General features: G+C 45.5%; 1 pseudogene across 1 annotated transcript; it reads left to right on the top strand.

Annotated features, from left to right (window-relative positions):
• Window positions 1–2,453: 2,453 nt before the first annotated feature.
• On the top strand, window positions 2,454–33,280 carry LOC148141522 (putative G protein-coupled receptor 139; annotated as a pseudogene). The gene is made up of 2 exons (XR_015752543.1): window positions 2,454–2,715; window positions 32,373–33,280. The product of XR_015752543.1 is annotated as a putative G protein-coupled receptor 139 (transcript).
• The last annotated feature ends 29,806 nt before the right edge of the window (window positions 33,281–63,086 follow it).

The raw sequence follows: 63,086 nt of genomic DNA, 5'->3' as shown, positions 1-63,086 counted from the left end.
ACAGCCATCATGTTGGACAGCAAAGAGGGTTACCTCAGATTATAACAGGATCTTGATCAGATGGGCCAATGGGCTGAGAAGTGCAGATGGAGTTTAATTTAGATAAATGCGAGGTGCTGCATTTTGGGAAAGCAAATCTAAGCAAGACTTATGCACTTAATGAGAAGGTCCAAGGGAGTGTTGCTGAACAAAGAGACCTTGGAGTGCAGGTTCATAGCTCCTTGAAAGTGGAGTCACACGTAGATAGGATAGTGAAGAAGGCGTTTGGTAGGCTTTCTTTTATTGGTCAGAGTATTGAGTACAGGAGTTGGGAGGTCATGTTGCAGCTGTACAGGATGTTGGTTAGGCGACTGTTAGAATATTGTGTGCAATTCTGGTATCCTTCCTATTGGAAAGATGTTGTGAAACTTGAAAGGGTTCAGAAAAGGTTTACAAGGATGTTGCTAGGGTTGGAGGATTTGAGCTGTAGGGAGAGGGTGAACAGGCTGGGGCTGTTTTCCCTGGAGCGTCAGAGGCTGAGGGGTGACCTTATAGAGGTTTATAAAATTATGAGGGGCATGGAGAGGGTAAATAAACAAAGTCTGTTCCCTGGGGTTGGGGAGTCCAGAACTAGAAGGCATAGGTTTAGGATGAGAGGGGAAAGATTATAAAAGAGACCTAAGGGGCAACGTGTTCAAGCAGAGGGTGGTACGGTTATGGAATGAGCTGTCAGAGGAAGTGGTGGAGGCTGGTACAGTTGCAACACTTAAGAGGCATTTGAATGGGTGTATGAATAAGAAGAGTTTTGAGGGATATGGGCCGAGTGTTGGCAGGTGGGACTAGATTGGGTTGGGATATCTGGTCGGCATGGACGGGTTGGACCGAAGGGTCTGTTTCCATGCTGTACACCTCTATGGCTCTATAACTCTATGTCTCTCTCCTCAGTGAATACTGATGCAGGGTATTCATGAAAAATCTCACCCATTTCCTCTGACTCCATGCCTAACTTTACTCCTTTGTCCTTGAGTAGGCCAACCCCTTCTCTAGTTACTCTCTTTCACCTTATATATGAATAAAAGGCTCTGGGATTTTGTTTATCCCTGTTTGCTAAAGATATTTCATGACCCATTTTAGCCCTCTGAATTGCTTGTTTCAGATTTGTTGTCCTTTCCTGTTATTCTTTGAAAGCTTCGTCTGTTCTTAGTCACCTAGACTTTATGTATGCTTCCTTTTTCCTCTTAGCTAGTTTTACAATTTCATCTGTCATTTATGGTTCCCTAATCTTGCCATTTCTATCCTTCATTTTCACAGAGACATGCTTGCCTGCACTCTAATGAACTTCTATTTAAAAGCCTCACACATATCAAGTGTAGATTTCCCTTCAACAGCTGCTCCCAATCCAAATTCCCCACTTCCTGCCGAATTTTGCTATAGTTGGCTTTCCCCCAATTTATCACTTTTTCTTTAGGACCACTCTTGTTTTTGTCCATAATATTCTCAAACTTACAGAATTGTGATCACTATTCCCAAAGTAATCCCCACCTGAAACCCCAACCACCTGGCTGGGCTCATTCCCCAATTCCAGGTTCAGTATGGCCCCTTCCCAAGTTGGACGATTTACATACTGCTCTATAAAACCGTCCTGGATGCTGTGAACAAATTCTACTCTCTTGAGACCTCTAACACTGGGTGAATCCCAGCCAATGTTGAGAAAGTTAAAATCTCACATCACCACAATCCTGTTGCTACATCTTTCATAATATGTGCAAATACTTGTGCCTCTGTCTCATGCTCGCTGTTGGGAGGCCTGTAGTACAGCCTCAACATTGTTACGGCACACTTCCTATCTCTGAGCTCTGTCCGTATTGCCTCACTGCTCGAGTCCTCCATAGTGCCCTCCCAACACAGCTGTGATGTCTTCTCTGATCAGTAATGCAACTCCTCCACCACTTTTACCTCCCACTCTATCCCACCTAAAGCATTGTTATCCTGGGATATTTAGTTGCCAATCATACCCTTCCCTCAATCAGGTCTCAGTAAAAGCAGGAACATCATACTCCAGGTACTAATCCAAACCCTAAGTTCATCTGCCTTACCTACTACGCTCCTCGGATTAAAACAAATGTACCCCAGACCACCAGTCCCCTTGTGTTCATCATCTGCTCCCTGCCTACAACTCCCCTTAGTCACAATGACTTCATGATCTAGTTCCTTACAGTCTTTAGTTACTACCTCTTACTGTCCACTAACCTCCTCATTTGGTTCCCACCCCCTTTACACATTAGCTATATCAACATCCAAACCAGTCCAGTTATCATTGTGAACTGAAAGTGCTGTTCTGAAAGGGGTTAACTGGAACTGTTTGTTCAGTGACCGTGATTGATGTCAGTCTCCATTGATTCTAATTATGTCTCTGAAGGCTTTCCCTTTCCTTTTACTAAGGGGTTTCTCTCAATGTAGCATCGGATGCATAATCTCTAACACTAAGAGGAATCAGCAGCTGCAGAGACAGGGAGAAGAGAGATCAGAATCTGAGAACAATAGACTGGAATGTTCCAACAATGGATCAGAATCTGAGAACAATGGATTGGAATGTTACAACAATTGACAGGAGATTATCCGCTGGCCTTGTCTATCTTACCTTTCCGTGGGCATCATTAACAATGCGGATACAAGCTGTACTTATGATTATTCAGGCGGGTTACTATCCCATCCTTGCTATTGTTGGTGTTCCCGGTAAGTCTCTCTTTCTCTGTCCATTTACAATTTGGAGGTGTCGGTGATGGACTGGGGTGGACAAAGTTAAAAATCAGTCAGCAACATGTTATTGTCTAACAGGATTATTTGAAAGTGCTAGCGTTTGGAGGGCTGCCCCTTCATCAGGTGGCACAAACACTCGATGAAGGAGCAGTGCTTCAAAAACTTGTGCTTCCAAATAAACCAGTTGCACTATAACCAGATGCTGTGTGATTTTTAACTCTGTCCATTTATTAATTCCATAAACTATGGTGAACATCTTTGCTATTTCCGTTATTAATATTTGGCAAAGATGACAACTATTATCTTCAGCTTCAATGAAATGTCCATTTGTTATTCATGAATTTCCGGTCCCTACTTCACAAAAGCTGAGAACAAGACTGTTCACAATATCGAATGTCTTTTTTGCCCTGAGTTGATTTATTAGATTAGATTCCCTACAGTGTCGAAACAGGCCCTTCAGCCCAACCAGTCCACCAACCCTCCAAAGAGTATCCCACCCAGACCCATTTCCCTCTGACTAATGCTCCCAACACTATGGGCAATTTAGCATGGCCAATTCACCTGACCTACACATCTTTGGACTTTATGTCTTTGTATTCTCTCCATTATCAAACCTGTCCACTACGATTCTCCATCTCTGCTGCTGCTGAATAAATCATTGTCTACACTTTGATAAAATTTAGGTTTTCCAGTTCCAGTTCTCTTCTGGTCACTTTCCCAATTATAAATATTTCAATCACAAACTTTTTCTTGTCTCTCAATTGACTTCACGATAGGGACACTGTGTCCAAGTAGTGTTGTCACTGGACAGATAATTCAGAGACACAGGTGATTACATGAAACATGCTGTTTCGAATTCTATGAGGAGAAAGTGAGGTCTGCAGATGCTGGAGATCAGAGCTGAAAATGTGTTGCTGGAAAAGCGCAGCAGGTCAGGCAGCATCCAGGGAACAGGAGAATCGACATTTCGGGCATTCCTGAAGAAGGGCTTATGCCCGAAACGTCGATTCTCCTGTTCCATGGATGCTGCCTGACCTGCTGCGCTTTTCCAGCAACACATTTTCAGCTCTGTTTCGAATTCTACCAGAGTTGATGGCAAAACCTATATTCAACTGATCACAATTAGAATAAAAATTGAATTTCACTGCTAACAACCATAAAATCAGCAGCATTTTGTTTAAAATTTGTTTCACTGATGTCCTTTGGCAAGGAAATCTGACATTACTGCCTGGTCTGGATTCAGTGTGACCTGAGACCTACAAAAATACAGTTTGCTCTGTACTGCCTTGTGGAATGGTCTCACAGTCAAGGGCAATTAGTGATGGTCGACAAATGCTCCCCTTGTCAGTGATGCCGATGTCCCATCAAATAACAAAATTAAGGTTAAATCAAACAAAGGAAGGTGCTGCAGATCTAAAGTGAAACGAAACACCAAGTGCTGGGGAAACTGAGGAGATTTGGAAGCCTCTGCCGAGAGAAAAACAGAATTAGCATTTTTCAGTCCACTGACCGTATATCAGAACTGAAAGCAGCTGGGAAATAATGTGATTTATGCGGGTGACATTGATGTTTGTTTTAAAGGAGAGAAGGAATGAGTTGAATAGGTGGAGAAAGAGAGAGATAGAAAAAAGAAGGAGCAAACAAAGAGTTTGTTGATGGAAAAGAAATAAAATGTGGTTTTATTTTTCGCCTTTTTTTCTATATTCTTGAATATCATTCCCATGTTGTAATATATCCAAATCCCTGTTTAAAGTGAGTTCTGTCCTCTCTGTATCTCTTCCCTGAGTGAGGTAATTGTCTTTTATTCATTAATGGGGTGTGGGAGTTGCTGACTCTTTAGTTGCCCTTGAAAGGTTGGTGAGCTGCCTTCTAGAACCACTGCAGTCCACGAACTGTAAATTGCCGCTGCACAGGTCTGTTTGGTTCATTTCTTTCAGGATTTGCAGTGATTGATATAGATGTGAAGCTGACTTAGCCATTTCAAAGGGCAATTGAGAGTCAATAATATTTCTGTGAGTCTGGAGTCACAGGTAGGCCAGACCAGATAAATATGACAGATTTCCTTTCCTGAAAGATATCAGTCAACCAAATAGTTTCCCTGAGAATCAACAATAGCTTCATAGTTTCATTAGAATCTTCATTCCAGAAATTTTATTGAATTCAAATTCCACAACCTGCAATAGTGACATTCAAATTCGGGTCTGGTTGATTACCTGGGTTCCTCGGTAAATAGCCTAGATATAATACTCCTAGATCATCATCTCTCTAGCATCACCGATCATCTCCAACAACAGTAATGGTGTTGCTGTTCTCTAAACAAAAAATTGTGTAGTTGCATTTCAACTACTTCTGTGGAAAGCAGACATTTCAGGTTACTGGGACTGGGTAGAGATGTAATGGCTTATCAACCAGGAAAAGAAACGGAGAATTAGATTACTTACAGTGTAGAAACAGGTCCTTCGGCCCAACAAGTCCACACCGACCTTCCGAAGAGCAGCCCACCCAGACCCATTCCCCTACATTTACCCCTTCACCTAACACTACGGGCAATTTAACATGACCAATTCACCTAACCTGCACATCTTTGGACTGTGGGAGGAAACCAGAGCAACCGAAGGAGACACGGGGAGAATGTGCAAACTCCACACATACAGTTGCCTGAGGCAGGAATTGAACCCGGGTCTCTAGCGTTGTGAGGCAGCAGTGCTAATCAATGTACCACCGTGCTGCCCACAACCACTGTGTCACCTTGCGGCCACAACCACTGTGCCATCGTGCCACTGAGAGAAAGCATTTTCAATACTGAGTGGGTACGTCATGCATACAGAAATTTGTCTTGCTTCTGTCACTGGAAAATCAGTGGAAGTTCTGTGGAAGGTTTATGTTGTCAGCTGCTGCATTCATTCGAGGAGACTTGAGGGTCTGGTGACCCTACTCTGGATGACTATCCTGGTGTATGAACTAGTTGAGCTCCAAGAACAAAACTAAGAACAAAGAAAACTACAGCACAGGAACAAGCCCTCCAAGTCTGTGCTGATCCAGATCCTCCAGCTAAACCTGTCACCTATTTTCTCAGTGTCTGTATCCCGTTGCTCCCTGCCCATTCATGTATCAGTCCAGATACATGACACTTAAATGACACTCGTGCCTGTCTCTACCACCTCCACTGATAACGCGTTCCAGGCACCCACCGTCCTCTGCATAAAGAACATTCCATGCATAACTCTCCTAAACTTTTCCCCTCTCACTTTGAACTCGTGACGTCTTGTAATTGAGTCCCCCACTCTAGGAAAAAGCTTCTTGCTGTCCACCTTGTCTGTGCCTCTCATGATTTTGTAGACCTCAATCAGGTCCCCCCGAACCTTAGGCTTTTTAATGAAAATAATACTTATCTACTCAACATCTCTCCATAGCTAGCACCCTCCATACCAGGCAACATCTTGGTGAACCTCCTCTACATCCACTCCAAAGCAGCCATATCCTTTTGGTAATGCGATGAACAGAACTGTATGCGTATTCCAAATGTGGCCGAATCAAAATCTTATACAACTGTAATATGACCTGCCAACTCTTGTACTCAATATCCAGTCCGATGAAGGAAAACATGCCGTACGCCTTCTTGACCACTCTGTTGACTTGTGTTGCCACCTTCAGGGAACAATGAACCTGAAAACCCAGATCTCTCCGTATGCCAATTTTCCCTGGGACTTTTCCATTTACTGCATAGTTTGCACTTGAATTGGATCTTCCAAAATGCATCACCTCACTTTTTTCCAGATTGAAGTCCATCTGCCATTTCTCCATCCAACTCTCCAATCTATCTATATTTTGCTGTATTCTCTGACAGTCTCCTTCACTATCTGCTCCTCCACTAACCTTTGTGTCATCTGCAGACCAAATATATATATTCCTCCAGATCATTTATGGATATCACAAATAATGGTGGTCCCAGCATGTATCCCTGTGGAACACCACTGGGCACAGTTCTCCATTTTGAGAAACTCCCTTCCACTTCTCTCTGTCTCCTGTCAGTTTGTTGTCCATCTTGCATGGGGCACACCGTTGACCCCTTCACTTTTTTCATCAGCCTACCATGGGGAACCTTATCAAATTCCTTACTGAAGTCCACGTATAAAACTTCTACAACCCTTCTTTCATCAATCAACTTTGTCACTTCCTCCAAGAATTCTATTAAGTTGGTAAAACATGACCTTCCTTGTACAAAACTATATTGCCTATCACTGATAAGCCAATTTTCTTCCAAATGGGAATAGATCCAATCCCTCAGTATCTTCTCCAGCAGCTTCCCTACCTCTGATGTCAGGCTCATTTGTCTATAATTACCTGGATTATCCCTGGTAACCTCCTGAAACAAGTGAACAACATTAGCAATTTTCCAGTCCTCAGGGACCTCACCCTTGTACAAGGTTGCTGCAAAGATATCTGTTAAGGCACCAGCTATTTCCTCTCTTGCTTCTCTCAGTAACCTGGGAGAAATTCCATCCGAACCTGGGGTCTTGTCCATCTTAATGCCTTTTAGAATACCCAATACTTCATTCCTCCTTTTGCCGACTTAACCGAGAGCAATCCAACATCTATACCAAAACTCAGCATCCATCACATCTCTCTCCTCGGTAAATACCAATGTGAAGTACTCATTAAGAATCTCACCCATTTTCTCTGACTCCATACCTAGCTTTCCTCCTTGAATGGGCCAACCATTTCTCTAGTTACTCCCTTGGTCCTTATGTATGAATAAAAGGCTTTGAAATTTTCCTTAACTCTGTTTGCTAAACATATCTCATGACCCCTTTTCGCCCTCTTAATTCCTCATTTCACATTGGTCTTACATTCCCAAATTCTTCAAAAGCTTCATCTGATTTCAGTCACCTCGACTAAATGTATGCTTCCTTTTTCCTTTTAGCTATTGTCACAATTTCACCTATCACCATTTTAAACCCTCATTTTCACAGGAACATTTCTCTCCTGCACTCTAATCAACCGCTCTTTCATAGCTTCCCGCATATCAATTGTGGATTTGCCCTCAAACATCTGCTCCCAATATACATTCGCCAGCTTCTGCTGAATTTTGATTTATTTGCCCTTCTCCCAACTTTGCACTCTTCCTTTAGGACCACTCTTATCTTTGTCCATGGAGTATTCTCAAAATTACAGAATTGTGATCACTACTCCCAAAGTTATCACCAACTGAAGCCTCAATCACCTGGCTCATTCCCCAAAACCAGGTTCAGTATGGCCCTTGCCCGAGGTGGAGTATTTACATACAGCTCTATAAAACGCTCCTGGATGCTCCTAACAAATTCTGCTCCATCTAAACCTCTAACACTAAGTGAATTGCAGTCAATGTTGGGAAAATTAAAATCTCACATCACCACCTCCCTGTTTCTCCTACATCTTTCCATAACTGTTAGCATCTTTTTATGTCTATCTCATGCTGGCTGTTGGGAGGCATGTAGTACAGCCCCAACATTGTTACTGCACCCTTCCTATCTCTGAGCTCTGCCCATATTGCCTCACTGCTCGAGTCATCCACAGTCCCCTCCTTCAGCATAGCTGTGATATCCTCTCTGACCAGTAATGCAACTCCTCCACCCCTTTTACCTCCCTCTCCATCCCACCTGAAGCATTGGTATCCTTGAGTATTTAGTTGCCAATCATGCCCTTCCCTCAACCAAGTCTCAGTAATAGCAGGAACATCATACTCCCAGGTACTAATCCAAACCCTAAGTTCATCTGCTTTACCTACTACACGGCTTGTATAAAAACAAATGACCTCAGATCACCAGTCCCTTTGCGATCATTATCTGCTCCCTGCGTACTGTTCTCGTTAGTCACGCTGACTTCATTATCTAGTTCCTTACAGTCTTTAGTCACTACCTCCTTACTGTCCACTAACCTCCTCATTTAGTTTCCATCCCCCACCACATTAGTCTAAACCCTCCCCAACAGCGTTAGCAAATGCACCCCGAGGACATTGGTTGCAGTCCTATCCAGGTGTAGACTATCCAGTTTGTAATAGTCCCACCTCCCCCAGAACAGGTCCCAATGTCCCAAAAATTTGAACCCCTCCCTCCTGCTCCATCTCTAAAGCCACCCATTCATCCTGCCTATTCTTTCATTTCTACTCTGACTAGCGCATGGTGAGATTACTACCTCTGAGGTCCTACTTTATAACTTGGCTCCTAACTCCCTAAATTCTGCTTGTGGGACGTCATCCCATTTGTTTCCAATATCACTGGCGCCTATAAACTCTGGTGTAAACCCCTATATGCATCATGACAGCTGGCTGTTCACCCTCCCCTTCAGAACTTTCTTAGACATCCCTGACCCATGCACCTGGGAGGCAACATACCATTCAGGAGTCTCAGTTTTGACCACAGAACCACCTATCTACTCCCTTACAATTGAATACCCTATGAATATAACCCTTCCAGTCTTTTTCCTGCTCTTCTGTACGTCAGAGCCAGCCATGGTGTCATGAACCTGGCTACTGCCGCCTTCCCCTGGTGACCCATCTCCCCTAACAGTATCCAAAATGGTATACCTGCATTGCAAGGAAATGACTGCAGGGCACTGCCTTCCTGCTCTTTCTCTGCCTTTTGGTCACCCATTCCCTCTCTGCCTCAGCAATCAATCCTAATCTGCATTGTGACCAATTCACTAAACGTGCTATCCACGACCCCCTCAGCATCGCGGTTGCTCCAAAGTGAGTCCATCTGCAACTACAGAGCCATCATGCGATCTAACAAGAGCTGCAGCTGGACACACATCTTGCATATGAAGGTGTCTGGGACATCAGCCGCATCCCTGAACTCCCACATTGAGCAAAAAGAGCATAACATAGATCTGAGATCTCCTGCCATCTTAGCTTAGATAAATGAAAAAGGAAAGAAAAAGTTTTTACAAATCACAAAACTAAAAAAAAGAAAAACCCAATCAAATCAGTCCCTTCATCCAAATTATGAAAAGAGATTATAAATCGTTGATGACATTACACTGATCCCTGAAGCACTTTACAAAATTGCAGCTTTTCAATGTGAAAATAACCACTGATCCCTGCGTTTTGTTTCCTGTTAGTTAACAAGAGGTCACTGAACAAGGAGCTGGTCACAGAGTAGTGTCACCTCCTTCAACACGACCTGCAGCTTCACACCGGGAGGAGGGCCGTGCTGCCAGTGACTGTTAGGGTCATTGTTTCATTGAGCTTCTCTGTTCCAGAACTTTACAGATTGGAGCGGGTGACATATTGATTCGGTCCCAGTACGTCAACATCAATGTCACCATTCGGTGATGGTGACATATGGTAAATGAGGTTAATGCAATGTTTTCTCCCTCAGCAGGGAGATGCCGGTTGTATCCTCGTTTTCCCAGTCTTGCAGGATCCCTGATGGGGTATATGACTCTGCGGGGTCCCCATGCGGAGAGGTAGAGGAATTGAAGGAACTCTCACTCCATTAATGTTGGATTGTGACCACGTTGGTGAATACCCATTGTCCTGGCAACAGTCACAGCCTCTTCATTCAGAAGCAGTCAGCCATTCCCATCATCTTCAGGTCTCCACGTAAAAAGGAAGGATGGCCTCTCGGATAAAGGCCAGTCCCTTGATACATCATTCAATATATCCTCCCCTTCACCACTCACTACCACTAAACAACCACATGAAAATATCCCGTGTGCACTGTCAGCAATGGAGCTACTGGAACCGTCAGGGAGATGGAACAATGCTTCCGATGTCTGAGTGGGTCGGAGTGAATTCTCCAGTACACACTTTACCACTGAGTCATCCTTCAATACACACTGTACCACTAAGTCCTGTTAATGTCTCTCCATTTATGTAAAATACTACCTTACATTCTTCCAGAAAAGTACGATGGCAGCTTATATAACACATTATATTCCACCTGCCAAACTATTATCCAACGACTTTACCTGTATATACCCATTTGCCGACTCTTCACCTTCTCTTGATAATTTAACTTCCTGCTTATCTTACAGTCATCGCCAAACTTAGTTACAATATATTTGGTCCACTCCTCCTAATCAAGGATGTAGATTATCAATAGTTGAGAACCCAGATCTGGTTACTGTGGGACTGCTTTGGTTACATTCTGTCAAACTCATCAAGACTGATTTATCTCGAATGCATCCTTCCTGTTTGATAACCAGCCTGCCCTCATTCCACTGTAATGCATTTGAAGGACCGAATAAGAACAAGGAGCATAGGTCAGCAATTCAGCCCCATGTCCCTGCTCTGCCATTCAGTATAATCATGACTGATGTCCTTTCAGCCACATTTTCACTTTCCTAACATCACTCCATAATACTCCACTTACTAAATGTTCCCTGCATTCAATGTATACTGGGTTAATGAATTACAGTGATTCATTACAAAGATTCACAACACTTTGAAAAAACTAAGTACTCCTCACCCCTGTTTCATATTTGCTTCACGTTTTCCAAAAACTATGATCTCTTGTTCTACATAGGTCCACAGGAGCTAATATCCACTCCACGTCTCCAGTGACAATCGCCTTTAGCATCTTACATACTTCAATGAGATCTCCTTTCATTCTTTTAAACTCTCAAGATTAAAAGGTTGAACTACCAAATCTCTCACCATAAAACCTAGTCGTCATCCCTGGAATCAATCCAGTGAACCTCTTCTGATCTGCCTCCACTGCAAAAACATCCCCCATCTCATCAGGCCATCCAAACTATACTCTAGTTGTGGGCTCACTGATGACTTGCATAGTTGCAGTAACATTTCCATGTGTCTATAATCTATCCTTCGAGAAATAAATGCTGAAATTGCACTTCTCATTACCTGCTGTACCTGCAAGTGAGTTTTCGGTGATGTGTACGAGGAAACCCAGGTCCCTCTGTTCCTAAGCACGCTGACATTTCTCTCCGTTTAGATAAGGAATTGTCTGTCTAATTCTCTGACCAAAATGAATAACCTCATACTTATCCACATTAAATTTCGTCTGCCAAATCTTGTTCCATTTGCCTAACCTGTTGGTAAATTTCAACCTACTTTTCCAACTAATTCAGTGTTATGTGAAAGTTTGAATCGAATATTTTCTATCCCCTTATCCAAGTAATAAGGCAGATTGCAAATAGTTTAGGGCTGGGAACTGAAATCTATCGTGCCCCAAAAGTTGTCAACCAGAAAATGACCCATACATTCCCTGACAGAATACCCTGACCTTTACTATAGTCATGGGGAGGGATATGAGCACACTGTATGGGCAAGTATTTAATTGGGGGAAGGGAAATTGCAATGCTATTAGGCAGAAATTGTGGAGCATAAATTGGGAACAGATATTCTCAGGGAAATTACCAACAGCAACGTGGAGGTTGTTAAGAGAGCACTTGCTGCGGGAGCTGGACAGGTTTGTCCCACTGAGGCAAGGAAAGGATGGTAGAGTGAAGGAACCTTGGGTGACAAGGGATGTCAAACATCTAGTCAAGAGGAAGAAGGAAGCTTAGTTAAGGTTGAGGAAGCAAGGATCAGACAGGGCTCTGGAGGATTACAAGGTAGCTGGGAAGGAACTGAAGAATGGATTTAGGAGAGCTACAAGGAGTCATGAAAAAGCCTTGGCGAGACGGATGAAGGAAAATCCGAAGGCATTCTACACTTAGGTGAGGAACAAGAAGATGGCCAGAGTGAAGGGAGGGCCAATTAGGGATAGTAGAGGGAACTCGTGTCAGGAGTTGCAGGAGGTAGGAGAATTATGAATACTTTGCTTCAGTATTCACTACTGAGAGAGACCTGTTCGTTTGTGAGGACAATGTGAGACAGGCTGATATGCTCAAACAGTTTGATGTTAAGAGGGAGGTTGTGCTTGAACTTTCGAAACACATGAGGATAGGTAAGTCGCCAGGGTCAGCTGGCATATACCCAAAGTTAATACAGGAAGCGAGGAAAGAGATTGCTGCACCTTTGTGTCCGTGTTGTCCACTGGGGTAGTACCAGATGGTTAGAGGATGGCACATGCTCAAAGTAGGGAATATGGACAACCATGGGATTTACAGACCAGTTGGTCTTAAATCTTTGCTGGGCAAACTATTGGAGACGATTCTGAGAGACAGGGATTCATGATTATTTGGAAAAACATAGTTTGATTAGTGATAGTCAATATGGCTTTGTGAGGGGCAGGTCATGCCTTACAAGCCTTATTGAATTCTTTGAGGACGTGACAAAATGCATTGATGAAGGTAGAACATTGGATATAGTTTATATGGATTTTAGCAAGGCATTTGAAAAGGCTTATCCAGAAAGTCAGGGGCATGGGATACAGGGAAATTTGGCAACCTGGATACCAAAGTGGCTGGCCCATAGAAGACAAAGGGTGGTGATAGATGGAAAGTATTCAGCCTGGAGCTGGTGACCAATGGTGTTCCACAGTAATCTATTCTGGGACCTCTGCTCTTTGTGATTTTTATTAATGATGTGGATGAGGAATTGGAAGGGTGGGTTAGTAAGTTTGTTGATGACATGAAGGTTGGTGTAGTTGCGGATAGTGTGGAGGACTGTTGTGAGTTGCAACGGGCCATTGACAAGTGCAGAACTGGACTGAGAATTGGCATTTGGAGTTCAACCTGGAAAGGTGTGAAATGATTCATTTTGGAAGATCAAATGTGAATGCAGATTGATAGGGTTAAAGGCAGGAATCTTGGCAGTGTGAGGAACAGAGGGATCTTGGGGTCCACGTCCATAAATCCCTCAAAATTGTCACCCAAATTGATATCATTGTCAAGAAGGCATATGGTGTGTTGAATTTATTAGCAGGGGGATTGGGTTTAAAAGCTGCAAGGTTATGCTGCAGCTCTGTAAATCCCTGGTTTGACCACACTTGGAATATTGTGTTCAGATCTGGTCGCCTCATTATAGGAAGGATAGAACATAGAACATAGAACATAGAAGAATACAGCGCAGTACAGGCCCTTCGGCCCTTGATGTTGCGCCGATCCAAGCCCACCTAACCTACACTAGCCCACTATCCTCCATATGCCTATCCAATGCCCGCTTAAATGCCCATAATGAGGGAGAGTCCACCACTGCTACTGGCAGGGCATTCCATGAACTCACGACTCGCTGAGTAAAGAAGCGAGATGTGGAAGTTTTAGAGAGCATGGGAGGAGATTTATCCATCACAAAACAATGCTGACTCTGATGGATATGGTTTGACTTTGCAAATCTCCTGTCATTAATTACTTGATAATTGATTTCAATATCTTGTGTTAAATCCTAATATTTTGCACACAGGTCTTTTATTCTCTATTGAAGATTAAGTTCTTCCCTTTCTATGACCATTACATTCCCTTTCAATCCCTTTGTTAAACAGCTCAAGGTTTTAAAGGTCTACTCTGATTGCTGTGGCTGAGGCAGGAGTGGCTGAATGGACTCATTCCCTTCTTGGCTTGCAAGCTCGATCGGTTGAATGACCTCCTGGTGTTCCTACTTGGTAGTCTTGGTGGCCTGAATGTCTTTTTCTTATTCCTGAATAAGAGGTGCAAGGTCTGCCTGTCCTCCTGTTGATGTGTATGAGGCTTGAGGGCTTATTGGAATTTTTCAATTGCTGTGTGACAGTTTGAAAGGCTGAAGTGTCCCCTCATATTTCTCCATAACAGGCTTGTGAATGGTCTCCTGCATCCTTGGATTGGGATTGAGGGAGTGAATAGTCTTCTGCTCCTCCCATACAGCAGACATGTGGCTGAATGAACTCCTTCTTTCCTGTCAAAAAATCTCAAGTTGTTATGTGCCCTTGTCCAATTACTATGCGATAGTGTCAATGAATTGAATGGCCCCCTCTTATTCCAGGATGCCGTTCTCCAGTCACATTGGCCTCGTCCATTTCCTGTGTCACAGGACGAGGGTCAAGACGAGGCTGGATAGAATGATGCTGTTGTGGTGTAACAGGATATTGGTACTGCATGGCTGACTCTGGGCCCGGTGTTATAGGCTCGAGGGGCTGATTGGCCTCCTCCTGTACCTGTATATCATGCTCCTGGGCCCGAACGGCCGAAATTCCCACAGAGTTCTAGGGTACACCTGATCAGGTCCTGGAGATTTATCCACCTTCATGCAATTTAAGATATCCACCACCTCCTCCTCTGGGATATGGACATTTTTCAAGATGTCACCATCTATTGCCCGGAATTCTATATCTTCCATGTCCTTCTCCACGGTAAACACTGATGCAAAATACTCGTTTAGTAACTCCCCATCTCCTGCGGTTCCACACATCGGCTGCCTTGCTGATCTTTGAGGGGGTTTGTTCTCTCCCTAGTTGACCATTTGTCCTTACTGTATTTATGAAATCCCTTTAGATTCTCCTTAACTCTATTTGCCAAAGCTATCTCATGTCTCCTATTTGTCCTCTTGATTTCCCTCTTAAGAATGATCTGACTGCCCTTATACTCTTCTAAGGATTCACCCCATCGCTGCTGTTGTACCTGGCATATATTTCCTTTTCTTTTGACAAAACCTCAATTTGTCTGGTCATCCAGCATTCCATACGTCTACCAGACTTGCCTTTCACCCCACCAGGAACATACTTCCCATTTTCCAGCCATCCCCTCACCTGCAAACATCAGCTCCCTCCAATCAATGTTGGAAAGTTCTTGCCTATTACCATCAAAATTGGCCTTCCTCCAAGTCATGCAAGCCGTGAAAGGCAATTCGGCTTCAATGAATTGAAAAGTACATGGCAAAGATTTAATGGAAGACGTTTAATGTCTGTTATTTATAGTAACACTGTAAGGTGTACAAATACATTTATGATTTGAAGATGCCGGTGTTGGACTGGCAAAGTTAAAAATCGCACAACATCAGGGTTATAGTCCAACAGGTTCAATTGGAAGCACTAGCTTTTGGAGCGCTGCTCCTTCATCTCGTGGTCGTGGAGTATAAGATTGTAAGACACAGAATTTATAGCAAAAGTTTGTAGTGTGATGTAACTTAAATTAAATATTGAAAAAGACCTTCATTATGTCTCTCATCTATTAGAATGACCACATTGGTTTCAGTTTTTTCGCATGTAAATCGCAAAACCTTTTTTTAAAAGTTACATTCTCAAGTGAACTTTAGCAATTGGTGGATGGCAGCCCAGATAATGAATTGAAGATGTGAGTTCCCCTGTGTGATACTGTCTATGCCATAATGTTTAGACTGATTCTAATCTAAAAAAATGAATTTACAGAATCTTTTATGGATTCATGCAGATTTTGAGGGTTGTAAAATGTAACTCTGCAATCACAAATTCACCCCACAAACTTATATGTGCATGCCTGCGTGTGTGTGTGTGTGTGCATGCGCGGTGTTGTGAGTGTCTGTGACGGCGTGGGTGCATGTGTGTAGGTGTGAGTATAAATGGGCATAGGTCTATGAGAGGTTGCATGGGTGTGCGTGCGTGTGTGTGTGTAGGTGTCTGTGTGTGTGTAGGAGTGTGTGTCTAGCACTGTGTGTGGGTAGGACTGTGTGCGTGTGTGTGTGTTTGTGTGTAGCACTGTGTGTCCCACTCACACATCACCGCTGTACTCACTCACGTAGACTGTCCCGTTCACCCATCACCCCTGTTCTCACTCACCTACACTGTCCCCTTCACCCATCACCCCTTTAGTCACTCATGTAGACTGTCCCGTTCACCCATCACCCCTGTTCTCACTCACCTACACTGTCCCCTTCACCCATCACCCCTTTAGTCACTCATGTAGACTGTCCCGTTCACCCATCACCCCTGTTCTCACTCACCCTACACTGTCCCCTTCACCCATCACTCATGCACTTTTTTAGATTAGATTAGATTAGATTACTTTACCGTGTGGAAACAGGCCCTTCGGCCCAACAAGTCCACACTGTCCCGCCGAAGCGTAACCCACCCATACCCCTACATTTACCCCTTACCTAACACTATGGGCAATTTAGCATGGCCAATTCACCTGACCTGCACATCTTTGGACTGTGGGAGGAAACTGGAGCACCCGGAGGAAACCCACGCAGACACGGGGAGAACGTGCAAACTCCACACAGTCAGTCGCCTGAGGGGGGAATTGAACCCGGGTCTCTGGCGCTGCGAGGCAGCAGTGCTAACCACTGTGCCACCGTGCCGCCCACTTGCTGAGCTTCACTGTCCCCTTCACCCATCACCCCTGCACTCACTGGCCTACACTGTTCCATTCACCCATCATCACTGTACTCACTGACCTGCACTGCCCCGCTCACCCATCACCCCCTGTATTCACTGACTTACACTGTCCCGTTATCCCACATCCTTGTACTCAGTGACCCGACACTGTCCCGTTCGCCCATCACCCCTTTACTCACTGACCTACACTGTCCCATGTGACCATCACCTCTGTACTCACTGACCTACACTGTCTCATTCACTCGAACCTCTATATTCGCTGCCCTACACTATCCCAATCACCCATCACCCCTATACCCACTGACCGGTACTGTGCCCTTCACAATTCACCAGTGTACTCACTAACCTACATTGGCCTGTTCATCCATCACTCCTGTACTCACTAATCTACACTGTCCCGTTCACCCATCACCCCTGTACTCACTAATCTACATTGTCCCGTTCACCCATCACCCCTGTACTCACTGACCTACACTGTCCCGTTCACCCATCACCCCTGTACTCACTGACCTACTCTGTCCCGTTCACCCATCACCCCTGTACTCACTGATCTACACTGTCCCATTCACCCATCACCCCTGTACTCACTGACCTACACTGTCCCGTTCACCCATCACCCCTGTACTCACTGACCTACACTGTCCCGTTCACCCATCACCCCTGTACTCACTGACCTACACTGTCCCGTTCACCCATCACCCCTGTACTCACTGACCTACACTGTCCCGTTCACCCATCACCCTTGTACTCACTGACCTACATTGTCCCGTTCACCCATCACCCCTGTACTCACTGACCTACATTGTCCCATTCACCCATCACCCCTGTACTCACTGAGTTGCACTGACCCGTTCACCCATCACCTGTTTACTCACTGACCTACATTGTCCCGTTCACCCATCACCCCTGTACTCACTGACCTACATTGTCCCGTTCACCCATCACCCCTGTACTCACTGAATTGCACCCATCGCCCCTGTACTCACTGACCTACATTGTCCCATTCACCCATCACCCTGTACTCACTGAGTTACACTGTCCCATTCACCCATCGCCCCTGGACTCACTGACCTACATTGTCCTGTTCACCCATCACCCCTGTACTCACTGAGTTACACTGTCCCATTCATCCATTACTCATTACTCATTACTGGTCCTCCTGGGAGCAGATGCGGCGGAGACGAAGGAATTAGGAGAATGGGATGGCGTTTTTACAGGGGGCAGGATGGGAGGAGGTGTAGTCCAGGTAGCTGTGGGAGTCGGTTGGTTTGGAGGACCAGTTCAAAATACGTACAACACAGATGGCCTCCTTCTTCAAGGACCGCAATTTCCCCCCCGACGTGGTCGACGGTGCCCTCCACCGCATCTCCTCCACTTCCCGCTCCTCCGCCCTTGAGCCCCGCCCCTCCAACCGCCACCTGGACAGAACCCCACTGGTCCTCACCTACCACCCCACCAATCTCCATGTACAGCGCATCATCCGCCGTCACTTCCGCCACCTCCAAACAGACCCCAGCACCAAGGATATATTTCCCTCCCCTCCCCTATCAGCTTTCCGTAGAGACCACTCCCTCCGCGACTCCCTTGTCAGATCCACACCCCCCACCAACCCAACCTCCACTCCCGGCACCTTCCCTTGCAACCGCAGGAGGTGCAACACTTGCGCCCACACCTCCCCCCTCACTTCTCTCCAAGGCCCCAAAGGAAACTTCCATATCCGCCACAGATTCACCTGCACCTCCACCCACATCATCTACTGCATCCACTGCAGCCGGTGTGGCCTCCTCTATATTGGGGAGACAGGCCGCCTACTTGCGGAGCGATTCAGAGAGCACCTCTGGGCCACCCGGACGAACCAACCCAACCAACCTGTAGCACAGCATTTCAACTCCCCCTCCCACTCCACCGAGGATATGCAGGTCATTGGACTCATCCACCGCCAAACCACAACAACCCGACGGTCGGAGGAGGAGCGTCTTATCTTCCGACTGGGAACCCTCCAACCGCAGGGGATGAACTTGGACTTCACCAGTTTCTTCATCCCCCCTCCCCCCACCTTGTCTCAGCCGGATCCCTCCAGCCCGGCACCGCCTTCCTGACCTGCAGTCTTCTTCTTGACCTCTCTGCCTCCATCCTACTCCGACCTATCACCCTCACCTTGACCTCTTTCCACCTATCACATTTCCAACGCCCCTCCTCCAAGTCCCTCCTCCCTACCTTTTATCTTCTCCTGCTGAACACTCTCTGCTCATTCCTGAAGAAGGGCCTGTGCCCGAAACGTCGAATCTCCTGTTCCCTGGATGCTGCCTGACCTGCTGTGCTGTTCCAGCAATAAAGTTTCAGCTTTGATCTCCAGCATCTGCAGACCTCACTTTCTCCTCAACACTATCTCATTCACCCATCAACCCTGTGTATTCAGAGACCTTCACCGTCCCTTTCACCTATCACCCATGTTTTCACCGTCCTACACTGTACCATTCCACATTCACCCCTGTACTCACTGACCTGCACTGTCCCATTCACCCATCACCCTATACTCAATGAGTTACACTGTCCCATTCACCCTTCGCCCCTGCACTCACTGCGCTACACTGTCGCCTTCCCCCTGACCCCTGTATTTGCTGACCTACACTGTCCCATTCACCCATCACCCATAAACCTCCTGACCTTCATTGTCCCCTCCACCCATCACCCCATCACTCACTGATCTACACTGTCCCATTCATGCATCATCACTGTACTCACTGACCTACACTGTCCCATTTTCCCACACCTCTGTACTCACTGACCCTACACTGTCCCATTTTCCCACACCTCTGTACTCACTGACCCTACACTGTCCCATTCAGCCATCACCTCGGTACTCATTGATCTACACTGTCCTATTCACCCACACCTCTGTACTCACTGACCTACTCTGTCCGGTTCACCCATCAGTCCTGTTCTCACTAACCCACACTGTGCCGTTCACCCATCACTCCTGTACTCACTCATCTACACTGTCCTCTTCACCTATCACCCCTAAACCTCCTGACCTACACTGTCCCATTCAACCATCATCACTGTACTCACTGACCTGCACTGGCCCGCTTTACCATCACCCCCTGTACTCACTGACCTGCACTGCCCCGCTCAACCATCACCCCTGTACTCACTGACCCTACACTGTCCCATTCACCCATCACCCTCTCTACTCACTGACCCTACACTATCCCGTTCACCCATCACCCCTGTACTCACTGACTAGTACTGTATCCTCCAGAATTCACCCCTGTACTCACTGACCTGCACTGCCTCGCTCAACCATCCCCCTTGTACTCACTGACTTACACTGTCCTGTTTTCCCATCACCCCTGTATTCACTGACCTACACTGTCCCATTTTCCCACATCCCTGTAACTCACTGACCCTACACTGTCCCGTTCACCCATCACCCATGTATTCACTGACCTACACTATCCCATTCACCCAAACCCCTGTACTCACTGATCTACACTGTCCCATTCACCCATCACCCCTGTACTCACTGACCTACACTACCCCATTCACCCATCACCCCTGTACTCACTGACCTACACTATCCCATTTACCCAAACCCCTGTACTCACTGACCTACACTATCCCATTCACCCACACCTCTGTAATCACTGACCTACACTTTCTCATTCACCCATCACCCCTGCACTCACCGCGTTGCACTCTCCCGTTCACCCATCACCCCTGAACTCACTGACCTACACTGTCCATTCACCCATCACCCCAGTTCTCACTGACTTGCACCGTCCCATTTACCCATCACCCCAGTTCTCACTGACTTACACCGTCCCATTTACCCATTACCCATGCACTCACTGTGCTACACTGTCCCCTTCACATATCACCCCTGTACGCGCTAATCTACACCATTCCATTCACCCATTACACTGAACTCACTGATCTGAACTACCCCGCTCAACCAACATCACCTGTACTCACTGACCTGCACTGTCCCATTTTCCCACAGCCCTGTACTCACTGATCCTATACTGTCCCCGTCACCCATCACCCCTGTCCTCATTGTCCTACACTGTCCCATTCCCCATTCACCCCTGTACTCACTGGCTTGCATTGTCCCATTCCCCATTCACCCCTGTACTCACTGACCTACACTGTCCATTCACCCATCACCCCTGTACTCACTGACCTACACTGTCCATTCACCCATCACCCCTGTACTCACTGACCTACACTGTCCATTCACCCATCACCCCTGTACTCACTGACCTACACTGTCCATTCACCCATCACCCCAGTTCTCACTGACTTGCACCGTCCCATTTACCCATCACCCCAGTTCTCACTGACTTACACCGTCCCATTTACCCATTACCCATGCACTCACTGTGCTACACTGTCCCCTTCACATATCACCCCTGTAAGCGCTAACCTACACTATTCCATTCAACTATTACACTGAACTCACTGACCTGAACTACCCCGCTCAACCAACATCCCCTGTACTCACTGACCTGCACTGTCCCATTTTCCCACAGCCCTGTACTCACTGACTCTACACTGTCCCCGTCACCCATCACCCCTGTACTCACTAACCGACACTGTCCCCTTTACCCACCACCCCTGTATTCAGTGACCTACACTGGTCCCCTTCACCCATCACCCCTGTATTCAGTGACCTACAATGCCCCAATAACACGTCACCCGTAGACACTCACATAAACTGTCCCGTTCACCCATCACCCCTCTACTCCCTCGTATTGTCCCGTTCACCCATCACCCCTTTACTCCCTCACATCGATTGTCCCGTTCACCCATCACCCCTTTACTCCCTCACATTGTCCCGTTCACCCATCTCCCCTTTAATCACTCAGATCGATTATCCCCTTCACCCATCACCCATGTACTCACTGGCCTACACTGTCCCCTTCACCCATCATCCCATGGGGATGTGGGGCGGCATGGTGGCTCAGTGGTTGGCACTGCTGCCTCACAGCACCAGGATCCCAGGTTCGATTCCAGCTCGGGCAGCTGTCGGTGTGGAGTTGTCACATTCTCCCAGTGTCTGCGTAGGTTTCCTCCGGGTGCTTTGGTTTCCTCCCACAGTCCAAAGATGTGCAGGTCAGGTAAAATGGCCATGTTAAATTGCCCATAGTGTTAGATACATTAGTCAGAGGGAAATGGGTCTGAGTGTGGAAACAGGCCGAAGGGCCTGTTTCCACATTGTAGGGAATCTAATCTAATCATCATCCCTGTTCTCGCTAACCTACACTGATCCATTCAGCCATCACCCCTATACGCATTGACCTATACTGTCCTGTCCATGCATAACCCATGTATTCATTAATGTACACTGTTGCGGTTCTGTTCGCTGAGCTGGGAATTTGTGTTGCAGACGTTTCCTCCCCTGCCTAGGTGACATCCTCAGTGCTTGGGAGCCTCCTGTGAAGCGCTTCTGTGATCTTTCCTCCGGCATTTATAATGGTTTGTCTCTGCTGTTTCCAGTTGTCAGTTCCAGCTGTCCGTTGCAGTGGTCGGTATATTGGTTCCAGGTCAATGGGCTTATTGATTGAATCTGTGAATGAGTGCCATGCCTCTAGGAATTCCCTGGCTGTTCTCTGTTTGACTTGTCCTCTCATTGTAGTGGTGTCCCAGCCGAACTCATGTTGCTTGTCAGTCACAAGCTTGTTGCTTGTCACAAATTCCCAGCTTGGCAAACAGAACCACAACAACGAGCACCCGAGCTACAAATCTTCTCACAAACTTTGATTAACGTACACTGTCCCATTCACGCATCACCCTTGTACTCATTAACCTACACTCTCGGCACGGTGGCACTGTGGTTAGCACTGCTGCCTCACAGCGCCAGAGACCCGGGTTCAATTCCCGACTCAGACGACTGACTGTGTGGAGTTTGCACATTCTCCCCGTGTCTGCGTGGGTTTCCTCCGGGTGCTCCGGTTTCCTCCCACAGTCCAAAGATGTGCAGGGTCAGGTGAATTGGCCATGCTAAGTTGCCTGCAGTGTTAGGTAAGGGGTAGATGTAGGGATATGGGTGGGTTACGCTTCGGTGGGGCAGTGTGGACTTGTTGGGTCGAAGGGCCTGTTTCCACACTGTAAGTAATCTAATCTAATCTAATCTCTCCCAATCACTCATCACACCGTACTCACTGACCTACACTGTCCCGTTCACCTAGTACCCCCAAACTCACTAACCTACACTGTATCCTTCACACATCACCCCTGTACTCACTGACCGACACAATGTCACTCACGCATCAACCCTGTATTCAGAGACCTACAATGTCCCCTTCACCCATCACCCCTGTATTCATGGACCTACAGTGTCCCATTCACTCATCACCCCCATACTCACTAACCTACACTCTCGCCTTCACCCTGTACTGACTGATCTGCACTGTTCCACTTACCAATCATCCCTCTACTCACTGACTAATTCTGTGCCCTTCACCATTCACCCCTGTTCTCACTGACCCACACTGTCTTGTTCACCCATCACCTCTGTACTCACTTAATGGTACTGTGCCCTTCACCACTCACCCCTGTACTTACTGAACTATACTGACTTGTTCAACCATCATCCCTGTAATCACTGACCGACAGCATCCCATTCACCCATCACCCCTGTACTCACTGACCTGCACTGTCCCGTTCACCCATCACCCCTGTACTCACTGACCTGCACTGTCCCGTTCACCCATCACCCCTGTACTCACTGACCTGCACTGTCCCGTTCACCCATCTCCCCTGTACTCACTGACCTGCACTGTCCCGTTCACCCATCGCCCCTGTACTCACTGATCTGCACTGTCCCGTTCACCCATCACCCCTGTACTCACTGACCTGCACTGTCCCGTTCACCCATCGCCCCTACACTCACTGACCTACACTGTCCCCTTCACACATCACCCTTTAATCACTGACCAACACTATTCCAGTCACACATCAACCCTGTATTAAGAGACTTACACTTCCCCTTCACCCAACACCTCTGCACCCACTGACCTACACTGTACCCTTCACCTATCACCCCAGTCCTCACTGACATACACTGTTCTGGTCAAAATTACCCTGTACACTCTGACCTACGCTATCCCCTTCTCCCAACATGCCTATGAACACTGACCTACACTGTCCACTTCACTTATCACCACTGTCCTCACTGACCCACACTGTCCCATTCACCCATCACCTCTATACGTACTGATCTATACAGTCCCCTTCTCCCACATCCCTGTACCCAATGACCTGCACTGTCCCATTCACCCATTACCCTGTGCTCACTGACCTACACTGCCCCATTTGCCAATCAGCCGTGACTCACGACCTGCACCTGCTTCTGCTGCATTAACATGTCCATTTTAACTTTCTCCGTCCTGTTGCCCCCTCAATGCCGTTTCTCTTTGAATTAGTCTCATTTTCATCCCGTGCATTCCCTATATGCCTTTGATTTCTTCCCCCTTCAAGTCGGGTCCTTTTCTGTGTTTATAATGAGTGTGTTTCCCTCTGGGTTTCTCCCTGACCATGACTTTTGGTTCTATAGACGCAGTTGTGCCAATGTTGTAAATTTCAGATACTGCCCCGTGTGCCCTGTGTGGTGCCCCACGAAGGAGTGTCCTTTGACTTAAGCTTTTCCAGCAGCTTTGACTGACACATTTGAAACTTGGTCTGTGTTTGTCCGTAGAACATCTGTGTTAAATGCTGTCAGCAGAGCAGGTGTTGAGGAAACCCATGGAAGCATTGTTTGGAAACCGGTGTCTAATCAGCTGCTCAGGAGCTTTGAATGATTTGTTGATTGACACAGGATGTGAAAATAAACTAAAGGGAAGACAGTGTCCGAACGATGACATACATTTAAGCCCAACTTCACGACGCTTAGAAAACATTTCTTCTGCTCAAAATGAAGGACTCGAGAACAAGATGACCCACCTCTCGTTAACGAAGGCTGTCAATAACAGGATCAAATCAAAAACAAAGACTTTTTAAAGCAATAAAAATCGAAGTTTAGAATTGTTCATTTTAGGAACCAGCAGCGGTTGGCTGAAAAGCCTTACATGATGAAGAAAATTGGTTATGAATGTACATTGGCAAGCAATTTCAAAAAAAATTGCAAAAGATTCTCTGTGTGCATAAAGAGAGATAGAGAGGAACTCAAGTATATGTGGGACTGGGGACTTGAAAATGAGAAGCGGAAAATTACAGTTAGTTATTTGACTTTGATTCAGTTAATTATTTAATTTGGATTTTATATATATATATATATTCTAAACGCATATAAGCAAGGTCTGATTGGAGAAGAAAACTTGTAAACGTCTCTTTCTTTACAAGGGACTGCGTTTTGAACAAAGTACTGGATCTGAAGACACGATAGATCACTGGGACTTTACGACTTTGACCCATGGGTTTTAAGAGAAATTGCTGCAGAGACACTGGACGCCTTGGTTTAAACATTCTTGAGCTCACTGGATTCAAGAAGGATTCCAGACAATTGGAAAACTGATGAAGTGACTCCTCTGTTCAAGGATGGATGGGCACAGGAAGGAACATGCAGGCCAGTTAATTCGATAGCCAGTGCTGGGAAATTGCTTGAGTCCATTAATAAGAAAGAAATAGCATAATAAATCCTGAACATTATCAAGCAGATTCAATCCCGTGCTGTGAAAACAAAATCAAGTTTGACAGATTTGCTTGGTTTTCTGAGGATCAGAGAAGTGGAGCTGATGAAGAGGAACCAGTGGATGTTGTGTTCAGTATTTGGATTTCCATGAGATATTGGATAAAATATGAAATACAGCAAACAGTGATTGCTCAAAAGGGGAGATATCAGTTAAGACAGTAATATATGAGGAATGGATTTATAATTGACTAACAAATAGACAATAGAGTTGGGATTAATGGCTATTTTTTCAGGTTGGAAAGACGTGACTCAGTGGAGTATCAACATAATATGTCCTAGATCCTCAATTATTTACGGTTCATTTGTGGGCGGCATGGTGGCACAGTGGTTAGCACTGCTGCCTCACAGCGCCTGAGACCCGGGTTCAATTCCCACCTCAGGCGACTGACTGTGTGGAGTTTGCACGTTCTCCCCGTGTCTGCGTGGGTTTCCTCTGGGTGCTCCGGTTTCCTCCCACAGTCCAAAGATGTGCAGGTCAGGTGAATTGGCCATGCTAAATTGCCCGTAGTGTTAGGTAAGGGGTAAATGTAGGGGCATGGGTGGGTTGCGCTTCGGCGGGTCGGTGTGGACTTGTTGGGCCGAAGGGCCTGTTTCCACGCTGTAATGTAATCTAATCTAATCATATGAATAACTTGCAAGGGGGAGGATGCAATGTATTCATATTAGCTAATGATGCAAAAAATTAGTGATAGTGTATGGTGTGATGAGATCATAAACAATCTCAAATGGAATAGAGATAGATTGCCTCACTCTATGCACACTTTGCTGATGGAGCTCAGTGTCAGAAAAAAAGTGTGGTCATTTGGCCAGAGGAATCAAAATTCCTGTTTGTTATTTAAATGAAGAGATACTCCAAAAACAGTGGAGCACAAAGGGACGTGGGTATTCTTGTGCATGAAACTGAAAACTTTAGCATACAGGTACAGCAAGCAATTAAGACAGCAAATGGAATGTTGGCCTTTATTTTGAGGGGGCTGGATTTTTTTTATTTACAAGAGAAGTCTTGTTATGATTAGATTCCCTACAGTGTGGAAACAGGCCCAAAAAGCCCACACTGACGCTTCAAAGAGTAACCCACCCAGACACATTTCCTCTGACTAATGCACTTAACACTATGGGCAATTTAGCATGGCCAACTCACCTAACCTGCAGGTCTTTGGACTGTGGGAGGAAACCCACGCAGACGTGGAGACAATGTACAAACTCCACACAGACAGTCACCTTAGGCTGGAATCGAACCTGGGACCCTGGTTCTGTGAGGTAGCAGTACTCACTACTGAGCCACCCTGCCACCCATAATTGGAACAAATCTTTTCACAAACTTTGAACTGTAACACTATTGGTGAAACTATACCCAGAATACTGTGTGCAATTTTGATCCCAAACTTAAGACAGGATGTACAGTTGGGAGAGGATATTGGAGACAGTTTAATAAAGATTCACAAGGCTGATTCCTGGGACAAACATTTCAGTTCTTGAAGACATCAAGACATAGAGACACATAGTGCACAAAGAGCCAGTCCATAAATGTTTGGCATAATAATGGTCTTCTTCAAAATCATGATTCAGAGAAGACTTGAACGGTAGATGTTGGGAAGTAGCTTCTACTCGTGTTTGCATCTCGAATTAGGGGACTCATTTTTCAGTTAGTGGTCCCTGACACTTTAAGATGCGAAGGTACTTCTTCTCTCAGACATTATTGAATGCCTGGAATTCTCTACCCAGAGAATCATGGAGGCTAGTTCACTGGAAGCATCTAAAGAGGAGATGGATAGCATTTTGAAATACCATGGAGTTGTTGACAATGATAACCTGTCACAAAAGAAACACTGAGGTCTGTGGTAGGTCTACCTTGATCGTATTGAATGGTGTGAAAGGCTGAGGTGCTGAAAGGTCTCCTCCTGTTAACTGAAGGCCTCATTAGTCTTTAGCATGGGATTTTGTTTTCTGCCTATCTCCTCCCCGAGCTCAGTGTCAAGCTATGACTGAAGAGGCTATGTGAAGCATTTTGTGACATTTTCCTGTGTTGAAAGCATCATGTAAATACTAGTTATGGTTTCTCGTGGTAAATCAATGAATTTATCATTCTAAGATATAGAGATTTACATTATTCTGGGTTCAGTTCCTGAGCCTTCGTCTATCCTGATCTTTGTAGTCACACTCTTTTTCAGTCCAGAACATGCAGACACACTGCCCATTAATATCCCTAATGTCGCAGTTTTTCTGATGAGAAGTGATTTGTGTTTGACTGCCAGACAGAAATGCTGCTGCTCTGTCCTATACCACTGCCAGTAATCACTCAGTTGGTTAACTTTGTATCTCACACATTACTTTGCAGGTTTCGTCAATGGAATGTACAACAGGGAAATGGGCAATTTTTCCTCTTGGTCTGTGCTGCTGTTTATGTACCACATGATCCTCCTCCCATCCACGACATTGAAAACTGTCAGCATTTCCTATACTTTTATCTTTCATGCACTTGTAGAGCTTCCCTATGAAATGTGTCGAAACATTACAACACAGAAGAAGGCTATTCAGCCCTTTGTCTCTTTGTTGGCGATATACCTGTGAAATTTCCCTCCCCTGCTCCATGCAGTAACAACCTCAACTTTCTGGTCAATATGAAAAGACATTTTTGTGACACCCTCATTGTTTTTATTTATCATTGCCATTCATTGGAACCCCTACTTGTCCACAAATGGAAAACATCTTCTCTACAACTGCCTGGTCAATTCTCTCCATAATTTTAAAGTACATGTTCATTTGCTTCTCAGTTTTCTCTTTTCTGGAGCAATGTGCCTCAAACTGTCCAATCATTTGTGCAAAGTTAGAATCTCTCAGGTTTTAGTATCATTCTTAAAATCTTCTTTGGAATTCCAGTACTATCTTTCTTGCAATCCACAGACCAGACCGATGCGCAATGCTCCCAGTTTGGTCTGACCATTGGTAACATCACGGTGAATCTCCTCTGCACCCATTGCAGCATTATCACATTCTTTCTATAGCATGGTGGCCAGACCTGCACACACTACTCCAGCTCTGGCCTCACCAACAATCTGAACAGCTCAAAATAACCTCCCAATTCTGTTAATCGATGCCTTGAATAATAAAGCATCCTGTGTGTTCTTAATTATCTTTTTAAACTCTACTTTTGCTGTTGCCCCACCTCCATAACATTACCTGTCTCTCCATCTATCCTTGTGTCATCTGCAAGATTAGCAACAGTTTCTTCATCCAGATCGTCAATGTGCAACATGAACAGTTACGATTCCAACACTGTACTTTGTAATCCTGGAAGATATTGTTTTATTTCTCATCTCAGCATCCTCTATGCATGTCAATATCTTGCCCCGAACACCTTGTGGCATCTTATCAAAGGCCTTCTGGAACTCCAAATACATCACATCTGATGGCTTCCCTTTATCTAACTTGTTCGTTAACTCTTTGAAGAATTCTAACAGAATTATAAGGAATCACAGCTGTTTGATGAATTTATGCTGTCTGGGCCCTATTTTACCATCTACTTCCAAGTATTCTGCCATCCCGACCTTAATGATGGGTGTAAAATATAACCATTGACGGAGATCTGTCTAAACAGCCTCCCTCCTGCCTTTAACAGAGTGTTATATTAGACATTTCCCTATCTTCGCGCGCTCTCCCCCTTAGTATGTGTTTTATTCCTTGGAATGGATTTTTGTTGTGCTTCCTGAATTACTCCCAGAAACTCCAACCAGTGCTGCTCCACCACCTTTCCTGCTAGGCCACCCTTCCAAACAGCTCTGGCCAGCTCCTCACTCATGTCTTTGGAGCTACACTTAGTCAACTGTAAATTAGACCTGATTCTACCTTCTCACTCTCACACTGCAGGGTAACATGGATCATATTGTGGTCACTGCATCGAGGTTGACCTTTATCTTCAGCTCTGTCATCAAGTCTGCTTCATTGCACATCACAAAATTCAGAATTACCTGTTTGCTAATGGGCTCTACCACAAGTCCTGAAGAAGGGCTCATGCCGAAATGTCGATTCTCCTGCTCCTTGGATGCTGCCTGACCTGCTGCGCTTTTCCAGCAACACATTTTCAGCTCTACCACAAGTCCATTTGCTGATGGGCTCTGATCCAAAATAGCTTCTTGTATACATTCCACAAATTCCTTTTCTTGGATCCTCAGCCTACCTGATTTTCCCAAACTACCTGCACATTGAAGTCCCTCAGGGTTATTGTAATATTGCCTTTCTTACATGGCTTCTATATTTTCCAATTTGTTTTCTGCCTCACATCCCAACTACTGCTAGGAGTCCTGCACACACCTCCTACAGGGACATGATTTTTCCTTTACTGTTCCTCATCTCTGCCCAGACCAATTGTACACTTTCTGAACATATTCTTGCAATTGATTTAATTTCATCTCTTAATAACAAGATGTCCCTTCTTGCACTGCCTATCTGTCTGTCCTTTCAATGGAACATATATTCTCGGATATGTATTTGCCAGCCCTGATCCCCTTGTAGCTATGTTTCCGTAAAACTCACAACACTGTACCCAGCAATTTCAAATGAGCTACAAGCCGATTTACTTTGTTTTATGTACTGCATGCATTTTAAGTGCAACACTCAGTGTTGCGTTAACAGACCCCCTTCTGATACCTGCCCCTTATGTGCTGGGCCTGTAGTGGGATTACTGACCTGCTCCATACTCGCTCTCCTTTTACTTGTTCTGGAAACTTTAAAAACCTCTCCTGAGCCCTCCCCTATTTAACTAGCTTCTGGTCTTGTGACCACACAGTTGGACGTTACCGCTTGGATCCTGCTCGCTGAATGGTTCACGTGGACCCTATCCCAGTGGTGCAGTTCCTTCCTATCTTAATACTGCTGCCTGTGCCCCATGAAGCTGAACCTGTTTTTCCTGCCCTGCTCCTTCAGTTTATTTCTCCATATTGCCTACTTTCTACGTCAATTTGCACAAAGTTTGGGTAATAAGCCGGAGAGTATAGCACTTGAGGTCCTGCCCTTCAAGTTGGTTCCCACTTCCTGATATTCCCTGCACAAGACCACTTTTTATTTTATTTAATAATGAAACAAGGGTAGAGATGCTGACATTGAAATTGTTGTTCGATTCACTGATTCGCTTGATTTTTCTGCAAATGTTTCAACTCCCAACTGGATGACATCTTCAGTGCAATGTAGCTATTGGATGAAGCGCTGTTATTGTTGTTTATACGGCTCTGTCTGTCAGCAGATATAACCCCTGGGCAGATCATAACAACAGCACTTCATCCAGAGGCAACACAGCACTGAAGATGTCACCCAGTCGGGAGACGAAATGTTGGCAGGAAAATCAAGCAGCTCCGCGAACCGAGTAACACCTTCAACCACAACCCGAGCTACAAATATTCACAGAAACCTTAAATGGTTAAATACAATAGGATAAGTCAAATGAAATAACCATATCTCCTCATTGTTTTTGATTGCAATGTGTAAGATACTCTCAAAATAACATCAAAGTTTAAATATGATGCAATATATTGTTTGGAGAGTCTGTCATTGTGGAAATGGTTTGATGAAAACTGGTGTTGACATAACGTCCAAGTGTTGTCCAGTCAATGACAGGAGCCCAAGGAATTGAATGACTGTAACATGGAGCTCAGGGCACAATCAGATCAGCCCCAATCTTATTGACTAGTGGGATAGATTTGAAGGGCTGAAAGATCTCATAATGGACATTAATCAGATGTGATTCGTACAAAATTCAAATATGCTTCTTCCTCTTGTGTGTTACATACTGGAGGACTGACATTTTCTTGGACCTGGTAAATTGTTTGGAACTTTATGTGAATTCTCCAAAAAATTTCAAAAGTGACACTCTCGGAGCATTCTACAATTGATATTATTTGTGAACAGCTTGACATCAGTTAGTTAAAATAAAAGACAAGATCCCAAGGGAAGAAATCCTGTTCAAAGGGGAAGGAAACACTTTTGAAATCCCCTCAGGCAGTTAAAGCGGTGAATACATTTTCCCTGCATTTACATTTCTTCAAAACAGAGGATCAACCATAATTTAGACTAAAAGACAGAAGTTTTCAACCTCCATTGCCTTCAGGGAATGGGGAGAGAATCCTTCAGAACAGCAACGTTTTCACCTTCTGTATTAGGAACTGTAAAGAAATGACCTGTGTCTGCTCTTGGGTGATCGAGTGTGTAGGAATGTTCTAGACACACATCCATAAGAGCAGACGGTGTCTCTGTGTTTGGGGAGGGAGTACTTCTTTTGTGTTACGTCACACTTTTGTCAAAAATTCAAAACTCATCATATCAATATTTCAGCACTAATTATTTAGTAAATCTCTGATTACGTGCCGTGGGCGGCACAGTGGCACAGTGGTTAGCACTGCTGCCTCACAGCGCCAGAGATCCGGGTTCAATTCCCGCCTCAGGCGACTGACTGTGTGGAGTTTGCACATTTTCCCCGTGTCTGCGTGGGTTTCCTCCGGGTGCTCCGGTTTCCTCCCACAGTCCAAAGATGTGTGGGTCAGGTGAATTGGCCATGCTAAATTGCCCGTAGTGTTAGGTTTAAGGGGTAAATGTAGGGGTATGGGTGGGTTGCGCTTCGGCGGGTCGGTGTGGACTTGTTGGGCCGAAGGGCCTGTTTCCACACTGTAAGTAATCTAATCTAATCAATGACTCATTTGAAAATCTCACTGTGTCATCAATATAACTGGTAACTTTGCCTCCAAGTTGATGTATAATGTGTTTGTTTTCCTTCCTCACAGTTAATGCAGTGACGATCTAAGTCCTGCTTTATAAAGATTGTGGATTATCTCCATGTGTCAGTCGTTACCTGGGGGCCATGGCAGTGGCGGATCTACTGGTCATTATCCTCGACCTGATATTGAGGCATATTCCCATTGTTTTTCAGGAACAGTTTTATTTCCTACTGGACATCCCCGTGTGTAATATCCACGCCGTCCTGCTTTATGCAGCCACTGACTGCTCTGTCTGGTTCACCGTCACTTTCACCTTTGATCGATTTGTGGCCATTTGTTGCCAGAAGCTGAAAAGTAAATATTGCAGTGAGAAAACGGCGGCTGTGGTTCTGGGAGCAGTGACTGTGCTGAGCTGTTTAAAGAACATTTCCTGGTATTTTATGCTCACGGCTCGGTATTGGCTGGGAAACGACCCCTGGTTTTGTTCTGTAACAAACAATGTTTATCACTCTCCAGTCTGGGTCACAATCGAGTCCCTCCACCATATTCTAAACCCAGCTCTCCCATTTTTCGTGATTCTGCTGCTCAATGTTCTCACCGTCAGACACATTTTAGTGACCAGCAGAGCCCGCAGGAGACTCCGCGCTCACACCAATGGGGACATTCAGTGTGATACCGAAATGAAGAGTCGCAAAAAGTCCATCATTTTACTATTTGTGATTTCAGCCAATTTCATCCTGTTATGTTCAACATTAATGGTCTATTCTCTATGGCACCGGATGAATTATTTTGGATATGGCTCTGCTTATCTACATCTCTTTATGCAGGAATTAGGCTTCATGCTGCAGCTCCTCAGTTGCTGCACAAACACCGCGATTTATGCCATTACCCAGACTAAGTACAGGCAGCAGCTAAAGACTGTGCTGAAATATCCCTTTAATCAAATTCACCAATCAATCAAATTCAGTCATTAATCAATCTATCCAGGGTTTGCTCACTTCAATTCCATTTTTGCAGCAATGAAGCAGTCTTTCATGAAAATAACAGTGAATGTTGTGCTGTCTTGTCTTAAACATATACAACAGGTTGCAAAGACATATTTCAACATTACTTTCAACTCAGAGGCGACTGAAAAAAAGTCACCATCCACTGTCTGCACCTGTAGTTTCAATTTTTAAAGAATAAAAATTTTCACTAAATAATGCCAAGCAGCAGAACAAAATTTTTTGCTGTTTGTCTTTGTGTTGAAGAAGTTGAGCTGGAGAAAGACAAACACAACCCTAAGTCCTGGTCCTCACAGACTAAACGGGGACCAATGCGAAAATCAGGAGTTGGGTTGAAGTCACTCTGCCCTTGCTTTTACCTCTGGTATCATCCACCCTAGGCTGGCCATGGCATAATTCAACTCTCTCCCCTGCTCAATCTTGCTCCCGATCTCTTCCGACTCTAACAATGTCCTCCTCAGCCTTGCATGCTCCTTTTTTCTCTGTCTCTTTTTCATGCCACTCTCTCCACCTTTCTCCTTTACTCAATTTCCCTCTTGCACACTCTCTACCTTTTCAATCTCCAACCTCTCCCAATTCCATTACACTTTCCATATCACCTGTTGCTAAGAGAACAGACTGAGGATGTGTTACAGTTCTCCTCACTGACACTTTCTTTTCCTCTCTTACAAACTGTCCCCCTCTCTCTCTCTTGATAATAATCCATATCACTCTTTCTGTTACACTGATCCTCTCTCTCTTCCTTGCTGTCTCATTGCCCCTCTCTCTCCGTCCCTCCATCACACAGTCTCTCCCTCTCTGATGTCTATCGCTCGGACAATCTCTCTGTCCCTTTCGTGCTCACACTGCCACTCACTCTCTTACCATCCGTCCCTCTCTTTCTGTCACTGACCCCCTCACTGTTCTCCTCTCACTCTCTCTCCCTCATTTTGTCCATCTTTTTCTCTGACTTTCTCTCTCTGATTCAATGTCATTCCCTCTCCCTGTTCTCCTCTCTCTCACTGTCCCATTCTCTTCCTGATAGAAAGTAAGGGTTACGGTGAGAGGGCGGGTAAGTGGAGCTGAGGCCACAAAAACAAAATCAGCCATGATCTTATTGAATCGTAGAGCAAGCTTGAAGGCCAGTTGGCCTACTCCTGCACCTAATTATTATCTTATGTTCTCATTGTCTCACTGCTCCTCTCTAGGCAAAAGTGAGGACGGCAAATGCTGATAACCAGAGTCTAGATTAGAGTGGTACTGGAAAAGCTCAGCAGGTCAGGTAGCATCCGAGGAGCTTTTGCCCGAAACGTCGATTTTCCTGCTGCTCGATGCTGCCTGACCTGCTGTGCTTTTTCAGCACCACCCTAATCTATCCTCACTGCTCCTCTCTGTCTGTCTCCCCACTGTTACACTCTCTCTCTGTCTTACTGTGTCTCTCTCCCTCTCTCTCACATTGCCCTCCCTCCACCCCCGGCTGTCTGTCTCAATGTATCTGTGTCTCTTTCCCTCACTGTCCCTTTCCCTCTCTCTCATACAGCCACTCCTTCTCTCTGTCTCTTTTCTCACATGGAGGTCAAACCGCTCTGTTAGTTAAAGTTCACATCACTTCAGAATCTGTTAAAATGTGAGTGACAGAGAATTCCTAATTTCCACTATTTAAGGGAAAAATAGCAATTTATTTTCAAACTCTAAGAGTGAACACTAAGAAAAACTATTCATAAATCCAAGCCCCCCACTTTTCCTAACTACTTAGTATCTGACACCAACTTTTTAAAAAAAAATTCCTATACTACAATTATTAAACATTACGTTAACTTAATCTCAAGACCAGGCAGCCTTTGTCTTTTTGATGAAGAGCTTATGCCCGAAACGTTGATTCCCATGCTCCTTGGATGCTGCCTGACCTGCTGTGCTTTTCCAGCACTACACTCTCCACTCTGATCTCCACATCTGAGGTCCTCACTTTCTCCTAGTCTTTGTCTTCAATCTTCCATCTACTGAACTCCCTGGCTCTTCTTCTTTCTTTTTACTGTGAGGATGTTTTACATGAAAAGGTATCTTTGATAGAGAGTGTGTTCTCATCTCTTTGAGCGCAAGATGTTAGATAGTCAGTTCGCTCTCTGGCTCTACGGCAGTTGCTTGGCTGATCGATGCCAGTTGGTCTCTGACCAATTCTCAAAATGCCTGCTTTTTTAATATTCCCAACATCATACCATCTCAATTAGCAATGTTGTCTACATTTCAAACTCAGTTAGGTTTTAGTATCCTGACCATAATTTAAACTAATTGGTATAATTTGAATTGTTGCCAAAACAACAACCAAAACCCAGGTATCCATTTAACAGCCAATTGTTACATGTATCTATTTTGGAACAGCACATCTCCAAGCCTTTCCATTCAGGCAGCTGAGCATGCATTTTAAGTTTGTTTCAATATTCAGAAAACACTTTTTATTTAAAGTGAACATACAGGCTTTTGACTTTGTGACACCTCCCCCCTTAAGAAAAAAGTGAACCATCGTAATGAAGACATGGCTTCGTTTTTTCCTTTTAATTCTTAATACCATTACGATGAAATACATATGTCATTAATCTAAGTTATACATTTAATTTTACTTCTGCACACATATATAACATTGGAATCAATGCAGACAAATTTTGTCTACACCTTTTCTTTTAACTTCACGATAATGCATCTATCACATTTTTATGACCTGGAACATGTACAATTTGATAAATAAAAGTCTATACATAAGACTGCAATGAAATAGTCTTATATTTTTGGCTTAAAATCGCTCCGAAAGTGTGAGAGGGTTGTAGCCCGTGTACAAAACTGTCTCCAACACATAGTTCATCACATAAATATTAAAATACTGTAAGGCCGTGTGCGAGATATGCGACTGTCCAGCCCCATCTCCGGCACTTTTATTTCCCTTCCCAGGAACAAAGACACGGAGGAGTCTGTCCAAAACTTTTCATTCAACTTTGCAAAGTCGGGTGCAAATGGTACACACCCCTTAATAATAATCTCCACGCATTATATACACGTATATGTGGGCTGGGTCTCCTACTGCTGTCTTGACCAATGAGTGCTAGGGTTCCCCACTGTTTTCCTTATTTGGGTTCTGGTGCCTGCGATTATTTTGTTACTCACTTGGCCAATCAGTGTTCGAGTTCCCCGTTCTTTCCTTATATGGATGATGTTGTACAACTGTGGTTAAGGGCGGTCTCTCAGCTATCGAGGAAAGCTGTTACAATTGTTTCATTCATAAAAACATGGGGGAGGTCCGGCACCGGTTTCGAGTGTCTGCTTGTGTTTACTATAAGGTAGAAAAGACTAAAATGCAGCTAACCGTTTAAAAATTACACTACCCCCTACAAATCCCCCGTGTCTTTTCTTACGGTCTGTAATTTTTAAACCGTAAGTTTCTTCTCCAGGGCGTTTAATAACTCCCAAGCTTGTTCATCAAACTGCCCGTCTCTAATACTACCCCCGCCCAAGAGGGATTCACGTTGTTCCATCTCGAGATTCATTCGTTCAACCTGCCCATAGGGAACATCCCTCTTAGTAAGGGCGGTTTCGATCAGTCGTTGAGTTAATCCCCGGACGCAGGGAATAACGCAACACCCAAGGGCAGTGAGTACCCCTGCCACCACTATACATGAGACAAGAAAGGGAACGACTACCCCCGTCCATTTACCAAACCAAGCTTCCAACCAGTCCGTGAGGCCAGAGTCGATACCCGAGTTTTCGGCCAGTTCGTCCGCCAATGTGGTGAGTCCATCCAGGGCGCGGGTGATGGACCCATCAGGGGCTGTGTTGTTGGGGATGAAAGTGCAGCACTGAGTGCCTATCATGACACAAACACCCTCCTTCTCTGCCAACATCATGTCTAAGGCCAACCTATTTTCCCACACCATCCGACTAGTGGCGTCCAGTTGTTCTGCTATTCCTTTCACTGCATCCCGGGTATAATTAATGAACCTCTGCTGATTGTAGTAAATATAATTAATCCAATCCATGTTCTTATTGATGGTCACCCACCAGAACAGTGACGACTCAAAACCCGCCGCTATCTGGTTCCTAGCCTTGTACTCGTCAGGAACACCCCTGGGGACCCCTATGGCATCTAAATATATGTTATCATCGAAAGAGGTCTCCAAAGCTCTCTCAGTTCTTCCACTGGAACGGGGTTGCTCTTGTTTTTCGAATGCCAGGGTGAATGGGATGGCCAATTGAACGATTGCACAAGTGCCCGTCCATTTTCGGGGCAGGGTCTGTCGCAGAACCCTCCCACCACAGTACCACCAGAGGTCTGCCCTAGGCACATGAATGTGGGAGTAATTCCCGCCCCCAGTAGTTTCATTGACCAGCCGAATTGATCCGCTGCACTTGTCAAATGTCCCCACATCGTTGTCCCACTGTAGTCCCGTCCGAGAGACGCAGGCCTGGTGCGGACCCGTTACCCCCGAGAATGGTGGCGGGCGGGGCGCCCCCTCAGACCTGACGGGGGGAAACTTCAAACTCAAGGGTCGACAAGTGGAGTCATTCCAGGCCTCTCGGTCCTGGTACAGCCTTATCATGCAGTCCAAGGCTCGTGGGTGTTTCTCCCATCCCAGCGGGAATGGGACCACCTGAGGGTTAGGGCGGGCACTCGTGCATGCGTAGCAATCACTCTTTTTCATGCTCCTCACAGTATATTTGACCCATTCCATCCAGGCATTCGCCTCCCCGTATCCCGTTTCTATTTCAAAGGTCTTTTCCAAATCCGTCACCTCAATTATTCTAATCTTTCCCTGCTCATCGGTGGCGGATGAGCCCCCAGACTCAGCTTCAATGACCGTGATATACGTGCAGCACAGCTGCACCCCCTCCTGTCCTGCCTGGCCCCCAACTCTAATACCCAGTATTGTTCCATTAAGGCTCGCCCCGTTGTTTCCCAAGTTCTTTATGGTCAGATAGAGCGGATTGCACTGATTCTGCCCACAATCCTGTCCAGGGGTGATGGGATCACGGACAACTGACACCATAGCCTGGACCCCGGGGGCTGGAGGCCTATGTATGCCTTCCCTACCATGCAATTGTAATACTAACGTCTGACCCTGGAATCCCCTTTCTCTCTCTAGGTTCCGCTTAGTTTGATTCAGTTCACTTTTAGTCCTACAGGGCACCAACCCACATAGGTCTAAGTTAAATGTCTGTGTTGGCTTGTTGGCAAGCACGGAGATGGAGAACCACTGACGGTCCTCTACTTGTTTTTTCCGGAGGCCAAATTGGGTAACACGCACACTATGACCCAGCCCAAGGATAATGGCAAAGCAAGTTAACAATACGATTGACCGCATTTTGTCGCGACACCTGTAGCCAGAGGGCACAGTTCCTTTAGACTCGCCAAAGTCCGATTAGTTTGTTCTCAGGGTCTCTGTTCCTTAGCTGCCTTTGTCAGAGAGGTTCGTTCATCCTCCGTCGGTTGTGGCACTGGTCCCTTGACTCGAGTGTAATGTGTCCAGCCCTTTTCGGCCGTACGGACAGCCGTTTATGTCGTCAAAAGTACCAGGAAGGGACCGTCCCAAGTTGGTTCGAGGGTACGTTGCTTCCAGTTTTTAATTAGGAGCCACTGACCCGGCTTGACGGTGTGCACCGCAAACTCGAGGGGCGGCGTCTGTGCCAAAAGTCCCTGTTGGCGTAAACGAGATAGAGCAGACCCCAGAGCCACCACATATTTTTGCACAAACATATCCCGAGACACGAATACAGGAGGTTCCCCCTTCGGCCCATGGAACGGGAGGCCAAACAGCATTTCGAAAGGGGAGACGCCCAAATCCCGCCTTGGCTGGGTGCGAATTTGCAATAGGGCAAGGGGTAGGCATTTGGTCCAAGGCAGGCCGATTTCACTAGTGAGTTTGGTTAGCTGCTTTTTGATGGTCTGGTTCATTCTTTCGACCTTGCCCGAGGAGGGGGGATGCCAGGGGGTGTGCAAATCCCAGTCAATCCCCATTGCTTGCACTACATTCTGGAGGACTGTCGAGGTGAAGTGGCTCCCCTGGTCAGAGTCAATAGCGCGGGGTAGCCCAAATCGTGGGATGATTTGTTCGAGTAGAATTTTGCTAACCTGAGTTGCTGTTGCCGTGGCAGTGGGGAAAGCTTCCACCCATCCTGTCAGGTGATCTACTACTACTAATAGATACTTCAGGCGACCTATGGGGGGGAGCTCAGTGTAATCTACCTGGACATACTCAAACGGCCTATAGGCCGGACTCCTACCCCCTTGTCTTGCATGCTGCCGCAGCCCCCTTTTGTTAATCTTTCGACATGTTATGCAATCTCCTGTGACCTGCTTGGCTACCGTGTACAGACCAGGGTGAGCATATCGGCGCAGGAAAGCATCATACAGTGCCTGGGCGCCCCAGTGACCCCCTTGGTGTAGACGGGCAATAATGTCCCGCGTCAACGGTCGATTTAGTAGCTGGCGGCCATCGGGTAAGGTCCACTTCCCTTCCCTATCCTTTGTACCCCCCAGAGACACAAGAAGAGTTTCTTCTTTGTCAGTAAACGTGGGCACTTCGGTAATTTCGGATATCTGGGGAATCCTTACCAGGCAGTTTATTACTTCCTTCCCCATCCCGGCCAATTTTGCCTGTTCATCTGCCAATTGATTCCCCAGGATCTCTATTTTATCGTCTTTCTGGTGCCCTTTCACATGTACTACAGCAATCTCTTGTGGCAGCAACAAATCCTCCAAGATCATGGCTACTAGTTCCTCGTGGACCAACTCCTTTCCTCTGCTATTTATCATTCCCCTTTCCTTCCAGATCTTCCCAAAGGTGTGTACTACCCCAAAGGCATACTTAGAGTCAGTGTATATTGTCCCGGCTATTCCCTTTAAATTCCTCAGAGCCCGGTGCAAGGCGTACAATTCGCACGTTTGTGCGGACCAGGCATTCGGTAGCCATCCACTTTCCACTAATTCCCAACCAGTCTCACTAATGACTGCATAACCGTTGTGTCTTTTCCCATCTATCACTCGAGAGGACCCGTCAATGTACCACTGCCTTCCTGCATGTAAGGGGGTGTCCCTCAGATCTTCCCTCACTTTACTCTGGTACCCTATTATGTCTGAACAGCAGTGTTCCAGTTCCTCCTCCCCTTCCCCTTTCCAAAGAAAGTCCGCCGGGTTCTGGCAGCCCCCGACTTCTATTCGGAGGCCTTCTCGGTCTAACAATATGGCTTCATATTTCAGAATTCTCGAGTCAGTCAGCCACCTCCCGGCCTTCTGATTCAGGACGGCTCTAACCTGGTGGGGAGTAGTGTCAAGGGGGCCCCAAAAGTCAACTTCCTGCTTTCCTCTACCAGCTTTGCCGTGGCTGCCACCGCTTGGACACACTCCGGCCACCCTCGGGAGACTGGATCCAGAATTTTTGACAGGAAAGCCACGGGCTTCCTTTCTCCCCCCCAATCCTGGGTCAATACTCCAAGAGCGGTTCCCTTTCTGGAGTTCACAAAGAGACGAAATGTCTTACTAAAATCCGGCAAGCTTAAAACAGGTGCGGTCATCAATTTTTCTTTTAGAATTCCAATTAACATTTTCTCCTCCTCCTCCCATTTTATTCTATTGGGTGCCTCCTCAATGAGTTTTAGGTACAAGTCTTTAGTAAGGGGGGCATAGTCATCTATCCATAACCGACAATAGCCTAAGAGTCCCAAGAACTTCCGCAACTCCCTCTTGGTCGTTGGGAGGCCTAGTTCGATTATTGCCCGCACTCTTTCCGGACTTATTCGTTTCTGTCCCTGGCTTATCAAGTGTCCCAGGTACTTAACCTCTTTCTCGACATATTGGAGCTTCTTCTGACTCACTCTTAACCCCTTCTCAGCTAGGTAATTTAACAGGGCATTAGTCCCAAGTAGGACGTCCTCCTCCGTGGGCCCGGATAAAAGGAGATCGTCCACGTATTGTATAAGCTTAAGGGCCGGGGACAAGGTTAGTCCCTCCAATAATTGTTCCAGAATCTGCCCGAACAGAGTCGGGGACTCAGTGAATCCTTGGGGGAGCACGGTCCACCTGTACTGCTGTTTTCTGCCAGTACCAGGATCCTCCCATTCAAAAGCAAAAAGATCCCTACTGTCCTTGTCCAGGGGACACGCCCAGAAGGCATCCTTTAAGTCTATAACACTAAACCAGCCGTGGTCCGGGGGTATTCGCCCCAGAATAGTGTATGGGTTCGGTACCACAGGGTGCCGTACTTGGACAATTTTATTTACTTCCCTTAGGTCTTGGACCATTCTGTAGCTCCCGTCCGACTTCCGGACCGGCAGGATGGGGGAATTGTATCGTGACATACAGGGCTCTACCAAACCATCTTTTATTAGGTCTTCCATAACTGTCTTCAGACCCTGCCTCCCTTCCCAAGAGATGGGGTATTGGCGCACTCTGACATCGGGGCTCTGGGGCTTTAATTTTACCTCCACAGGTCGAATTGCGAGTCCCCCCCCGGTTCCCTTTGCCGACCCAAACCCTAGGATCTATCTCTGTCAATCGGGACTCACTAAGGTATGACATGGTAACGGCTAATTCATCCTCTTCTCCCACTTCTATTCGTAATCCGAAACGGACTATCAAATCCCGTCCCAACAACCCATAGGGAAGATGGGGGAGGTGAAGGAGTTCCACCTGGAGCTCCTCCTCCTCCAGCCGCAAGGGTTGTGGTTCGAATATTTTCGCACTAAAAACCCCACCCTTAACTCCTGAAATGTTTAATGTTTTAGCCTGGAAGCCAACCCCCCTAGGATGGAGGGGAATTGAGGACCTGCCGGCGCCTGTGTCAACTAAGAAGGTAACATCTTGTCTAAATGGGCTCACCCGTAAATTTACCAGGGGTTCTTGGTAGGCCCGTGTTCCGATCCTCCCCTGACTTCCCTAATCCATTTGTTCACGCTCCATTTCATACATCCCTTCTCTTTCCCTTTTAAACTCGGGACAATCCCTTTTGAAGTGTCCCAGTTTCCCGCAATGGTAACATCCGGCCATTGGAGGCCGCTCCATTTCATACATCCCTTCTCTTTCCCTTTTAAACTCGGGACAATCCCTTTTGAAGTGTCCCAGTTTCCCGCAATGGTAACATCCGGCCATTGGAGGCCGCTCAAATCCATAAAATCCTCCTCTCTCACTTCTGCCCCGTCTCGCTTCTCTCCCTCTCCAACTTTTCTTCGACATTCCTCTTTCCACCCCATAACCTCCCTCCCCCATTCCGGTGGATTTACAAGCTTCCCGTACAGCTGCCACCATCATTTTTGTCTTCTGTTTCTCCCTTATTACATCCCTCTGAACGTACACCTTCTGTGCTTCCCGTAATAATTCTGCAACATCTTTTTCAGCCCAATCCTCCACTTTCTGTAATTTCTTCTGAATGTCAGGCCATGACTTAGTCACAAAGTGCACCTTAAGCATGCCCTTGCCTATTTCCCCATCCTGGTCTAAACCTGAATACTTTCGCATGGACTCCCGCAAACGGTCTAAAAACTCACTCGGGGATTCATCCATTTTCTGTCCGACTTTGAATGCTTTCGCTAAATTCCGCTGTTTGGGCACGCAGGTTTGGATCCCCCTGATTATAAGGCTTCTGAGATCTGTCATATTGGCCCGTCCCCCCGCGTCGTTATGATCCCACCGGGGGTCCTCTAAGGGGTACTTCTGCTCTCCACGCTGAGGGCCGTCCTGATGCTCCCTATCCCAAATAGCCATTGCACTATTCCGGATCATAACAATTTCATCGTAATTAAATAGTATTCTCATCATGGCCTGCAGTTCAGCCCATGTGTATATACTGGGCCCCAGAAATTGGTCCAGTTGTATTCCCACACTGATGGGGTCGTTACGGAGTTGCCGGATATCCCCAGAATTTAAAGGTTGTACTACGAACCCGGTCCGTTCGTTCCCAAACGGCACCTCTCGTAAGGGGTTCAGCTGTTCAATATTGTCACTCCTCCCAGCTCTCAATTCCTCTTCTCGACCTTTCCGCATCTCGAGTCGGACTGATTTCCTAGTGCCTGGGGTGGGTTCTGCGCCCCCTCCTGTGCCCCCCCCAGCAGTCCCTGCCTCACTGGTCATAGCCTGCTGGGAATCGGATTTATCCGTCGCAGGAGGGAGGTCCGCGCTGGACGCCTGGTCGTGTGCCTGGTCGTGCACCTGGTCGTGCACCTGGTCGTGCGCCTGGTCGTGCGCCTGGTCGTGCGCCTGGTCGTGCGCCTGGTTGTGCGCCTGGTCGTGCGCGGGTGGTATATACGGGGGCGGGGCAGACGGTGGCAAACCGTCGGTGAGGATGTCCCAAGACTTCTGGGGCTTCCTCGGGTCTGTTTGGGGAAGCAGAGGATAGAGACGCGTGGGACGCTCGCTATCGCCCGCCAACCAGGCGGCGGCGTATTTGCTCTCTTCTGGGTCAAACGGTTGTTTTCTGTTAACATATACATTTAGGATTTGACACACCCAGTCTTCATCAGACCCATACTCGTGCCAAACTACCGAGGGGGCGCGGATAGGTTCCTTGGTCCATATAAAACAACAATATTTTATCATGGTCTCTTTCTTTAAGTCCTTTGTTCTACTACTGTCCGTCCATAGACTTAACTTCCGACCTAATGGACTATCGGGGGGTATTTCTTTCCCATTTGCAGTCTTCCCTGACTTCTCCTTAGTAAATCTAGAAGTCTGATTTCCAATGGTCTATCTTCGGTCCTGGTCTTAAACGCCTAAAGCGTTTTCACAGATGACCGTCAAAACCACGCGGCCAACAAGGAAGAACAAAAAAAAATCTATTACCTTGATCCGTGCACGGAGTTGTCTGGCCTTTTGAAATGTGTGTACCCCCGTGTATAGTCACTAACCGGTCGTCCCAACACTCGTCCGTGTGTTCCTTTTCCAGGATTCAAAATTATTTTTAAATGAGCCGGGTCACATCCTCTCTTGGCCGACGGCCGACGGACCAAGCTGATCAGTGAGAAGTATAAATATATACTAGATGCGTCTTTGTTATGATCAGGCTTGATCCGTGAGCCGAAGAGCCGGCAATAATTATTTCATCCCGGACGAGCCCCCAATTGTGCGAGATATGCGGCTGTCCAGCCCCATCTCCGGCACTTTTATTTCCCTTCCCAGGAACAAAGACACGGAGGAGTCTGTCCAAAACTTTTCATTCAACTTTGCAAAGTTGGGTGCAAATGGTACACACACACCTTAATAATAATCTCCACACATTATATACACGTAAATGTGGGCTGGGTCTCCTACTGCTGTCTTGACCAACGAGTGCTAAGGTTCCCCACTGTTTTCCTTATTTGGGTTCTGGTGCCTGCGATTATTTTGTTACTCACTTGGCCAATCAGTGTTCGAGTTCCCCGTTCTTTCCTTATATGGATGATGTTGTACAACTGTGGTTAAGGGCGGTCTCTCAGCTATCGAGGAAAGCTGTTACAATTGTTTCATTCATAAAAACATGGGGGAGGTCCGGCACCGGTTTCGAGTGTCTGCTTGTGTTTACTATAAGGTAGAAAAGACTAAAATGCAGCTAACCGTTTAAACATTACACTACCCCCTACAGCCGTTACCAAACTCAATAGTTATTTTTCAATAGTAGAGTTTTTTTTCTTTGATGGATATTAAGAAGTAGCGAATTGACCATTCAAAACCATCCTCAGCTTTAGTGCAGCTCCAACTCCCACATCACCAGCATCAATTGTAAATTTGAAGGATTTTTAAAAAAATTGTGTGGCTGGGAGAATACAGCAAGCCAGGCAGCATCAGGAAGTGCAGCAGTCAACGTTTCAGGTGTAACACTTCTTCATGACTGGGGGTAGTTGCAGATGATTTTGAGTGTGAGCAGCAGCGGAGGTAAGACGAACCCGGAAGACTGCAGCGAAGGTAAGGCAGTTTTTAAAAAATTACTTACCGGTAGCGGACAGCATGTTTTCCCTTTCACAGAAGGAGCGGGAGCAGCGGGGGAAGTGACGAGGACCAGAGGGGCAGCCGGGAAGGAAAGCAGTGACCATATATATCAGCAAGTCGGGTATGGATGCTAGGGCAGTTGCCTGCTCCTCCTGCAGAATGTGGCAGGTGGGAGACATGGCACACGTCTCCGCTGGCTACATCTGTGGGAAGTGCACCCAACTCCAGCTCCTTGAAAACCGTGTTAGGGAATTGGAGCTGGAGCTGAATATATTACGGATCATTCGGGAGATTGAGGGGGTAATTGAGAGGAGTTACCGGGAGTTGGTCACTCCTAAGGCTCAGGACAAAGATAAATGTGTTACAGTTAGGGGACAGGGGACAGTCAGACAGTGCAGAGATCCCCTGTGGATATTCCCCTCAGCAATAAGTATACCATTTTGGATACTGCGCGGGGGGGATGACCTACCAGAGGAAAGCCATAGCAGTCAGTTCTCTGGCACTGAGCCTGACACTGTGGCAAAGAAGGGAAGGGGGCAGAATAGAAAAGTACTCGTGGTAGGTGACTCGATAGTTACGGGAATTGACAGGAGATTTTGTGGTCAGGATCGGGATTCCCGGAAGGTATGTTGCCTCCCTGGTGCCAGGGTCCGGGACGTCTCCGATCAGGTTCTAAAAGGGGAGGGCGAACAGCCAGAAATCTTGTTACATATTGGCAATAATGATATAGCCAGGAAAAGGATCGAAGATATAAAAAGTGATTTCAGGAAGCTGCAAAGCAGGACGATCAGAGTAGAGTTCTCTAGTTTACTATCGGTGCCACGCGATTGCGAGGCAAGGAACAGGGAGAGGGCGCAGCTTAACATGTGGCTGCGCAGCTGGTGTAGGAGGGAGGGCTTCAGATATGTAGATAATTGGGATGCCTTCTGGGGAAGGAGGGACCTGTACAAGAAGGATGGGTTGCATCTGAACTGGAAGGGGACCAATGTCCTGGGTGGAAGGTTTGCTCGAGTAGTTCGAGGGGGTTTAAACTAGTATGGCAGGGGGGTGGGAACCTGAGCTGTATACCGGAGGTGAGAGTTGATGCAGATGAGGCAATAGCAAGAGGTAGACCAGCTAGTGGGGAGGATTTTCCTGGGAAGGAACCAAGGTATCAGTTAAATTGTGTTTGCTTTAACGCAAGGAGTATCAGGAATAAAAGTGATGAACTTAGAGCATGGATCAGTACCTGGTGCTATGATGTTGTGTCCATAACAGAGACATGGGTTTCTCAGGGGCAGGAATGGTGGCTGGATGTTCCAGAGTTTAGAGCATTTAAAAAGAATAAGGAGGGGGGAAAAAGAGGAGGGGGTGTAGCACTGCTAATCAGAGAAGGTATCACAGCTACAGAAGTTACCATTGTCGAGGAGGGTCTGCCTACTGAGTCAGTATGGGTGGAAATTAGGAACAGCAAGGGAGCAGTCACCTCTTTAGGGGTTTACTACAGGCCCCCCAATAGCAGCAGGGAGATTGAAGAAAGCATAGGTCGGCAGATTTTGGAAAAGTGTGGACGTAGTAGGGTTGTTGTAATGGGTGACTTTAACTTTCTCAATATTGATTGGAACCTCCTTCAAGCAGACAATTTGAATGGAGCTGTTTTTGTAAGGTGTGTTCAGGAGGGTTTCCTAACTCAGTACGTTGACAGGCCGACGAGGGGAGAGGCCATTCTAGACTTAGTACTCGGAAATGAGCCAGGGCAGGTATCAGATCTTGTGGTGGGAGAGCATTTTGGTGATAGTGACCACAACTGCCTCACATTCTACATAGCTATGGAGAAGGAGAGGATTAGGCAAAATGGGAGGATATTTAATTGGGGAAGAGGAAACTATGATGCGATTAGACATGAGTTAGGAAGCATGGATTTGGAGCAATTGTTCCATAGTAAAGGCACTCTAGACATATGGAGACTGTTTAAGGGACAGTCGTTGCAAGTCATGAATAAATATGTCCCTCTGAGACAGGCAAGAAGTGGTAAGATACAGGAACCTTGGATGACGAGAGCGGTGGAGCTTCTCGTCAAAAGGAAAAAGGTAGCTTCCGTAAGGTGGAGGAAGCTAGGGTCAAGCTCAGCTCTACAGGATTACAGGCAGGCAAGGAAGGAGCTTAAAAATGGTCTGAGGAGAGCCAGGAGGGGACACGAGAAAGGTTTGGCAGAACGGATTAGGGAGAACACAAAGGCATTTTACACTTATGTGAGGAATAAGAGAATGATCAAAGAAAGAGTAGGGCCGATCAGGGATAGCATAGGGAATTTGGGTGTGGAGTCTGAGGAAGTAGGGGAAGCCCTAAATGAGTTTTTTTGCTTCTGTCTTTACGAAAGAAACGAACTTTGTCGTGAATGAAACCTTTGAAGAGCAGTCATGATTTGGAGGTGCCAGTGTTGGACTGGGGTGTACAAAGTTAAAAATCACACTACACCAGGTTGTAGTCCAACAGGTTTAATTGGAAGCACACTAGCTTTCGGAGCGACGCTCCTTCATCTGATGAAGGAGCGTGGCTCAGAAAGCTAGTCTGCTTCCAATTAAACCTGTTGGACTATAACCTGGTGTTGAGTGATTTTTAACTTTGAAGAGCAGGTGTGCATGCTGAAATGGATAGAGATAGAGGAAGCTGATGTGCTGAAACTTTTGTCAAACATTAAGATTGACAAGTCGCCAGGCCTGGACCAGATTTGTCCTCGGCTGCTTTGGGAAACGCGAAATGCAATTGATTCGTCACTTATGAAGATCTTTTCATCCTCACTCTCCACTGGAGTCGTACCTGAGGACTGGAGAGAGGCAAATGTAATTCCTCTCTTCAAGAAAGGAAATAGGGAAATCCCTGGCAATTACAGACCAGTAAGTCTCACGTCTGTCGTCTGTAAGGTGTTAGAAAGGATTCTGAGGGATAGGATTTAAGACCATCTGGAAAAGCATGGCTTGATTAAATGAAGTCAACACGGCTTTGTGAGGGGCAGGTCATGCCTCACAAACCTTATTGAGTTCTTTGAGGATGTGACTAGAAAAGTTGATGAGGGTCGAGCTGTGGATGTGGTGTATATGGACTTCAGCAAGGCATTTGATAAGGTTCCCCATAGTAGGCTCATTCAGAAGGTCAGGAGGAATGGGATACAGGGGAACATAGCTGTCTGGATACAGGATTGGCTGGCCAACAGAAGACAGCGAGTGGTAGTAGAAGGAAAATATTGTCTGGAAGTCTGTGGTGAGTGGTGTTCCACAGGGCTCTGTCCTTGGGCCTCCACTGTTTGTAATTTTTATTAATGACTTGGATGAGGGGATTGAAGGATGGGACAGCAAGTTTGCAGATGACACAAAGGTTGGAGGTGTCGTTGACAGTATAGAGGGCTGTTGTAGGCTGCAGCGGGACATTGACAGGATGCAGAGATGGGCTGAGAGGTGGCAGATGGAGTTCAACCTGGATAAATGCGAGGTGATGCATTTTGGAAGGTCGAATTTGAAAGCTAAGTACAGGATTAAGGATAGGATTCTTGGCAGTGTGGAGGAACAGAGGGATCTTGGGGTGCAGGTACATAGATCCCTTAAAATGGCCACCCAAGTGGACAGGGTTGTTAAGAAAGCATATGGTGTTTTGGTTTTCATTAACAGGGGTATTGAGTTTAAGAGTCGTGAGATCCTGTTGCAGCTCTATAAAACTTTGGTTTGACCACACTTGGAATACTGCGTGCAGTTCTGGTTGCCCTATTATAAGAAAGATGTGGATGCTTTGGAGAGGGTTCAGAGGAGGTTTACCAGAATGCTTCCTGGACTGGAGGGCTTATCTTATGAGGAGAGGTTGACTGACCTTGGACTTTTTTCATTGGAGAAAAGGAGGAGAAGAGGGGACCTAAATGAGGTATACAAGATAATGAGAGGCATAGATAGAGTCGATAGTCAGAGACTATTTCCCAGGGCAGAAATGACTAACACGAGGGGTCATAGTGTTAAGCTGGTTGGAGGAAAGTATAAAGGGGATGTCAGAGGCGGGTTCTTTACACAGAGTTGTGAGAACATGGAATGGATTGCCAGCAACGTTTTATGGAGGCAGGGTCATTGGGGATATTTAAGAGACTGCTGGACATGCATATGTTCACAGAAATTTGAGGGTGCATACATGAGGATCAATGTTCGGCACAACATCGTGGGCTGAAGGGCCTGTACTGTGCTGTACTGTTCTATGTTCTATGTTCTATGAAGGAAGAGGCGGGGACAGGATGGTGAAGTGGGATAGGTGAAGACAGGTAGAGGGTACGACCTGGTTAGTTAATGAAAGGAACGAATCCGGTTGGTGGCAGGGAGCAGTGGAAAGGAAGGCGAGTGTCTGGGAAGTGATTCGGGGGATAAGGAGGAAGGCTATTTGAAATTGTAGAATTCAGTCTTGAGGCCTCTGGGCTGTAGGGTGCCCAGACAGAAGATAATTTGTTGTTCCTCCAGTAGGTGCTGTGGTTTGTTTTAGCAATGGAGGACTAATGGTGGTTAATATGATTTTTAAATTCTCAAACACCTCTGGCATTGTTCTGTCCACCATGTTCTTCTATAATAAATCTGTCAGTAGTGCCACTATGCTGTGAAGTTTGGTACAAACTTCTGGTAGAATTGGATCAGTCTCAAAAATTAAAGCACCTTTTTCTTCGAGGATGTTTGTGGAAATTCCTCGATGGCCTTTGTCTTCACATTCTTTTGGATCATTGTTCCATGATCGATGTTATGTCCCTTCGTGAGTTCTGTTCTCTTGAAATTTATTACCGGCTTTACTTCTTATAGTCGTTCAAAGTGACCTGCCAACTGTATCATGTGATCTTTGTATGACTAGCTGAAGATCACTACGCCATCCAGATAAACTGCACAGTTTGTTAATCAGGCCAAAACTCTGTTCATGAGTCTTTGGAACGTGGGTGTTGCGTTCTTTATTCCAAGAGACATCACTTTGAACTGACAGTCCATTTGGGATTCTAGACATATACTTGCCAATAACCATGCAGATGCAAGTGGCTTACCCATCTTTCTCTATCCAGTCCTACAAATTTGGTGTCAGCTAGGAGTATGATTTAGTTAGGACATTGACCATCTGATAGTCCACACAAAATTATTGAGTCCCAACAGGTTTGGGAACTAACACCTTTGGCGAACTCCAGTCACTCTGACTTGTTTTGATGATGTCTTCATTGACCATCGCATCTACTTCCTTCATATCCTGTGTGACTTTGAGAGGATTAAGCCTACAGGGGTGTTGTTCTATCAGAACAGCATTCCCTATTTCCACCTCATGCGCAATAATATTAGCCTTCCCCATTCTATTCCTGCATATGTCCTTATACTGCTGCAACAAACCTTTCAACTCAGTTCTTTGCTCCTATGACAGATAGTTCATTGTCCTATCCCATCCCTCAAGGACTTCCTCGTTATTTAACGCATTTTGTGGCACATCAAAATCCACACAATCTGGATTTGATTCCTCACTCTGCGGGGCAGTAACTAACATTCTCCAGTTCCTTGTCTCTACAGTAAGGTTTCAACATATTCACATGACATTCCCGATACAAATTGTTTTCCATGTGGCATCTTTCCCAGACAGCTTACTTTACTCAACTCTTTCTCAATTTGATAAGAACCATTAAACCTGGCTTTGAAAGGATCTCCTGCCACTAGTAACAATACTGATACATCATTCCCACAGGAAAACATTGGAGTTTCAGAGTTTTTATCGCCACCTGCTTCATTCTATGCCGCGATCTCTTCAGCTTCTGTTTAGCTTGATCACATATTGTCAATTCACTTGCTACCCATAATACTTCCATCTGCATGCTACCAGCAATACCATATTCTATCCATTTCTCCGCTGCACAAACCTGCCGTGGCCTCTAGTTTCTTCTTCAGATTCTATCCTTAAGATAATAAGTTTCCGGAATACATTCTGAATCCTTTTCTGAGTATTCATCAATAGATATGTTTTTTATTGTTTTGTCTCTCGCTGCTGTAAGTCCGTTAGCCTTCTAAGACTAAACACCTCTGCCTGACTCTCTGCCTGTTCAAATTTGCCCTGTACCATTACATCAAACAGGGCATCAGCTCACTGAGCCACAACTCCTTCATCGTTCTTCTTAGTTTTTACCTCTTGCTGTAACTTCTGACAGTGGAATCTTCTAACTATACAGTCTGTAAAAAGTTGCAGGATATTTTTCGTTTAACTCCTCAGTTCCCACCATGCCTTTATTCAATGACTAGCACTGTGACTTTGTGGGACCGGCTTTATGGCAGTGAAGACACCTTTCCTCAGTGCCCTTCTTAAACACAGGCCCTGTAAAACTCCAAGTGCCCTCTCCATTACAGTGAAAACATCTGAGGCTTTACACCTACTTTCCACCCTCTTGGGTTTCTTTTTTCACCTGAGGTAAACTATTTATAGTGTGATCTACCCTTTGTTTTGTAATGTAGGCTCTCCCCTTCTCCCAATTTCTGGCCCTCACCGAAAGAAATTCCTGTCATAAGTTAAGTTTCACCTTATGCACCAATGCATATTCATCTGCCATCTTTGCAGCTCTTCTCACTTCTTGAACATTCTGTTCATCTAAATATGTTATTATCATCTCTGGAAGTGAGTTTTTAAACTCCTCCAGCAGAGTAATCTCTCTTACAGCTTCTTATGTCTTGTCTATTTTTAAGACCCACACCCATCTATCAAAATTGCGATGTTCAATTCTTCCAAATTCAATGTAAGTCAGTCCTGGTTGTGTCTTTGTGTTTCTGAATTGCTGTCTATACACTTCTGGTACCAATTCATAGGCACTCAAAATAGCCTGTTTGACATCTGCATAATCTCTTAACCCCTCATCGGACAGCGCTGCAAATACCTCACGAGCTCCGCCTACCCATTTAGTCTGAACTAACATTACCTACAAGTTTTCTGGCCAGTCCATCTGCCGAGCCAATTTTTCAAATGAAATAAAAATACTTCAACACCTTTCTCATCAAAATATGGCAATGTGTTAATGTATTTGCGCACATTCCTACCTTCTCCGTCCTGTTAACTTGAATTTCTTGACTAATTTTGACTTCTGAAGTTCAAATTTTCTATTTTCCTTTCTTTTTGTTTAGCTAAAAATATTCTCGCCCTTTCTTTATCTTCTAACTCCCGTCGCCTCATTTGTAATTCTAACTCTGCTGCACTTGTCTGTTTCTCTGACACACCGAAGTGCTTGAACAACTCCAACCAGCTCTCGCTGGTTCAACCCAATTCTAACCTTTGTGCTATTTCTAAAAGCATATCCTTCCTCTGTCTTCCTTAAATTCTTGGCAAATTTGGGAAGCATCTTTAAACACCAGATCCTCTTTAGCAATATTAAATGCCATTTCCTTCACTACAAGTAACTGAAATTAAACTCATTTTCTCAACTAAGTTTTATTTAAAGATCTAGGATGCTAATTGGCAAGTGTTTAAATCTGCTGGGACCTTTCATACCCCAAATCTGTTCAAATCTGTCCAAATCCCAGAAGATGAGCTCCCAAACTGTTACGATGGGGAGATCAAACTCCTCTGTTAATTAAAACTGAACATCCAGAAAAGCCTTGTCTCATAATCTGTTCAAATGCGAGTGACAGAGAACTCATATAGTATCATTGTCAGAGTATATCTTCTAATTTCTTTGAGAGAGATATTTTAAGTGGGCAGTCGCTCTCTGGTTTGAAGGAAGTGGCTCGGCTGATTGATGGCAGTTGTTCTCCGACCAATTATCAAAATTTGGCAGATTTGTAGCTCGGGTGCTCGTTGTTGTGGTTCTGTTCCCCGAGCTGGGAATTTGTGTTGCAGACGTTTTGTCCCCTGTCTAGGTGACATCCTCAGTGTTTGGGAGCCTCCTGTGAAGCGCTTCTGTGATGTTTCCTCCAGCATTTATAGTGGCTTGCCTCTGCCGCTTCCGGTTGTCAGTTCCAGCTGTCCGCTGCAGTGGCCGATATATTGGGTCCAGGTCAATGTGCTTATTAATTGAATCTGTGGCTGAGTGCCATGCCTTTAGGAATTCCCTGGCTGTTCTCTGTTGGTTTGTCCTATAATAGTAGTGTTGTCCCATCGAACTCATGTTGCTTGTCATCTGCGTGTGTGGCTACTAAGGATAGCTGGTTGTGTCGTTTCGTGGCTAGCTGGTGTTCATGGATGCGGATCGTTAGCTGTCTTCCTGTTTGTCCTATGTAGTGTTTTGTTCAGTCCTTGCACGGGATTTTGTACACTACATTGGTTTTGCTCATGCTGGGTATCGGGTCCTTCGTCCTGGTGAGTTGTTGTCTGAGAGTAGCTGTTGGTTTGCGTGCTGTTATGAGTCCTAGTGGTCGCAGTAGTTGGCTGGCTGTCAGTTCAGAAATGTTTTTGATGTATGGTAGTGTGGCTAGTCCTTTGGGTTGTGGCATGTCCTCATTCCGTTGTCTTTCTCTTAGGCATCTGTTGATGAAATTGCGGGGGTATCCGTTTTTGGCGAATACATTGTATAGGTGTTCCTCTTCCTCTTTTTGCAGTTCTGGTGTGCTGCAGTGTGTTGTGGCCCTTTTGAACAGTGTCTTGATGCAACTTCTTTTGTGTGTGTTGCGGTGGTTGCTTTCGTAGTTTACGACTTGGTCTGTGTGTGTGGCTTTCCTGTGTACCCTTGTGGTGAATTCTTCATTAGGTGTTCTCTGTACCATCACGTCTAGGAATGGGAGTTGGTTGTCCTTTTCTTCCTCTCTAGTGAATCGGATTCCTGTGAGTGTGGAGTTGATGATCCGGTGTGTTTTCTCTATTTCCGTGTTTTTAATTATTACAAAGGTGTCATCTACATATCTGACCCGGAGTTTGGGTTGAACTTACGGTAAGACTGTTTGTTGTAACCTTTGCATTACTGCTTCTGCTATGAGTCCAGAGATCGGTGAGCCCATGGGTGTGCCGTTGATTTGTTCATATATTTGGTTGTTGAATGTGAAGTGTGTTGTGAGGCACAGGTTTGAGTATGCAGTCTTTGTTGATAGGTTCCCCGTCTTGTTGTCTGTTCCGTATGTCCAGCAAGTTGGCTATTGTTTCTCTGGCTAGGGTTTTGTCGATAGAGGTGAACAGTGCCGTTATATCGAATGAGACCATAGAAAACACAGAAATAGAGAACACACACCGGATCATCAACGCCACACTCACAGGAATCCGATTCACTATCTCTGTCACTATCCATCTCTCTCTGTTTTCCTGTCATTATCTCTCTCTCTTTCTGTCACAGACCTCCCCGTCACTATGTCTCTCTGAAACTGCAAACTCTCACTCTCGCAGTCTCTATTCCCTTCTCTCTCTCTGTCTCTCGCTCTCCATTCCCCTCACTGAATCTCTGTCTATCTGTCCTCTCTCTCTCTCACTCACTGTCCACTTTTGTCTCTATCTCTCAATGTCCCCCACTCCCTCTCACAGTTCTCCTCTCATTCCCAACCCACTTGCTCTTTCTCTCTCCCCCTCTCTCTTGCATTGCTCCCTCCCTCTCTTTCTCTGACTGTCTCACTTTCTTTCTGTCACAGGTCCTCTCTCACTCTCTGTCTCTCTGTCACACTCACTCTGACACAGAAAACTCAGTCTTTCACTGTCTCTGTCCCTCCTTCTCTCTTTCCCTCACCCACTCAAAGTTTGTGCGAAGATTTGTAGCTCGGGTGCTCGTTGCTGTGATGCTGTTCGCCGAGCTGGAAGTTTTTGTTGCAAACGTTTCGTCCCCTGTCTAGGTGACATCCTCAGTGCTTGGGAGCCTCCTGTGAAGCGCTTCTGTGGTGTTTCCTCCGGCATTTATAGTGGCCTGTCCCTGCCGCTTCCGGTTGTCAGTTTCAGCTGTCCGCTGTAGTGGCCGGTATATTGGGTCCAGGTCGATGTGTTTGTTGATGGAGTTTGTACACTACCATTATAGGGCAAGCCAAACAAAGAACAGCCAGGGAATTCCATAGAAGCATGGCACTCATCCACAAACTCCATCAACAAACACATCGACCTGGACCCAATATACCGGCCACTACAGCGGACAGCTGAAACTGACAACCGGAAGCGGCAGGGACAGGCCACTATAAATGCCGGAGGAAACACCACAGAAGTGCTTCACCGGAGGCTCCCAAGCACTGAGGATGTCACCTAGACAGGGGACGAAACGTTTGCAACAAAAACTTTCAGCTCGGCAAACAGAACCTCAGTCACTCAATCTCTCTTTCCTTGGCTCTCTCTCACCGTCCCTGTCTCTGCAACACTCTCTGTCACTGTCTGTCTCTATTTCCTTCTCTCTCACTACTGACCTTGCTCACTGTCTCTCTCCGTCCCACAATATCACTCCCTTTCTCTCTCGTTCTCACTGTCACTCTCTAACACTCACTCTCTCACTCTGCCTCTTTGTCTCCCTCTTCCTGTTCCTATCTCTCATTCTTTCTCATTTTCTCAGTCCTTTTCTCTCTCTCTTTCACTGTCGCCACCCCCTCTCACTAACGCAGACTCTGTGACCCTCCTCTCATTTTCCCTTCATTTATCTCAATGTCTCTGTCTCTCTCTCTCTGTCCCTCTTTCTCAAGCACTGTCCCACACACCCTCTCAGTTCCCCACTCTCTCCCTCTCGCATTGCCACTGCCCTGTTTCTCTCTCTGACATTGTCCCCACCCCTCTTTTCCTCACCATCCTTCTCTCTCTGTTGCTATCTCTCTCTCTCCCCTTCAATGTCCATCTTTGTTTCTCACAGAGGTTTTCTCTGTCATACTCACTCTCTGTGACACTGCTAACTCTTACATTGTCTCTGTCACCTTCTTTCTCTCTCCCTCTCTCATTGTCCCTCACCCTCTCTCATACACTACCCCCTTTCTTCCATACTGCTATCCCTACCCTCTTTCTCTCTCACCATCCCACTGTCACTGTCACTGCCCCCTCCTCTTTCAGTCAGAGTCCCAGCTCTCTCTGTCACTCTCTCCCCCCTCTCTCTCATGTCTTTGTTCCTCTCTCTCTCACACACTCTATCTCTCTCTATAAATCTCACTGTCCCACTTTTCTGTCTCTCCCAATCTTTATCTCACTCTCCCTCTCTCTCACTGTCACCATCTCTTTCCAACTGCCACTGCCCACTCTCTCTCCCTGTCACTCTCTATCTCTGTCTCACTCACTATCTCTGTCCATCCTCTCTGTCTGTTCCTATCCTTCTCTCTCTCTCTCTCTGTTCCACCCACCCCAACCATCTATCTTCTCCTCTCTCTGTCCCACTCTCTTTCCCTCTCTGTCTCTCTCACTGTCCCTTCGTCACTATGTCACGGTCGCTCTCTCCCTCTCTTAAGTCACTGTCTCTTTCTCTCTCTGCCTCAGGCACCTTGACACGCTCGCTATCTCTCTCACTTCCTGAACTTCTCCCCATTCTGCTCACTCCCACTGTCCCTCTCTTTGTCTCTCTCTAAATATTCCTCTCAATTTCTCCTTCCATCTCTCAATCAATATTTCTCTCCCCGTGTCCCCCACTGACATTCTCTCTCACTCTCTTTCTCGCTGTCAGTCTCTATTTCATTCCCTCTCATTATCAACCTTTCTCACTGACTCTCCCTCCCTCGATGTCCTTGTCCCTCTCTCTCACTCCCACTGAAACCCTCTCTTTCACTGTCGCTGTCTAACGCTCCCTTTCTTAATGTTCCCCTCTTTCTGTCTCACTGGCTTTTAATCACTGTGCCTCTCTCTCTTCCATTCTCAATGCCTCTCTCTCTCACTCTCTCCATCTCTCCCCCCTCTCTTATTGTCCTTCCTCCTCAGTCTATGGCACGGTCATTTTCACTGTCTCCTGGTCTTTAGACCTCTCTCTCACTCTCATTATTATTTCCCCTTTCTCTTGCCTGCCTCTCTCCCTCACTGTCACTTTCTCTCACTTTCACTTTCCCTCTCTTGACTCTTCCTCTCTCACTGTCTCTGCCCCTTCCTGTCACTGACACAGCCTCTGCTCCCCACTGTCCTCACTGTCTCTCTCCCTTCCTGTCACTAATACTGCCTCTGCTCCCCACTGTCCTCACTGTCTCTCTCCCTTCCTGTCACTAATACTGCCTCTGCTCCCCACTGTCCTCACTGTCTCTCTCCCTTCCTGTCACTAATACTGCCTCTGCTCCCCACTGTCCTCACTGTCTCTGTCCCTTCCTGTCACTGGCACTGTCTCTGCTCCCCACCTTCCTCACTGTCTCTGTCCCTTCCTGTCACTAATACTGCCTCTGCTCCCCACTGTCCTCACTGTCTCTGCCCCTTCCTGTCACTAATACTGCCTCTGCTCCCCACTGTCCTCACTGTCTCTGCCCCTTCCTGTCACTGACACAGCCTCTGCTCCCCACCCTCCTCACTATCTCTGTCCCTTCTTATCATTGACACTGCCTCTGCTCCCTGCTATCTGCCTGTCACTGTCCCATGGTTTCATTGTCCTGCTATTTCTTTTTTTCCTCCGCTATTATTATTGTGTGATTTAGCTTGTTTGTACAACTTTGTCAATAAAGTCCTCCAGTCTTGCAATTGGGTAGGAATCCGATTTTGTTAGCGCGTTAACCTCCAGTAATCCACATAAAATTGTTGACTCCCATTCGGTTTGCAAACTAACATGAGTGGTGAACCCCACCCACTCTGACTTGGTTCGATGGTATCTTGATTAAGCATTGCATCCACTTCCTTCTGGACCTGTGTGGCTTTGGAAGTTTTAAGCCTGTAGGGGTGTTGTTTTATCAGAACATTTTTACCTACTTCTACCTCATGCACAATAGCATTAGTCCTCCCCTCTTATGCCTACATACGTCCTCATATTGCTGCAACAAACCTTACAGCTGCATTCTTTTCTCCTGAGACAGATATTTTACTAACCTATCCCACTCCTCAATGACTTCCTCATTGTTTAACACATTTTGAGGCACATCAAGTCCACAACATCTGGATTGATTCCTCATTCTGCAGGGCAGTAACTGACACCTGTTTCTCCAGTTCCTTCTCTCTATTATAATAAGATTTCTACATATTCACATGACATACCTGATACAGTTTTTATCTATCCAGCATCTTTACCAGATAGTTTACCTGACTCACCATTCACTCAATTGCATAGGGACCACTAAACCTGGCTTTGAATGGATTTCCTATCACTGTTAGCAATACTAATACATCATCCCATGGGAAAATGTCAGAATTTCTGAGGCTGCTAATCTATCACATGACATATGCCTGTAAGCTCTCAGTGCAGAACAGTTTTCACTCTGTCTTAAAGGTACTGTACACACCTTCAACTTCATGACAAAAAATTGCACCAGAGATGGACAATATTTGACATTGAATAGATGTGAGAGTCAGCGTCGATTGAAATGACTGAATCTCGAGACTTCCATCCATACATTTGACATTGCCTTGTTTGTGGTCCCTGGGGCTCTTCATTGTGTAGTGTCTGGTTAACATCGTCTCTAGCTCCTGATTGTTCAAAACGGACAGAACTGATGGCTTTCCTCATTGTTCAAAACGTCTCCCACAGTAACTCCAGGTTACACAGACAACAGCAATCCACTAGGACACAGGACATTTGATGGGTATCTCTTTTCTCTGCATGTGTTACACACCGATTCACATTGGCCCCAAGTATACTATGTACTGTTACAACATGGTGGTGAACCCTTCTGCTAATTAAACCAAACAGACAGGAAAGCACACCTTGTCTGATAATCTGTTAAAGTATGAGTGGCAGAGAACTAGCCAAATTCCAGTATTTAAAGAAAAATATCAATTTTATTCTTTAACTCTAAAAGTGTGCATTAAACAACAACTATTTACAAATCCATGCCTCCTTTATCTACCTCCCAGTCTATAGCAATATACTGAACCAATATATCAACCATATTAAAATTATAACAACTTAATTTTCAAAACTGACAGCGGCTGTGTCTCTAATGTCGGTCTTCCTCTGGCTGGAGATCCACCCTGGGTCATTTTTAGTGTTCGGCTGCAAAGATATTTCATATGAGAAAGGTACCTTTGACAGAGAGTGTGGTGAATAGCAGTCTTTCGATGACAGTTAGTGTATTTTCTCTGGCTGACTGTCCAAAATGCCTGCTTTCTTACACTCCAAGCATCAGATTGTCTCATTGGTTCAATGTTGTCAATAATGTGAAATTGAAGTTTGATTGGGTTTTGGCATCTTGGAGCAGATTTTAAAATGATTCGTTAGATTTGAATTGCTGTGAAAGCAACTGAGGTAGCTAGGTTACAGCCAAATGTTACATAAGTCAATTTTCCAGAACACTCCGACTGCTAGTCAGTCACATGACAGGTGCTTGCAAGCTTTCAGCTTTCACTCTCTCTGAAAGTTACAGTACCCTCCTTCAACTTCATAACACCTCCTCTCTTAAGAAAAAGAATGAACCGGTATAATGAAAAGATCAGTTCATTTTATTTTCTATTTCTTAACCCCATTACCATGAAATACATGGGGCATTAATGTAATTTTATACTACCTTTTGCACACACACGCACATGCATTCTACCTCATCTATCCTTTATCCTTGAAATCCGCAATAACGCATCTGCCATCACTTTCTTACAACTCATAACATGTTTAATTTCTAAATTTAAAGACTATAACATAGGACTCCAAAAAAAAGCCTCATATAGTCTTTAAATTGTTCAAAGAATATAAGAGGATTGTGATCTGCGTACACAACCATCTCTGACACATTGTTCGTGACAAACATTAAATTACTGTAAGGCCAGGACCAAACTCAATAACTCGTCTTCAATGGTAGACTATTTTTTCTGATGAATGTTGAGTTTCTTTGAAAAGTCAACAACTGGCAGTTCAATTCCATCAACATCGTCCTATAGCAGCTCCGACTCCTATGTCACTAGCATTGATGGCAACTTTGAAGGGATGCAAAACGTTTGGTGTAGCTAAAACTGATTTGGTGGTTAATACTGCTTTTAAATTATCAAATGCATCCTGGCATTGTTCTGTCCACCGACATGTTGTGTTCTTCAGCAAATCTGTGTACGGTGCCACTACACTGCTGACGTTTGGAACAAACTTCCGGTAGAATCTGTTTAGCCCCAAAAATCGAAGCATCTCTTTCTTTGAGGTTGGTCATAGAAATTCCTTGGTGGCCTTCATCTTTGCATTCCTTGTGGTCTCTCTTCCATGACCGATATTATGTCCTAAGAACATCACCTGCTTTTGCAAGTTCTGTGTTCTTTAAGTTTATTTCCTGATTTGTTTCTCTTAATCGCTCAAAGAGCTCTGCCAACTCTACCATGAGATCTTTCCATGACACACTAAAGATCACTATATCAGCCAAGTAGACTGCACAGTTTGTTAACCCAGCCATAACTTTCTTTATGAGTCTTTGGAATGTGTTGGGTGCATTCTTCATTCCAAAGGGCATCACTTCGAATTGATATAACCCATTTGGTGTCACAAACATAGAAACTTTTTTTGCTTTGTCTGACAAAGGTACCTACCAATGACCACACTGTAAACCCAACTTTGTCATGTAACTGGCTTGTCCAACTTGCTCTATACAATCCTCCAATCTTGGTATTGGGTATGAGTCAGATATTATTAGGACGTTAACCTTCTGATAGTCCACACAAAATGGTTGAGTCCCATTAGGTTTGCAAACTAATACGTTCAGCAAACCCCACTCGCTCTGACTCAGTTCAATGACTCATACCCAATACCAAGATTGGAGGATTGTATAGAGCAAGTTGGACAAGCCAGTTACATGACAAAGTTGGGTTTACAGTGTGGTCATTGGTAGGTACCTTTGTCAGACAAAGCAAAAAAAGTTTCTATGTTTGTGACACCAAATGGGTTAGATCAATTCGAAGTGATGCCCTTTGGAATGAAGAATGCACCCAACACATTCCAAAGACTCATAAAGAAAGTTATGGCTGGGTTAACAAACTGTGCAGTCTACTTGGCTGATATAGTGATCTTTAGTGTGTCATGGAAAGATCTCATGGTAGAGTTGACAGAGCTCTTTGAGCGATTAAGAGGAACAAATCAGGAAATAAACTTAAAGAAAACAGAATTTGCAAAAGCAGGTGATGTTCTTAGGACATAATATCGGTCATTGAACGTCATGTCCACTTCCTTCTGAACCTGTGTGGCTTTGAAAGGATTAAGTCTGAATGGGGTGTTGTTTTATCAGAACAACATTCACCACTTCATCCTCATGCACAATAACATTTCCCTCCTCATGTTATTCCTGCATATGTCCTCATATTGCTGCAATAAACCTTTCAGCTGCATTCTTTCTTCTGAAGACCGTTAGGTTACTTACCTATCCCACTCCCTAAGGACTACCTCATTGTTTAACGTATTTTGAAACACATCAGTTTCCATAACAACTGGATTTCATTCCTCACTCTGTGGGGCAGTAACGAACTCCTGTTTCTCCAGTTCCTTCTCTCTATTATAAGATTTCAATATATTCACATGACATCCTGATACAGTTTTTATCTATCCAGCATCTTTACCAGAAAGTTTACCTAACTCAACTTTTTCAATTTGATACGGACCACTAAACTTGGCTTTGAAGGATCTCCTACTACTGGTAACAATACTAATAGGTCATCTCTGCAGGAAAACATTTGAATTTCAGTTTTTATGAGCCACCTGCTTCATTCTATGCTGTTTAGCTAATCACCAAGTTAATGTCTTCCTCACCTCTAATGCATAATCCAAGTGACAGATCTCCAACTTCAGACATGTCAAGTTCCTTTTAATTAATTTCAAAGATCCTCTCCTTTCAGGTCGAAATTTTAACTCAAAGGGACTAAGCTGAGGAGATTCATTTGGGGCATCTTTAAAGGCAAACAATATGAATGGGATACCTTTATCCCAATCATTTGGGTAATCCTGATAATGAACTCTTAACATGATCTTCAAGGTCTGATGGCACCTTTCTAAAGCTCCCTAGAATTCAAGATGATACATACTTAATTTAAAGAATTGTATGTGTAAGCTACCCATGACTTCCTTAAACCGCCGAGCAGTGAAATTTGACTGTTGATCTGACTGAATCTCTCTGGGTAGCAAATATGCGTGAAGAAAGCTACTAACTCCTCTACCACCCTTTTTACCTGAATACTCCATAATGGAATTGCCTCCAGAAATCTGGTAGACACATCCATTGTGATGAGTAAGTACTGGTTCCCATTTTTAATTCTCAGCAGGAGACCTACACAATCAATTATAACCCACAAGAAAGGATTTTTGAATGCAGGAATTGGCAACAAAGATGCTGGTTTATTTACTGCCTGTGGTTTACCTCCCATTTGGCATGTCTGACACGTACGGCAAAAGTTGATCACATCCTTGCGCATTCCAGGCCAATGGAAATGCTTTTGTATCTTAGCCTGAGTCTTTCGTACATCTAGGTGATCTCTTACTGGTTGTGCGTGTTCTACCCCTAACAATTCCTCCCTATATGCTACTGGCAAAACAATCTGGTGCGCTTTGGCCCAATTCTTCTCTGCGCTAACCTGCCCGTGGTCTCCATTTTCATCTCAGGATTCCATCTTTAAGATAATAACCCTGAGGAATATTCTCTGCCTGCTTTTGTGAGGATGCATCAACATATATATATATAATTTATTGTCTTGTCTTTCTGTTGGAAGTCCAGGAGCCTTTCAGGACTAAACCTTTCTCTGACCCTTTGCCTGGTCAGGTTGTTCCTGCACTATTATGTCAAACAGGGTGTCTGCTGAATGAACCTCAATCCCTTCATCTTTCACTTTAGTTTTTGCTTCGTGTTGTGACTTATGATAGTGGGATCTCATTTCTACACAGTTTGGGACTATTTCAGGGTATTTTTCTTT

Source organism: Chiloscyllium plagiosum, unplaced genomic scaffold (assembly GCF_037043375.1).
Source record: "Chiloscyllium plagiosum isolate Xiang-an unplaced genomic scaffold, Cpla_swu_hap1 HiC_scaffold_33, whole genome shotgun sequence".
Taxonomy (NCBI): Eukaryota; Metazoa; Chordata; class Chondrichthyes; order Orectolobiformes; family Hemiscylliidae; genus Chiloscyllium; species Chiloscyllium plagiosum.
Note: the sequence above shows the minus strand (reverse complement) of the source record. Positions and strands in the feature narration are given on the sequence as shown.